The following is a 72089-nucleotide window of genomic DNA, read 5'->3' on the forward strand; positions in this document are numbered from 1 at the left end:
AATGAGGAGTTGCAGCAGGACGAGCTTCTATCTGTGCTGCCAGTATGTGACATCCCAGTCGACTAGTGTACTGAAAGAAAGGGACACCTGGATGATCTGCTGAGGAGAAAGGTTCCCTCCAAAACCACTCTCCAGGATCTCACTGCACTCGTGCCAGTGGACAGCTCTCCCAAGCCCATAGTCTCCAGTGGCCAGTTTCTAGAGCTGCTGGGTCGGGATCTATGACACAAGTCCTCCCATAGATGCCCACAACTCGGATCCTCTGAAAACAGTAGTCTGCCACCTGTGGGGCCTCTAGTGAAACTTGGTGTAAACGACCCTCACCCTACAGCTCGAAAAACAGGGACGGTAAAGTCTCTGAGCAAGCCCGAACTGCGATGAGAACCTCCACTCGCGTAAAGGTCCCCATCCATTTGGGCGCTGCTGAGTCGAAAGGTGCGATCCACTCCGCTGCTACTTCCTCTGAGATGTCCTGACGCATGCTCTGCACCCCTCTCATGCCCTGTAGTAGCTGGATACCTTGCAGCTCCTTTGACAAGCCTGAGAACTGTAGCCAGTCACCTAAAGTGCGTGCTGGACGCTCTACCATGGGACCCCAGGAAACATGAGGCCTACTACCAACCAAGTGGCCTCTCTGAGTGCTAACCATGGGGTTCCAAACCAGGGGCTGTCTTAGGCGATCCTCCGTGCAAGTAGGCTGTCACTGCTCCAGGCCTCTTCGAGACTCACAGCGAAGCGTTCCTCCGACTTGGGTTCGAAGCCGTGGATGCGCGAAGTTTAGGGCAATCCTTACTGTAGTGATCCTTCGTTTCAGGGCAATGACAATAGGGAGGGGACCCTTCGGGCAGTGGGCATTTGCTTTGGTAATAACCATATTCCCCGCATCTGTAGCACAAAATGGGCCGATTCAATGGGCAAGTCGAAGGGCGAGGTGGTCCTTGCTCCTGGTGGAGGTGGAGGCATAGAAGCTTTGAGTTGATGAGGGAGCATGGGTATGATAAAAGCTCTGAGACAGAAAAGTACTTTGCATACCTTGCATAGCAGGGGCTGTTAATAAAGGTGGCATGTGGTGTGGATGGCCACAGGGAGAAACCATCTTGGATGTAGGTATTGGCCCTTGTTAAAGAGTAGGACCAAGACTTTGTTGTATTTGTCGCAATCCCTTGAGGTAGTAGCAGTCCTTGTCCTCATGTCCAGACTTTTCACAGAAGTGGCAGTAACCCCGAAGGGGGCATTCACCCTGAAGAGCGGCATGAGCTACACCAAATCATAGCCTTAGTCTCCTGCTGAGACTTGAGCTCTTCTAGCTCGCGCTTGACTTGTTCCAATGCCTCGTGATGTGGAGGCTTCTCCTGTCTAAGAGAGAAGGACCTCTCCTCTTGAAGAGCTCGCTGTAACTTTAGGGCTTCCGATTCCCTGCATAAAGAAATTAAAGGATCAGAAGGACTTTCCAAAAACACTGAGGGGGTCTCTACCTAAGGAGAGTTGGTGAACAGCTCCTGGCTCCCTCTATCCTAGTAGAAGCCGTGACAAACTCCTCCAGAGTGGCGTCAGGTCGGAGACTCTCCTGAAGTTTTTGCTGGGAAGTTTTGGGAAGAGCCTTCTCCACCCACTTCTTAACCATAAATTCCCCTGGTTGATAAGGAAGCTTGGCAACCAGAGACTTGGTTTTAGTCATGAGTTCTGCAAAAGTCTCCTCTGGCTGGAGCACCATGTTGGCCAACTCATCCAAAACCTTTTTCTGGAAGTCACCTGGCTTGAATGCTGCACACCTATTGTCGTAAAGTGGCCCGAGTTGCAAAGTGGTTCTTTGCAAACTGACTGTACCACTTGTCTGCTAAGCCATCCAAGGTAGGTGGAAAGGATACCAAATAAGCATCTTCTCTATTAAGACCACGACCTCTACAGAGAGATACAAACCTCCTTGCACTGTCGTCTGCATCTTCTGAGGAGAGTCCCTTGAAAGTAGGAAACTTGATGTTTACCTTGGCCAAAACACTGGTCAACGCCTCCATGGCCTCTTGCTCAGGAGCCTGTTGCTCAATAGCTTGCAGTAACAAAATGGGGGAGAGCTTTACAGGGGGAAGGTGACCTGGAAGATATATAACCGGATGGAGGAATGGATGATGCCGTATGTGGAGGTATGGGTGATGAGGTTGGAGGACTTCTACTAGGTACCAAGGGTTGATGCCTTCTGTTGTAGTACTTCAAAGGAATCAGTAGTGCGCTTTGACGCTCTAATGACCGCCTTGTATGTGTCATGCAGTGACCATAAACCCAAACAAGGTTTGGGCAAGAAGACCTTTAACTGTCTGAACACAGGTCTAGACTCTACTAGACCAGGGTGAGTGACTAGACCACCTGGCTGGACCAGGGACGAGGAAGGACTAGACCAGGACCAGGGCGCTTGAGGACCAGACCAGCAAGGCGAGAGACTAGGTTAGCTAGACTAAGCTGTCTAGGGTGAAACTAGACCAGACCAACAGGCTGCACCATGCAAGGCGAAGTAGACGAGGCTAGGTAGAACCCAGCTAGCTCCTCGATTTGTACCTAACCAAAGAATGAGACTTCAGTTGAGGTCCCACCGGGCGTGCCAAAAATGAGAGCACCTGTAGCGCGGACAGTGTGTCGTTCTCTCTACATTGGGTGTCCTTATTGCAATCTGCATGACATCTCACTCAAAACAAAATGAAAACACATGAAACAATAGATAATCAGTAAATCAACACAGAGACACAACAGTAGACCAGCAGACCAGAAAAAATGGACTCGACTATCTCAAAGGAACCAGTACAGACTCTGGCGTGGCAGCACACTTAGCTCTAGCCCAGAACTCATAGGTACAATGGGAGTGTCGAGGCTCACATGTGCAGGGATGGTGCAGACGTGCTGTGTGTATAGACTCGCTACTCTGACGACGATGCTGGACCATATATGAAGAAGATAATGATGATGACCCAACAACTACTACTCATATGTACAACCATAAAGAGCCACCAACGGCTCATAAATGTCAGCCATCTAAGTCTATCTCCAAACCGAGTGGTGGCGGTGACCTAGCCACGATGTCCACTAGACCACCCTCCGTATCCCTACCACGTGTCATTGCCCAGCCGAGAGGTGGACCACACCAGACCAACTGTACTAACTGTGTGTCCTGTGAAAGTGACACTATAGTCTGCTCTACAGGGGAAGTGCTCTAAGATCCGCGTGTAGCTCCTCTAGCTGAAGAGGCAGCTCAAGCCTTTGGCGCATCTCCTCAGTCACAAGACAAGGCATCTGTGCCCACACCTACTCTCTGCATGCATCCTGATGCTCTGACTGAGGCTCTCTAGACAATAGATTATGGTAAAAGTCAGTAGCAACTTAACGCATGTCGTCTGGCTCTGAAGCAACTCACCCGTCGGGCATCCTCAACTGATTGACCTTGACATGCGTATGTCGGGGTCCCACTGCCTCAGAGAAAGCGCTTATCACTCTGTCTCCCACCTGGGTCCACTGAGATGCATGTCGATGGAAAGCAAACTCATGGCGCCTCTCTCCGCACTGACAAGCTCCTAGCGAGCCTGCTGCAACTGCTCCTCCAACCAAGGACTGTCTGGATGCTACTCCTGCATCCTCTGCAAGGAAGCAACACCCTGTCGAAGACGCTGCTGCTCCTCTCTCGCTGCAGCCAGGCGAGCCGAGGACTCCTAAAGAAAGAGTGGACTAAGCTGAGAAAATCCCGAGGCCACTCTGTCAGCAAGAGAATCCTGCATGTTTAATCTCTCTGTCCAAAGAGCCACAACTTGCTCTTTGAGCGCAGAGTCCAACAAAACCCTCTTAGGGATGCGAAGCATTGTGCTCGCTCCCCTCTACCTATCTGTCACTGTGAGGATCACTCGTGCATGGTCCGAAAAGGAAGTCCCAGCCAGAATGCCAATTGTCACACCCAAGTCACAGAAGTGGTCACTAGTGTAGAAGCGATCTATCCGAGATAGATTCACTCCTCCCACTCTGTGGTCCGAACGAGAGAAGGCCAGGCTGTCTGGGGGCCTCACAAAGCTAGAATGTTGCCACACATCTGAAACCCACAAATTCATACAAAGCCTCTCCCAAGTTTCCAACTCAACTCCCTACACAGTAGTATGGCTACCTCCAATCCTCTCAGACGGGTCCTCCAACATGTTGAAGTCACCCCCAATGCACCATTGCTTTACCTGCGGCAGAGACTCAACAATTTGAGACCAAACACCAAGGGGCTGATTTGCACTCTTGCTGTGAGAGGAAGGGCTGAAAACGCAGATCTTGACAATGCCGATGATGGACGGCAATGAAGCACTCAATGCCGGTGAGGGAATGGCCAAGGGGAGGCTCGATGGGCTGCCAAAGTACCCAACCACAACGGGATGATCGTGAAGCAATTTCTAAAAACTGAAATCGCTGGCTGACCTGCTGAATAATCTGGCACAAGCGGGCATCGTGGAGAAAAACGCTAGCCTCATCTGCTTCAAAACCCAAAAACAATGGGGATGATGGCAATGCTGAAAATGTTGGCTGATCAAGGAAGAATATGCCAGGCTGATCAGCTCTCTAGCGCCACCTGCAATCTGCAACAACTTGCTCGAAGTGATGATCTATTGCTCCCTTTATAGGGCTGAAATGGCCCTCATGAATTAATTTAGGCTTAGGTAGGGAAATCCATCGACCACACTCAACAAATAAATCAATAAAATGATTTATTAGTAAGTTAGGTCATGGGGTGTCAGTTTGGGTGAGACTGTCACACATTTGCCCACCTGGGAATCCGATCAATGCGGGGAATGGCTTGTTGGATTCCTCTAACCTAGAACTACATGCTCGTCATGCCAAGAAGCCCACCGTAGTGTAACAACATCTGTCAAAACGCATCTGCAACCATTTATGCAAGAGGGTTCCAAAACTGGAAAGCCTAACCTAATGGACTTGTCTGAACATGTAGGTCCTGCAAATAGGCTCACAAAATGGCCGGTACTAATCCTCTTAGGATTCTAGACACTCCTATCTAGGAAGAAGGGGAAAGATTTCTCTGGAAGTCGATGAAGTATATCCACGTGGCACACAGAACCATGTGCACATGGCATTGCGTCCAACCAGCCAAAAGATTTAAAGGATGGCGACACAACAGTAAAAATTTTCACGGTTTTTGGAATTCAATCGCGACACAACCACATGATCTAAGGACTTGGAAAGCTTTCAAGACTATTTTTGCATGAAGTTATATGACCTCCCTGCTTAAAGTCCAGATGTTGTCTGAATGGGGAAACTTGAAAATGCTTGGAAGACTACAATCAAGGGTTCCTTGACGTCTTCCTTCGGCTGACTTTCCCTTGGAGGACCAATGCTACCTTTACAAAAATATTGTCTGTCTAAACAAGTATCGAAAATGCAAGAGCTGATGGACCATGTTACAGTCAGTTGCAAGCTTATGAAAAGAAAGCTAGAGTTTACCACAAAAGAAACTCCAGCAACTAATCAAAATCTTCGACCACGACGAACAACTCCTCGAGATTCTCGTGAAAGTCAACGTCAAAGCCCTCCTTTCACGCCTCAACAACGAGACACGTTATTACAAGAAGGCAGATGTTTTGAATGTTTTCAATCAGGGCATAATTATTTTGATTGTCCCCTCCAAACTAACAACCTGCCAAGCCAACGCCTACTCCAACAACCGACTTAGCCTCGAGACAACCTCAAGCTGAGCGAGCAAGACCTACAAATGGGCTTATATCTGATATTCATCGCATAAACCTCGAAAGGTCAAATGAATTCTCTAGATTATATGGCAAAATCAACGGTTTGAAAGCCCTTACCTTCTTTGACCCGAAAGCTACCCAGAATTTCATCCATCCCGACTTTCTCAAGTAGATGTGTCACGTGCGCACTACACTTGCGCCACGTGGAAAAGTTTTTGCTGCAGTCTAGCATCAAGCCTGGCACTTTGTGAGCCTCTAGCAAGACGTGCATGCCCAGTCGTACTTGTATACCCTCTCTTGCAGAGTATAGTCATTTAAGCATTCAAGCGTTTGAACTGCCTCTTAAACCATTTATTAATAAGTGACCCTTCGGCTTCACTCTTGTCAAGGTCGTGCAGGCTGATTTATGCCTACTCAACCAACATGGGAAAGTGTCACGTGCACGTCCAACCCTATGTGCATGTGGAAAAGCTGACCTACTTCTAGGATTTAGGGAGCCTAGGAAGTGTTCTGGCACCTTTGCGAGCCTGTAAGCAGGATGTGCATGTCCAGGTACTTAGAGTAGCTGCATACCCTCTGATTACACAACCCAAGATCATTAGCATCAATACCAAGTACCCAACATGAGCATTTTCCACCATGTGAACCAAGTTTGCAACTGCATGTGAAACACATCTTTTTTTTCCGAGAAAAAGAACCTTTTATTAGTTAATGAAACTGCCCATAGGGCTACAACCACCTCTACAAAAGAGGGCTACAACAATCCTGATGGGGAGACTCTCCCAATGAAAAAAAATCATATGTACAATGAGGCTAAATCAAGAGATGGGAGGAGGGAAAAGCCACACAGGTGGATGGTAGTGCCATCTGAGCACACCCTGGACCATGGTGAAAAAATGCCCACGATGCCAGAGTCGAAGGAAAGCCTCTCTGCAGTCCCGCATGCAGTCGAAACTGCCCTGGAGTCTTTCGAACTGTCCTCTGAGAGTATGGATCAACTCTAGCCAAAGATCCCGAACAGTCTCTGTTGGAGGTACTAGGCGAGCCTCGGAGATGCGGAAGTAGCGGACCCACCAGATGAACCAGAGTGTCAAGCCATTCATGAGCTGCCAACACTCCTCTCTCTCACTGCACCACTCCTGTGGAGTAAGCTCTGTAGCAGGCTAGAGTGTAGGTCACACCCCCTTCATCTCTATCATCCTGTTGGTGGAAGATAGCTCAAACTGAAGTATTGGGCCCGTGAGAGTGGACCAAGTAGCTGCCCCCCAAGTGTACTGCCGAGCTGTGGAAAGAGCTAGCATCATTCGAAGGACACGAAACCACATCTACTGTGCCAAAGGACAATCCCAAAGACAGTGACGTTGACTCTCCACAAGATGGTCACAAGCTGCACATGCGTCCGAGAGACCACTATGTACAAGCCAGCTCCCAGCTGCTGTAGCTCTATGTGCAACGAGCCACTGGAACAAAGTGACTCGTCTCGGCTATCTTGAGTCCCACAACCTCTCCCAAAAAGCTGCCAAGAACTCAGCTGTGAGACCCTCCTCCTACCAATGAGGTGCTACAGTAGGACGAGCCTCTCTCTATGCTGCCAGTATGTGACGTCCCAGTCGAACAGTGTAATGAAAGAAGGGGACACCTGGATGGTCTACAGAGGAGGAAGGGTCCCTCCAAAGCCACTCTCCAAGATCCCATTGTACGCATGCCAGTGGATAGCTCTCCCAAGCCCACAGTCTCCAGTGGCTAGTCTCAAGAGCTGCTGGGTCGGGATCTATGACACAAGACCTCCCACAGATGCCAACTATACGGATCCTCTGAAGACAGCACTCTGCCACTTGCGGGGTCTCTACTGCAACTCGGTGTAGGCGTCCCTCGCCCTGAAGATCGAAAAACAGGGAGGGTACAGTCTCTGAGCAAGCTCGAACTGAGATGAGAACCTCCATTCGCGTGAAGGCTCCCATCCATCTGGGCGCTGCTAACTCGAGAGGTGTGAGCCACTCAGCTGATACTTCCTCTGAGATGTCCTGACACATGCTTTGCACCCCTCTCATGCCCTGTAGCTAAATGCCCTAAAGCTCCTCTGACAAGCCTAAAAACTGTAACCAGTCACCTAGAGAGTGTGCTGGACCCTCTGTCATGGAACCCCACGAAACATGAGGCCGACTACCAACAAGTGGCCTCTCTGAGTGCTAACCATGGGGTTCCAAACAAGGGTATGTCTCAGGCGCTCCTCCGTGCAAGTAGGCTGACTCTGCTCTAGGCCTTGCCGCAGTTGCTTCCAAGATCGGAGCAGACTCACAATGAAGCGGTCCTCTAGTCTCCTACTCAAGCCAACTCTGTGCATCTCTGTGAAAATCCATTGAGTCGAGGGTCGCGAGGGGCCTTCACCTTGAGGCACCTAGCACCAAGCCGCTGAAGCAAGAACTCCTTCCAGGGCTCCTCACCTGGAAGAAGTCCTGTGACAATGAACTTCCCAAGAAGGGCTCTGCTATGATGTGCGGGTCTATGATCCCCAACCCTCCCTGAGAACAAGGAAGAGTGAGGACCTGCCATGCCACTTTGGCCCGGGCTATCTGAGTGTCCCGCCCTCAACAAAGGAAGTTCCTAATCAGCCTCTCTACCTGGCCGATACAAGAACTCGAGAAGACCAACAAGAAGTGATGTACACATAGTAGCCGACAATACTTGGTTAGCCACTACAACTCTGCTTGCCAAAGAAGGTCGTGCGAAGCTCCAATGTGACAACTTCCTCCTGATAGACAGGGGGAGGGGAGCAATCTGCTGCTCGGGAGACAAGTCCAAACCAACCTAACAGCCCAAGTACCGAACTGCAGTCCCTGGGGGAATCCACCTGAAACCCTCACCTGGCATCCAATCGGGCGTAGGAGCACTACCAACCGAGATAGCCACTGTCTTTCTCCAGTCGATCAGTGCGCCAGATGCACAACAGAAAGTCTCAAGAGCCTGCTCACACCTGTGTAGGTTGGCCTCGTGGCCATCCAAGTACAAGGCTGAGTCGTTTGCAAACTCAACGTCCAATAGCTCATCTCCTCGAATAGGGAGCGCTAAGCCACGTAAGCCAACCTGCTATGAAACCAAAAACCTTCTCATCGCCTCAGCATAGAACAGAAAGAGAAAGGGTGCAAGAGGGCAGCCCTGTCTGATCGATAGTGTGAGCATGAAACGATCACCTCTACCTCCTGACAAAAGCAACTGACTATGCGCCCGTTTGTACAAAGCTGACACCCCTCTGATCCAATAATCTGAGTAGCCCATCCTCCGTAGAGTGCCCTCCAAAAAATCCCAGTCAACTTTGTCGTAGGCCTTCTCAAAATCGAGAAGAAGAATCACAAGAAGACCAGCGTTTTCAGATCAGCCCTTAGCCTTGTAAAACCGCTACTATCCAGTAGCAGAACCTCGCTGTAGACATTCTATCGCAGCAGATCAGCTAGCGCTCAGTTTCAGCCCTAAGAATAGCCTAGCGTTTTCTGTTTTCAGCCCTAAGTAGTTAGCGTTTTTGCAGTTCTCAACCCTTGCAGGCCTTGGCGGTAGCAGATCATCCTTTTCCTTGTAGCAGTAGTAGTAGATCCACAGCAATAGACCCTAGTGTTTTCAGGTTTCAGCCATTGATAGACTAGTCGTTGACATTGTTAAGTATGGAGCCTGATTTACCCCTTGTAATTTTTTGTCGTAAAAACGCACATTTGTAAGGCCCCCATTATGAGGAGAAGCCATCATGCGTGAAGGAAAATCACTCACCGGAAACCAAAATTTTCACGACCACAATTGTGTCTTGAACAGCGATAGCCAAAGCGCTATCCATCTTGCAAAGAACTCAACCTTTCATTCAAGGACAAAGCACATTGATGTAAGATATCACTTCATACGCACTCTTTTGAAAGAGGGACAGCTAAAGCTAGGAAAGGTGCATACAAGTGAAAATCCTGCAAACATGTTTACAAAGGTGGTCAACAAGGAGAAGTTGAGCTTTTCCTCATCTTCAATCGGCATTCAAGGATAAGAAGCCACGATGGAAAGCAGTCACAGGTTTGGTTTGGAGATCAGTCTCCAAGTGGGAGATTGTTAAGTATGGAGCCTGATTTACCCCTTGTAATTTTCTGTGGTAAAAACGCACATTTGTAAGGCTCCCATTATGAGGAGAAGCCATCGTGCGTGAAGGAAAATCACTCGCCGGAAATAAAAATCACTCGCCGGAAACCAAAATTTTAACGGCCAATCTCGAGCTTCGCCGAAATATTCCTTTTCGTCGGAATATGATGGCCGGACGGCGGCCGGAAAGTGGTCGGAAAATGACCGGTCGGTTGGCCGGTTGGCCGGTGGTCGGAAGTCAATGGCCGGTGCCCGGTGGCCGAATTCAATGGCCGGTGGCCGAATTCAAAAGCGGACTTGTCTTCTCAAGGGCGGCCACACATGGGCGGATTGGAGGGTCCGATTTGGACTTATCTACACAAGGGCGGCTACACATGGCTGCCTCTCATGAGAAAGGGCAACCCTTTTGGCCTATAAAAGGAAGCCATTTCTACACACATTTTATAGTGTGAAGTTGATGCAACAAGGTGGGTGTGAGGTGGTGAGAGTGAAGCAAGGAGGGTATAATCCCCTTGTAAACTACTTCTTGTTTTGAAGTACTAAAGCCATTGAGTGACTGCTTTCCCGTGGACGTAGCCCACATTGGGTGAACCACTTATATCGTGTGTACTCTCCCTCTCTCTCTACTCTATAATCTCTTGTGTGTGAAATCTATCTCTCTCCAGTAAGTAATCTACTCAAATATCTATTTAGCTACGTCATATTTCCTAACAGACATGGTTGTCGTCGTCGTCGACATAGACCTCATCAAGCATCTCGTATTTAGACCCATTGTACCGGACTTATGCAATCAAAACCAAATACGTCTCTAGCAATAGAGAAGGGGGGTCCTTGGAGGGGGGTTTGGGACCCCATCTGGTGTCGTCTATTCTCTCTCTCTCTCTCTCTCTCTCTCTCTCTCTCTCTCTTAGCACTCACCGCACTCTCACTCACAGTTTGCATTGCCTTTTTGTTTTGGTCATTGCACGATCTCTCTCATTAAGTCGAGGAAGGTTCTCCCTTTCTCTAAGTAAAAGGAACCTTGAGCACTCACTGTTCACTCATCCTGAGCTTACACCATCAATCACTTCTGCTTCACACTATAGAAAGTGATATATAAGCAGCCCATGGTCAACGCTAGGAGCTAGGGGAGGAAGAGGAAGAAGATGAAGAAGTACCCCTCAATATTTGCAGTACCCACAACACCAGCACCAGCGTTTTGACAACTTCAGAACCAGCGTTTTCCACCTTGCATCACCAGCGTTTTCAGCTCTGTCTATCTAAAGTTCTTCATCTTCAGCATCAACCCCTACCACTGCAGTAGATCGACAAGTCGACCAAAACATTCAGCATTCAGTCCTTCGCGTTTTCAACATTCAGCTCTCAGCATTTGTTTGTTTTCAGCCTATCGCTGCCACCAGCGATAGCGGATCAGCCCATAACCTCGTCACAATAGCACACTCCAAGCATCAATCTCGAGCGTTTTTACATGTTAACGCAGTACCCCAATGTCTAGCACCCTTGCGTTTTGGCTTGGCGCCTACCTAGCTCCAGGTAGGGATCATCAGTACTTCTGTATCCTCAGCACCTAAGTACCTTCAGTACCTAGCAGTACCCACAATACCAAGCACCAAGTACACGCAGTACCCAACACTTAGCCTCTCAAGTACCAAGCATCCACCACAGTACCCCTCAACATCTACCGCAGTACCCTTAAGTTTCTCAATAGTACCGTCTGCATCTAGTACTGATCAGCACCTCAACAGTACCCAGTATCAGTAGCATCAAGTACCCATTAGCATCTCAGCACTTAGCATCCTTGTATCAACATTGTGCAAGTAATAAAACAAATAGTAAAATACTTTCTCTAGCAACAGAGCAAGGGGGCCCTTGAGGGTGGTTGGTACCCGACATGCCGTTTTGTCTCTCTCTCTCTCTCTCTCTCTCTCTCTCTCTCTCTCTCTCTCCTCTTCATTGTGCTTAGTTCAATTTATCTTTTCAAGTGAAGTAACCTTGTGTTTGTGCAGAGTATTAGTTCCGAGCTAAATCCTTAAACACTTCCGTTGCACCTGACATTGGTATCAAAGCTCTGTGTGTGCTTCGCCTTCGTGAACTCAAGGAAAGAACCCCAAGTACCCAAGCAGAACCGAGAACCCAAGGAACCTCTCCCAGTGTTTTTTTTCCCTTAAAGAATCTTCATGTCCCGATTCTAGACTTATTACGCACACCCACCCTAGTCCATCGCGCATCGGGCGCGCTCCAATCTTGGGGAAAGAACCGCTAACTCTCTTTTGCTTTCGCATTTGCATGTAGCGTGCATCCACTTCCATCAACAAGCAACCCTTGGAAATACCTCCGAGCACCCCTACCTTTCATCTTCACCCGCAATGTTTCCACAACAGGACTATTCGAGTGGTAGACTTGCTCGCAACGCAAAATCAGTATCAAGGTTGGTATTTGCGACAGCAGCAGTAAGGCTACTAGTAACTCTTATGGTTGGTGGTCACATCGCAGCAGTACCTACCTCCGCAGTATCCACCAGTTTGGAGGAGTTTTCCTTGGATTATGCATCCACAAGCATCAGAAACAATCACCATCAGAAGTCAAGAAATCATCCACAAAAACAAGTTTGGCAGTTGTGCCTCACCTTTAACACGGGGATGTCACGTGCCCACTGCATTTGCGCCACATGGACAAGGTTCTGCTGCAGTCTAGAGTCAATCGTAGATTAGCATAGGACCTAGCCTCGCACTTTGTGAGCCTCTAGCAAGATGTGCATGCCCAGGCAGGTCATAGTTGCATACGCTCTCTTGAACGGTTTAGTCATTTGAGCATTCAAGTGTGTGAACTCCCTCTTAAGCCATTATCAATAAGTGACCCTTTAGCTTCACTTTTGTCAACGTCGTGGAGGCTTATTTATGCCCGCTCGACCAGCATGGGAAAGTGATATAAAAGCAGCCCATGGTCAACACTAGGAGGCAAGGGAGGCAGAAGAAGAAGATGAAGAAGTACTCCTCAGTACTTGCAGTACCCACAGCAGCAGCAACAGCAACGTTTTGAAAACTTCACAACCAGCCTTTTCCGCTTGCATCACCAAAGTTTTCAGCCCTGCCTATCCAGTGTTCTTTTTCTTCAGCATCAGTCCCTAGCACCGCAACAGATAGGCGAGTCGACCATCAGATTCAGCATTCAGTCCTTCGCGTTTTCAACATTCAGCCCTCTACGTTTGTCAATTTTCAACCTATCGCTGCCACCGGCGATAGCGGATCAGCCCATAGCCTCGTCACAATAGCAGATTCCAAGCATCAGTCCCTAACATTTTTTCATGTTAGCCTTAGCCTCGCAGTACCCCAGCATCCCCTTGCGTTTTGGCTTGGCTCCTGCCTAGCTCCGCATAGGGATCGTCAGTACCTCCGTATTCTCAATACCCAAGTACCTTCAGTACTGAGCAGTATCCACATTACCAAGCACCAAGTACCCGTAGTACCCAGCACTTAGCCTCTCAAGTACCAAGCATCCACCACACTACCCCTCAAGCATCTACCGCAATACCCTTCAATTTCTCAGCAGTACCAAGCTGCATCAAGTACCGATCAGCACCTCAACAGTACCCAGTATTAGTAGCATCAAGTACGCATTAGCATCTCAGCACTTATTATGATTGTATCAGCATTGTGCAAGTAATAAAGAAAGTACTTGCGCTGGCAACAAAGCAAGGGGGCCCTTGAGGATGGTTGGGAACCGACATGCCGTGTTGTCTCTCTTTTCTCTCTCTCCCCTTCATTGTGCTCAATTCAATTTCTCTTTTCGAGTGAAGTAACATTGTGTTTCTGCGGAGTACTAGATCCGAGCTTTGATTATGATTCCCAAGGAAGAGAAATTGAGGCCAAGTTAGCCACTGGGCAAACTTAGAAGGTGGTACTTCTCATTGGTACTCTATCGATAGCGATCCAAGGATACCATGGAAAAGTAAATTTTCATATTAGGAAGCTGGGCAATTGCCACGCTCTCTTGGGCATGCCTTGACAGAACAAGAATGATGCAACACTCCGGATACGGAACCGTATGATCACTTTGATCCAAAAGGACAAGCCAGTCATACCTAAAGTTCGAGGATCCAAACAAAACCCCAGATGAATTTTCCAATTGCTTTGTATTTAGATACTTTTTGAACTTTGTTTGAAATAGTGTTTGGAAATTGTTTAAAATGGATGTTGTCAATTTGGAACTGTCTTGGTGCCGATTAGAGGATTTCTTCTTGACGCTAGTTTTGATACTAGTTTCAATGATTTGTGATTTACTCCCGGAAGGAGTACTAAAGAGAATTGATGCTTGAGAATGTTGGCCTGTCACAAAATGGGCACCACGTGCCAATAAGAAAGAACAATCTGAATAGACTTTTAGCACTTCAATAACAACTGAACTGAGAGAGAGAGAGAGAGAGAGAGAGAGAGAGAGAGAGAGAGAGAGAGAGAGAGAGAGAGAGAGAGAGAGAGAAATGAAATGAAATGTTTTATTAACGTCTTCAGAAGGCCAAAGTGACCTATGAGACCAGGAAGTTACAATGCGGTGTATCTGATATCAAGTCAGATTAACAAAATAAATTAAACTAGACTAGGGATAACTGAAGTCGCGGAGCGGAGCGTGGGTCGACTCTCTCACACACACACACACACACACAGTGAGCTTACACAGTACAGTACGCAGAGAACTGTTAGAAGGGTTATCTCCCAATTATCTTAGTATTCACAAAGTATAAGTTAGTATATACAAAGAGTTAGAGGTAAGTGAGTTAGGCGGGCGGCCGGCCATACCCGCATAAGAGGCCACTTGGGCTTTAATCCCAAAAACCTCCCACTTAAAGTCCAATGTGGCACTTTAAGTAACTGTAAATCTATGAACATAAATGTACAAAGATTTACATGGTTGCCATCTATCCAATGCCCAATAACTCACGACAATGCACAAAGCCCTCTCATGGAAGTCCCTTTGTGAGTAGATCAGCAGGATTGTCCTTGGTGTGGATCTTCAGCAGTTGTATCTGCTTGTCTTCAAGTACTTCCCTAATGAAGTGATATTTGACATCAATATGCTTAGTCTTCGAATGGAACACTGGATTCTTTGCCAATTGTATAGCACTTTGACTATCACAATATAACTCTGGCATATCTACTTTGATTCCCAAGTCTGCAACCAATCTACCAAGCCAAATAGCTTCTTTGCATGCCTCATTTGCTGCAACATACTCAGCTTCAGTAGTAGACTGTGTAACACAATCTTGTAATCGAGATCGCCATGATATGGCACCTCCAGCCAATGTAAAGACATAGCCTGATGTAGATCTCCTCTTATCCAAGTCTCCTGCATAATTTGAGTCAGTGTATCCTCTGACACTCAAATCCTGACTACCATAGCATATGCGCATACTCTTTGTATGTTTTAAGTATCTCATGATACCTTTCACTGCCTCCCAATGTTTCTTGCCGGGATTTGACATATATCTGCTAACCACTCCCACTGCAAATGCAATATCCGGACGTGTAGCAATCATTGCATACATCAAACTACCCACTGCAGACGCATATGGAATCTTATCCATTTCAACCTTTTCTTCCTCAGACACAGGACAATCTTGTTTGCTAAGTTTCACATATGGTGGCAATGGAACACTCAATGCCTTTTCCTTCTCCATATTGAAACGTTGCAAAACCTTGTCAATATACTCTGTTTGAGATAACCAAATCAACTTCTTTGATCTGTCTCTCTCAATGCGCATACCAAGTATATGACTTGCCTCACCCATGTCTTTCATGTCAAACGATTTTTCCATCTTTGACTTCAAAGCTGAAATTTCTTCCAAGTGTTTGCCAGCAATCAACATGTCATCCACATACAAAATAAGGATCAGCCAACTGCCATCCTTAGCCTTCTTTGTATATAGACAGTGATCGAACTCACTACGTTTGTAGCCTTGAGAAAGCATAAACTGGTGGAACTTATGGTACCATGCCCTCGGTGATTGTTTTAAGCCATAAAGACTCTTTAACAACTGGCATACCAAATGTTCCATGCCTTTCTCAACAAACCCTTCTGGCTGCTGCATGTAAATTTCCACATCTAAATCACCATGCAAGAACGCTGTCTTGACATCCATTTGGTGCAACACCAAATCCAATATAGCAACCAATGCAAGAAAGCATCTCAATGTAGTCATCTTGACCACTGGAGAGAAGACTTCATCAAAGTCAATGCCTTGTTCTTGCTTAAAGCCCTTGGCAACAAGCCTTGCTTTGTACTTTGGCTGACTATCATGAGCGGTGATCTTAAACCTGTAAACCCATTTACAAGGTAGAGCCTTTTTGCCCTGTGGTAATTTAACTAACTTCCATGTCTGGTTTTTATGCAGAGCTGTCATCTCTGACTGCATGGCCAACTGCCATTTTTTCGAGTCAACCACTTGTAATGCTTCCTTGTAACAAGATGGTTCTCAGCAATCTGTGAGCATGACATAATTTAGAGATGGCACATAACGATCAGGTGGTTTGGAGACACGCTCAGAACGTCTCACCACAACTGATTCTGCCTCTCTAGCCACTATAGGCTGTTCCTGAGCCTGACCATGCTGTCTTGATGTGCTAGCACTAGGTCCATCTTCCCTGAAGACAACTCTTCTGATCTCCTCTGTCTTCTCTGGCTTAGCGTGAAACTTGGCTTCATTGAAATGCACATCATTGCTACGAATAAGCTTTCTGGACTCAGGATCCCAAAGCCGGTAACCCATCTCGCCCGATTCTCCGTAGCCAAGAAATATACACTTCTTGCTCTTTGGTTCTAACTTATTTCTGAACTCCTTAGGAATATGGCTATAAGCTTCACAACCAAAGACTCTGAGATGCTTATACGAAGGTGCCTTGCCTGTCCATAGCATCTTGGCCACTCCACTCTTATCCAGAACCCTACTAGGAGACCTGTTGATCAAATGGACTGCTGTAGCCACTGCTTCCGCCCAAAATCCTTCAGGCAACTCAGCATTTGACAACATGCTTCTGACCTTCTCTTGTATGGTCCTATTCATACGTTCTGCAACCCCATTCTGTGAAGGATTATATGGTGCAGTAAGTTCCCGCTTAATCCCTTTTGCTTCACAAAAGTCGTGAAAAGCTTTGGAAACGTACTCTCCACCATTGTCAGTTCTCAAGCACTTCAGCTTCTGACCACTCTGATTCTCCACCAGCTGCAAGAATGTCTTAAAGACCTTGAGCACCTCATCCTTGTGCTTCAAGAAGTAAACCCATACTTTGCGAGAATAGTCATCTATGAATGTACAAAAGTACGCTGCTCCCCCTAGTGACAAACTAGGCATTGGTCCGCATAGATCACTGTGTACAAGAGCTAACCGTTCGTCCCTACGATTCCTCTTTGATCTGTGCGGTTCCTGTGTTTGCTTACCATAAACACAATGCTCACAAAACTCGAAATCTTGAAATGAAAAGCCAGGCAAATAACCATAATGAGAAAGTATTTCCATTCCTCTTTTTGACATATGTCCCAACCTACGATGCCACAGTGACACACTTGGCTGCTCAATCACATTAATTACATGGTTTTTAACCTTTGAAACATGTAAAGTGTACAGAGTTCCTGACTTGTTGCCATGTGCTACAGTCATCGAACCTTTGGAGATCTTCCAAGCGCTGTTCCCAAAAACTGTCACATAACCCGCATCATCCAACTTCCCTGTACTAATCAAGCTCTTTCGGATTGCTGGAACATGTCTGACATTCTTGAGCCATAAAGAAGAGCCATTCTGAAACTTCAACTGCATATCTCCCACTCCAAGTATGTCACAAACCTGCTCATTGCCAAGTCTGACATAATCTTTAGTAGCCACATATGATGTAAACCACTCTTTGTGCGGAGAAACATGTAAAGATGCCCCTGAGTCGATAATCCAATCACTCATAGCATGTCCATCCTCTGCAGTCAAGAAAACATAATCAAGATTTCTTGTAAGGAAGATGTCACCAGCTGCTATACCAGAATCAATGTCTGAACCAGATCCTGTGACATTCACCTCTTCAATCTTCACTGAACTCTTCTTTTCATCTTGCTCAGAACTCTTTGTTTTTCCTTTTTCTTGTTTCCACTTCGTACAATCTCGCTTCATGTGACCCTTCTTGCCACAATGGTAGCATTCTATGTCATCCTTTGACTTCGAATCACGAGACTTACTTCGGTTTTGTGCCTTCTTACCCTTCTTCTCTTTAAACTGTTGTCTCCCTCGAACGACCAAAGCACTATTGCCTTTGGCTTTGTCAATGTTCTTCCTGTTCACTTCCTCTGTGAGCAAGCTGCCTTCTACATTGGCACTTGTAAGACCTTCTGGCGCGACAGAATTACTTAACGCTGTACGAAAAGTATCCCAACTGTCTGGCAAAGTGATTAAGAGAAACATAGCCTTCACTGAATCTGGAAAGACTATCTCCTGTGCTTTTAACTGGCTGAAAATTGTGTGAAATTCATTCAGATGATTTGACATGGCTGTCCCTTCCTTCATCTTCAAATCCACCAATTTCTTGAGCCAGTAAATCTGAGAAGCAGCACTTTGTTTCTCGTACATACCACATAGCTTTTGCCATACGCCATACGCTGTAGTCTCTTCTGCTACGTTGAAGTAAACATTTTCTGCCAGTGTCAGCATGATTGTGGAACAAGCTAACTCGTCAAGCTCTTCCCACTCATCTTCAGCCATACCTTCTGGTCTCTTCCCTTTGAGCTTCAGCCATACCTTCTGGTCTCTCCCCTTTGAGCTTCAGTGGCTTCACTTGTTTTTTCTGCACCAAAACCTGCCAAATCTGCTTCTTCCAGAATGGAAAGTTTGTGCCATCCAGCTTCTTTATGTTGTAAAGAGTCTCACTTTGAGAAGATGCCATATCTGCCAAACTGTTTACTCCTGAGAAAAATCTGACAGAGTTTCCCCTGTAAACTGGCCTCTGTACACAGTAAACAAGCTGTAATCAACAAGCTGAACACCTCTCCTCAGGAACTGTCAGTATTTTGAAAATTTTTGACAGAGTCTCCCCTGTAAACTGAGCTCTGGGAACCAAAAGATAGCTCAAAAACAATCATAAATAGCTGACCAGTGACAAATCCTGTAAGCATACACTGTCTCCTCTCTGGGCGATGACAGAACCTGTATCTGTCTCAAAACTGAACCCTGAACAATGCCTCAACGGCCTGACGCATAAGATGCAATCCAGTGTCTACACAAAGTCATACATCCTACGGGATAAAAGTCGCCGAAGAGGATGTGTGTAGAGGGGAACTCCAGCAACCTAATCCACCTCACACTGGGTAATCCAGCCCCCAGTGCTTGGCTTCAAAAAACCTCACACACGACCCTCTCAGATGGCTCAGCAAACTGCCCAGAACTAGCATACATCCTATAATAGACCAATCACTGTCCTATGACCGCTGCGGCGGTCTGTCTGCTAGCGTGACTCACAACTAGCAGACCCACAATCACAGTACATCAATCTGCAATACATGCCAATGGTGTCAAGCCGTCGTATGGCCACACCTCCCCTGGAACCTGGCAAGCACAAGAACGAACAATGCAGACTGCAATATATATATCTGATGATATATATGTGTACCTGGTCTATAGATGATGCTCTGAAGACTAATAAGTGATGTATGTCGATGCCGATATTGATGTCGACCACCTCCTGCTTGCCAATCTACACAAGACGGATTTCTTTGCGGCTGAAATCTATCTTCTGCTGTAGTGCTCAGAACGAAATTCTGAGAGCATAAACGGCTTCGAAAGGGGGGTAAAACCCTAGGTCGACTGGTGGAAACGCTCCCGGAACGCCGAGTGTGAATTTTCGAACTCCGGATCCAGAATCTGCCGGAAAAGTGCGTGCGCGCGCGATTGCGCAAATCCGCACTGAACCAAGGCTCTGATACCAATTGAAGTCGCGGAGCGGAGCGTGGGTCGACTCTCTCACACACACACACAGTGAGCTTACACAGTACAGTACGCAGAGAACTGTTAGAAGGGTTATCTCCCTATTATCTTAGTATTCACAAAGTATAAGTTAGTATATACAAAGAGTTAGAGGTAAGTGAGTTAGGCGGGCGGCCGGCCATATCCGCATAAGAGGCCACTTGGGCTTTAATCCCAACAATAACAAGATAGATAGATAGAGAGAGAGAGAGAGAGAGAGAGAGAGAGAGAGAGAGAGAGAGAGAGAGAGAGAGAGACGACACGCGACACGGAGTGGCGGAATTCTACCCAGAGAGTATTGGCCCCAAACCTTGGCGCCCCTTTCAGTATTTCATTATATTGCATCGACACAGCACAAGCCGGTACTCCAGACTCTGCACCCTCTCTAGGAAGCATGCCAGAGAATGAGCTCATGGCCTCATATTTAAAGACCCTAGGCCCCAAAAGCAGTTTACAGCCTTCAAACTCAAAAGCTTCTGGTCCAAAAGCAATGCCAAAAAGCTGCTAGCGTAAATCACGGAACTCCATACAACTGCCATGTCAGCAGTCAGCGCAAAACGCGGAAATCCATATAGTCTGCCACATCATCGTGTCAGCGCAATTTCTGGGGTTTTTCGTATAGTTGCCACATCATCAGCTGCTACGCAAGTCTTTCAGTGTGTGTGTGGGTCCTACTTTATTTTAATTCTTTATGTCACTTGGGCCCCATTGGACAGGGTCCCATAAGTTGGTAGGACTTCTTCTTCTGTTGCTTGTTCTTCTTAGGGTTTAGGTCCCTCGGCCGTGATTTGAAGGTTGACTTTGCTCTTCACTAACTTGACACGTCACCAGTTTGTGACATCCCCCCTTCATGAAAGAGAGTAATCCCGCGATTACAGCATATCTGCAAAACAACTCAAGTTAAATTATATATATATAAAAAATCCGAGGCTCATTCCCAGGGACGATCAGTTTGCTATTTTTTTTTTGTTAAGGAGTTGGCATCTCCTTTTGGCTCTTTTGATCAAGGAGTTGGCTTCTCCTCTCGGCTCTTTTAATCAAGGAGTTGGCTTCTTCTTTCATCCAGATCGGAACTCTTAATATGCTGGCGTAGTAAAATTAGCCATCACAATCAGACCGCACTGATCTTTCACGGGTGTCTTGATGCACTAAAATTACATACCCAAGCAATCTCATCCAGTTAGGAATATTCAGTCGTTAGCACATCACAATGCAACACAAATGCTTACATATGCATGTTACAAGACACAACAAACAGCACCGCTGAGCACTCCCCCGAAAAAAACGGTATGTGGTATGAAGCTACTCAACGACTACCTCGTCACTCCCCCCGCAAATAACCTAAAAAGGTCCAGGCCATGAGCTCAGAGGACTGTACAACCAAACGCTTCCCAGAATGCAGTCTGCGTCGCTTCTTGGAGATTCAAGCATACAACCAAACGCTCCCCAGGCATCGGCCTGCGTCTATCGGAGGTTTTCTAGTATACAACGGGAACACTACCCAGGCATCGGCCTGTGCCGTTCCGAGTTTCAAACAATACCAAAACATTATTTCTCACTTCTCCACCCAGGAGTAAAATCACCAATCATTGAAACCAGTATTCAAAACCAGAGTCAAACAATTCAAATTGCCCCCAAGACAGGTTTAAAACAGATAGCATCCATTTCAAACAAATTTCAAACAATACTTCTCTCAAAAAATGTTCAAAAATATCTAACTAGAAGAGAGGTCATTCAGGGCTTTGTTCGGACAAACGAACTTTGATGACAACTGGCTTGCCCTTCTGCATCACAGTGATGGTTCAAGCCCCCTTATCGCTACTATGCTGGCTTGAACTAAAATAAATACTATTAACTACGATGATCCCCTGGGATATTCCCACCTACTTTCCGCGTGAGAGAGAGCTCTGCACACACACCTGTTGCTTCTCTCTTTGCCCCCCCGCCTACCTCCCCCCTCCCTCTAGCCTTCGTTCAGCCCTGCTACGGCTTCTACCCCGCCACTGCCTCGACCAGTAGTAACACTTTGCGCCTTCCTTTTTGCCAACCTCGCCCCTCCCGGATCTTCTCTCTCTGCAGTGCCTACGGGAGCCCCCGCTAACTTATTTGCACACTATAAACAAGACCCAACTCTCTCCCACAATCCGTCCATAGATCCCCACGTAACCCTTTGCCTCTCCCTCTACCGCCTTCGCAACAGTGCCCTGCTTGGCAACCTCCGTCTGCACAATCCCGCCCACAACATGCACTCGTAGCCTCCGCGTCCTATACGCGTACATCAGGTATTGCCACACAACCCTGTTGGCTGAGCTGAGAGAGAGAGAGAGAGAGAGAGAGGTCACATTCTCTCTCTGCTGCAGTTCCTGCGAGGCTACGATTGCGGTTGTGCCTTCGAGTGCATTTGCGAGAGAGAGATGTGATGATGTGGGGACGAGGAGAGAGAGTCGGTGGGCGGTCTCGACAAGAAAGGGGGAAGAGAGTTCCGGATATACACTCCACGTGCCACCTGCCCCAAACCTCCCTCCCTCGTCCAACCTGTATCCTTCACTCAAAATGCATCATCTCCAGATTCCAATTTTTAACGATTTCTCTCAACCTTAGCATGGCTACCATCACTCTTGAAGACTTCTTGAATCTTCGATTTCCATCGATCACACAGTAAGCAGACTTTCCGAGTTGCATAACACATTCAACCATGGTGCTGGTGGAGAGGTTAGAGCATTGGGCCGACTTTCGGCACAATATCAACAATGTTGTTGTTGACAACGTTGCCTTGGCCTATCCTGCTCATCTTCTGACCTATCCTACTACTCCACTCTTGTCAAGTTGTGAATTTTCAACTCATTGATATTTTCATACTGTTGTAGGTCAAGGAATCCAGTTGATCTGCACTCCCTTATCACGGGTGAGAGCAGGATCTCATGGAAGAGTGATGGTGCTTGGTCACAAAGATTTGGATGGAGTGTGGATTGAATCAACTTTGGACTTAGTGATCATGCATTGTGCTGATCCAAGTCTGACAGCCATTAGAGATGTGACCATCTCTAAAGAGGCTCTTGTCTCTTTGGAGGTCAAGAAAAGTCGAAGCTTTTGTGCCACGACAGCCCAAGAAGTCATAGATGTTGTGGCCCAAGTCCGGTCCAGGAGGTTTGGCTAAGGAAAAGTGGGCAGTTTATTAGCTGTATGAGTACATGATTTCAGCGTTCACGAGATTCGGTATTATCACGACATATGTCCATTTGTTTTTTCTTTCGTGCTACGAGGTATGCATTAACAGGTCCTAGATCCCATTGATATTGAAGGGACAGCACCCACACTGCTATGGTGCTTGTTTTACATTTTGAGAGAGGCTTTGACAGATAGATTTTATCCACCCCCTTTGCATCCTCGTGTCCCTGTTCTTTCAACAACTGATCCGCGACAAAAATGTGAGTAATTGTTTTTTTTTCCTTAAAAATTTATAAAAAATTATTTTAATCTTTGGTCTCACCTCTTTTTCTCTTTTCTCAACAGTGAGAAGTTTTAGCAAACGTGGATCTCGGAGCATTGGATCTGGTGGCGTTGGACCATCGGAAGCTCGATCATCTGCAGCGTCTCAGTCATTGCAAAGTAAGCAAGTATTGGGAGGAAGTGGTAAGTATATTCTACAATCATTACTATATAAAGGAGTTTCTTTTGAATAATTTTTTTAACATTCACAAAGAAAAAATAATAATAATGTTGTTAGACTGGTATTCTCTACCGGCTATATTTTGACAGTCAAAGTCAAGCTTGCACAACTTGGTGATGTAGTAAGGAAACCATCAATGCTTGCGATGCCTGAGTTGTAGTGGCTTGGAAGGCGAAGTAGCAAGCACATGACTGAAGATAGGTCCTCAAATTCGAGGGAAGCATCTGCAGATGCTTCTCTAAGTAAAGACTAAGATTGTCATGCATCTGCATTCGCATATGAAATTTGAATGCATACATGCACGCCAGGCTAGTGTGTGAGAAAATCATGTAACTTCCCTATGTTGTCTTGTAGGTATTATGTATAGCCAATCCATAGAAGGCTAATACTCTCTTGCTAGCCTAATTACACAATAGGAAAGGGGGGTTGCTATGTTGATAGACAACCCCAACACCAAAGCAAAGGAGAGAAGAGGTGAACAACTCACTCTATTAAAGAGAGGGGAAACCTTTACATTTTGCCCCAAAATTAGGTTAGTATAGAATTTGCGCAGAAGCTACAATTGGCCACGAGCATAAAAAAAAAAGAAAGAAACTTTGCTGGCATTAAAATCAGAGTAGCCAGTCCATTATTTTTGCAAGGGAAGCCAGTTGCATTTTGGGAAGGTGTTTTGGGGAGGTTGTGCCATATACAAGAGGTACACGATGCACCACATACCCATAGAAGAGAGGCACAGAGGCACCACATATAAAAGAGAGAGAGAGAGAGAGAGAGAGAGAGAGAGAGAGAGAGAGAGAGAGAGAGAGAGCTAGCTATTTGAATACCAAACTAGAAGGAGGCTCTATTGACGGAGGATATCTCTTAGGGTCAGCCTTGCAGCCTATAAAAGAAAATGCAAGGTTCTCACTTCGTTGCCTTTAAAGTGTTTGGACAAGCAAGTCCTCTCTAGCTGGTACGCTCCTAGCCAAAGGGTGAGCACTACCGTCATGTTGGTGGAGTGGTTCTACATGGCACTCACACGGACGACGCCAGAAAGCTAAATACAAAGCAATTTAAAACTTCATTTGGGGTTTTGTTTGGATTGTCGAACTTTAGGTATGACTCGCTTGTCCTTTTGGATCAAAGTGATCATACGGCTCCGTATCTGGGGTGTTGCATCATTCTTGTTGTGTAAAGGCATGCCCAAGAGAACGTGGCAATTGCCCAACTTCATAATATGAAAATTTACTTTTCCATGGTATCCTTGGATCGCTATCGGAAGAGCACCAATGAGAAGTACCACCTTCTAAGTTTGCCTAGTGGCTAACTCGGCCTCAATTTCTCGTCCTTGGGAATCGTAATCAAATATCGGATCTAGTACTCCACAGAAACACAATGTTACTTCACTCGAAAAGAGAAATTGAATTGAGCACAATGAAGGGGAGAGAGAGACGCATCTCGAGAGAAAAGAGATACAACACGGCATGTCGGTTCCCAACCATCCTCAAGGACCCCCTTGCTTTGTTGCGAGAGCAAGTACTCTCTTTATTACTTGCACAATGCTGATACAATGAGGCTAAGTGTTGAGATGCTAATGCATACTTGATGCTACTAATACTGGGTACTGTTGAGGTGCTGATTGGTACTTGATGCAAAGGACTGAATGCTGAATCTGATGGTCGACTCGCCGATCTGACGCGGTGCTAGGGGCTGATGCTGAAGATGAAGAACGCTGGATAGGCGAGGCTGAAAACACTGGTGATGCAAGGTGGAAAAGATTGGTTCTGAAGTTTTCAAAACGCTACTGCTGTTGCTGTGGGTACTGCAAGTACTGAGGGTACTTCTTCATCTTCTTCTTCTGCCTCCCTTGCCGCCTAGGGTTGACCATGGGCTGCTTGTATATCACTTTCCCATGCTGGTCGAGTGGGCATATATAAGCCTCCAGGACGTTGACAAAAGTGAAGCTAAAGGGTCACTTATTGATAAATGGATTAAGAGACGGTTCACACGCTTGAATGCTTAAATGACTAAACTGTTCAAGAGAGGGTATGAAACTATGACCTGCTTGGGCATGCACATCTTGCTAGAGGCTCACAAAGTGCGAGGCTAGGTCCTACGCTAAGCTACAATTGACGCTAGACTGCAACAAAAGCTTGTCGTGGCGCAAGTGCAGTGCGCACGTGACATCCCCCTGTTAAAGGTGAGGCACAACTGCCAAACTTGTCCTTGTGGATGCTTTCTTGACTTCTAATGTTGATTGCTTCTGATGCTTGCGAATGCATAATCCAATGAAAACTCCTCCAAACAGGTGGATACTACAGAGGTAGGTACTGCTGCGATGTAACCACCAACCATAAGAGTTACTAGTAGCCTTACTGTTGTCGCAAATACCAACCTTAATACTAACTCTCCCATGCGAGCAAGTACTAGCACTTGAATAGTCCTGTCGTGGAAACATTGCGTGTGAAGATGAAAGGTAAGGGTGCTCGGAGGTATTTCCAAGGGTTGCTTGTTGATGGAAGTGGATGCTCGCTACACGCAAATGCGAATGCAAAAGAGGGTTAGCGATTCTTTCCCCAAGACAGGAGCGCCCCCGATGCGCGATGGACTAAGGGTGGGCGTGGCTACTAAGTCTAGGATCGGGACATGAAGATTCTTTGAGGGAAAAAAAAACTGGGAGAAGTTCCTTGGGTTCTCGGTTCTGCTTGGGTACTTGGGGTTCTTCCCTTGAGTTTGCGAAGCCGAAGCACGCACAGAGCTCTGATACTAATGTCAGGTGTAGCGGAAGTGTTTAAGGATTTAGCTCAGAACTAGTACTCCGCACAAACACAAGGTTACTTTACTTCACTTGAAAAGAGAAATTGAACTGAGCACAATGAAGAGAGAGAGAGAGAGAGAGAGAGAGAGAGAGAGAGAGAGAGAGAGAGAGAGAGAGAGAAATGAAATGAAATGTTATATTAACGTCTTCAAAAGGCCAGAATGACCTAAGCATCTTTGATCTTGGTATTGCATGATTCTATCTAGAGGTCCAAAGCCTTCTTTAAAGAGGCAGTGAAAACGTCCACGTATCTCGTAGTATACTGTGCAATGGCATATGTAGTGTAATTCTGTCTCCGGCTCCATTCCGCATAACTTGCAAATTCTGTTGTCAGGCGGGATTCCCCGAAATCTTCCAAATTCAATTTCCAACTGGTGTGAGGGTGTACGAATCTGACCAATAGCACATCTCAAACCATGAGACAGGTGGGTATCCATGTAACTCGGGTGAATCACAAATCCATCTTCAGGTAGTTGTAGGAATTTTTCTTTGTAGTCGGCCATCTTCGTGCCCAGTTCTTGTGTAGGGTCTACCCATGTCCTCTTAGTATCCAACTATATAAAATCCTGTCGGATGATTTTATTAATCTTCGTTCGTGTAATTGCCAGTGATGGAGCCTCAAGTGAGTATTGGAAGGGGGGTAATCTTTCCATACTGAACCCGTGTCTCTGAAACCACGATGACAGTTGCCCATACCAGCATGATGTATCCCCTTTCATTGCCAATTGTCGAGAGAATTCGAGGGCCAATCTAGTATATCGGCAGTTATTTGTATCCCACAAACCATGCATAAAGGACACTGATCTGGTAAGGGCTTCAATTTCTATCGGAGGGGCCGCTAGTTCCGCTCGGGTAATCGCGTGTGGTACGGAGGCCTTGGCTCTAATCAATCGGGAAATCATAGATACCAAAGGTCTCTCCATTGACTTCCAATTATCCTGATCCACAGATGTTCCCCAAATTTGGACCCCATAAAGCATAGCCGAAGCCACCATAGTATCATAGAGCCACAATTTTCTTCGTGGTTCCTGAAACTACACTTGTGAACACATCCTCTCCAACCCTCCCAAGGCCGCAAAGGCTCTAGATAATCTAGCATCTGCTGCTTTCTTAAGAGTAAACTTCGGTCCTACAAATACCACCCCAAGGTATGTGTATGCATCTGTGTACTCTACTGTATCCTGGCCATATGCAAATGTAGGTGCTGATCTCCTAACCCACTGCGGTGTGGTGTTAAACACCATAACTTTGGTTTTACCCAAGTTTACCGACAGTCCACTGTCCTCCGCGAATTTATGTAAAGCATCTAGCTGCCTCTGGATTCCATATGGTGATTCTGCTATCAATACAATATCATCTGCATACAACAGCAAAGGGATCCATGACCCTACAAGTTGAGCACCTCTGTCACCTTCTCTCTCAATGTAATCTGATACCTCATCGATCTACATACCAAATAAAGTAGGGGACAGTGGGCATCCCTGCTTTACTCCAACGGTGGAATGAACAGCGTCGGAATCCCCTTCTGGAGTACGTACATAACCAGTTACTGATCCGTATAAGGCCATGATCCCCCAAATAATCTCTTTGGGGACCCCTAACTCTTGCATCCTACGCATCAGTCTGGCCCTTGGTACTGTATCAAAAGCTTTCCGAAAATCCACAAAGCAACAATACATCCTTATCCCGTTTGCTCTTCCTTCCTCAATAATGGCTCTGAGCGTAAGAATATGATCTAAAGTGGAATAACCCCTTCTGAGTCCAGCTTGTCGTGTTCCCCTTATGCACTCATTCTTTGCCCATCTACTCAATTTTTGTTCAAGAATGGATGCGTACAGTCGGGTCAAAGTGTGACCTACCATAATGGTACGGTAGTTCCCGGGTATCATAGGATCCCCTGTCTTGAAAATAGGTACGATAGTAGATAATTTCCAAGATTCAGGGAATCCTTCACACATGACCCGATTAAACAGACGAGCAAGGAATTCTGAAAGTAGATCCCTGGCATGGATCAGATGTTCTGCTACTAAACCCTCATGATCATATGCTCTTCTTGTCTTCATCTTATCAATGGATTTTTCCACCATTTCCGTAGTAAAGAAAGTACTAGTAGCAGGGCATGGCTCTAGTGGATCTGGTAATGGAGGCTGTCCAGATACCATATATAATGATGTTAGATATTGACCCCAGATCTCAGGAGAAGTGATCGTCGGATGCGGTGAGTGCTCGCGAAATAAGCGCCAGGCCTCATGTGAGTCCTGACTCAAGAAGAGCTGATATAAATCCTTCTCCAGTTTGGCTAAAAATGCCCTTTTCTTGCGACGTACTATACGCCGAAGAGCAATCTGAGACTGCTTATATGTGATGATCCCAAGTGTAAGCTCTTTCTGGACTTGGGTTCTCATCTCTCTGCATTCCTCATCATACCAACTGTTTTGAGGCGTGTTCCCAGATCTTCTCTTCTGATCAGGTTGAGTATGTGGGTATGCCTCTTGTGCTGCTCCATGTAGTATCTCTGTTAATTGAGAAGTAATCTCCTCTACAGTATATACTGGCTCGACTGCCCACATCCTATTATAGATCTTTTCCACATAGACTGAATCAGTTTCAGGCGTGAAAGTATATCTTGTGTGTGTCTTCTTCCTTTGTACTTAAGAGGCATTGTATTGGAAGGAGATTGATAAGGTCAATAGAGCATGATCCACTGCAATCCCAACCGGCCTGGGTCCCACCATAAAGTCCTTGATACTAGAAATAAAGCTTGGTGAAGTCATGACATAATCCACTGTACTGGCCCCATGCCTGTGCGGGAAGCATGTGAATCCCCCAGATAACGGGAAATTCTCTAGACCATTAAGTATGGCCAAACCATGTATAGTTGCCATCTCCATGAGATGTCTCCCATATTCAGTGTGTTCTTTATCTTGTGAGTTTCTAGTAAGCCCTCTCTGTGATAAATCCACTTCTCTGAGCATTTCCTCAGAAGTATCATAGAATACTGCTTGAGAGTTGGCCGTTCTGGCATTAAAGTCTCCTAAGAGAATGATGTCTCCATCTCTAGAGAACTCACATATTTCATTATTCAATATGGAGAAAGGGGATTGTCCTTTAGGTGAGGAGTAGATTGAGGTACTCGAAGGGAGGTAGCATATAGCGATATATAGAAATCTACCTGTCTCGGCTCTCATTCTCACCCACATATACCTTGCTTGCTCATCTTTCCTGATAATCTGTAGTAGTGGTTTCAACTCCTCTCTAAATAAGACTGCTACTCCTCTTGAACCCCGGCTATCCTGTAGAGATCTCTTGTCTGGTCGACCAGCTGTTTCCCATAAATAACCCTTCACATGTGGCATACGCTGTCCTGGTATCTGGTGTGTCTCTGAGTAGAAAACTATGTCTCTGTCCCTAAAGTTGTCTTCAAAGGCACCTACATCAAGCCTATATGATCCATTACAATTCCATGCCGCTATCCGGAGCGTCGCCCCATACATCTCGCACCGTCATGATGAGCGCTTTTCCAGAACCACTACCTTCCCTCCTCTATAAAAGGCGATTTTCGCCTTTTCTCTTGCTGCCCTGATCTCTGGCATCAACTCTTGCATGTGTGCCACTTGTGCCAATGTAAGGTCATCTCCCAGGAAAATACCGGTTTTCTTAAGAGTTGGCCTCTTCTTTAGAAATTCTTTCCTTATTTCTATATTCGGGAAGCGGAGAATAAGTGCCCTATCCTTTACGTTTCCCTTTTCATCGGTTCCTTTCTTGCCCACTCTCCATGCACTTGTGTGAGTGGGTTCTGTGATGCCCATGCGTTGTATCAGTTCCTTCACTTCTTCATCTACATTCTCTTTGTCTTTGACTCCTGTGACCCGCACATGCAGAGCCCGAGTCTTCCTTTTCTGCTCTTCCTCAATGGTCATATTAATGATGGTGGAGGTAGGTGTGGTCTCGGGCATCTGGGCCTTCCCTTTCTTCGCATCCTCAATCCATTTCTTTGCTTCATCAACCTTTTCTTGTGTCTTAAAAAGACGTTCCACCCATGAGGATGCAGTTTTCGATTTCTGTTCATCTCCTTCCCGTAGAGCTTTCATTTGATCCTTCATGTCCTCGAGCTCCTTCAGCACTGAAGGTTGGTCGTCTCCCTTCTCCTTAGTTGTAGATTTGCAAGCCGCCAGTTCTCCTTTTAGCTCCTCGATTATTGCATCTTTTTCCCCCATTTGCTTTTCCATATTTGTTCTCCATGCTTCAAAACTTGCTGATGCCTCATCGATTTTCTTTTGCATAACGCATTCTGTTACATTTACTTCGGCCTTGATTAGGTTTCGTAATTCCGTTTTCAAGATCTGACTCTCCTCATTCTGTATCCCCCGGATCTCTCTCCTTAGTTCTCTCATCATGTCTCCATACATGGAGTTCCTGGAGCTCTCAGCGCTCGCGTGCATTTCCTTCCTGATGTCATCTCTCATGTAGTTTAGCTCTGATTTGAGCATCACCTGGACCTTCTCCATCATTAGTTCATCATGTATCTTGGACGTTTTCCCCACTCGTGATGATCCTGGTGATAGTACAGTATCTCTGTTTCTCCGCTTGAAAGTAGCCGTTGTTTTTTTTGGGGTGGTGTAGCTATCTACACCCGGTCCTTCCTCTTCGATAGGCGGATCCATCGAACTCGGGCCCCAAATGTGGGGTAAGGTACTAGGGTGGGGGACTAAGAACAGGGCCTGCTCGCTCGACGCGTAGGAGGACCAGCTCGCGTATGGGAGAGAGAGAGAGAGAGAGAGACACGTGTGAACCCACTTCCCGGGCAATGAGCCAAATTTACCTTAGGCTTAAGAGTTTCTTTAAAACTTGAGCCATTGACTTCCTACGCATAGATGAAGGGACTTGCTACGCGTAGGATGTCGGAACCTGCTACGCGTAGTACTGCCGAGCACCCTGCAGCCCTGCATGTGCTCTGCTGCCTCTGTTAATCTGCGCGCCACCTTTGGTCTACTCTACCTACTGTGCGCGATACAGCTCCAACGCCGTGTCTTGATTCCCTTGCAATCTGCACGAACTGTGTTCAGCCCCCGCTGGTCTGCCGCGCCCTACTTGCACCTATGCCCTGCATCAGAACTCCCTTGCCCCCTCTGCTGCTGGTTCCCCATCAGCGCCATCGCCGAGTCCCCTGCTGCTGCGTAGGAGATGCCCGCGTAGAGAGAGAGAGAGAGAGAGAGAGAGAGAGAGAGAGAGAGAGAGAGAGAGAGAGAGAGAGAGAGAGAGAGAGAGAGAGAGAGAGAGAGAGAGAGAGAGAGAGAGAGAGAGAGACGAAACGGCATGTCGGGTACCAACCACCCTCAAGGGGCCCCTTGCTCTGTTGCTAGAGCAAGTATTTTACTATTTTCTTTATTACTTGCACAATGTTGATACAAGGATGCTAAGTGCTGAGATGCTAAGATGCTAATGGGTACTTGATGCTACTGATACTGGGTACTGCTGAGGTGTTGATCGGTACTTGATGCAGACGGTATTGTTGAGAAACTGAAGGGTACTACGGTAGATGCTTAGGGGTACTGCAGTGGATGCTTGGTACTTGAGAGGCTAAGTGCTGGATATTGCGTGTGCTTGGTGCTTGGTATTGCTAGGTATTGAAGGTACTTGGGTGCTGAGGATACGGAGGTACTAATGATCCCTACATTGAGCTAGGCAGGAGCCAAGCCAAAATGCAAGGGGTGCTAGATGCTCGAGTACTGCGAGGCTAAGGCTAACATGTAAAAACGCTAGAGACTAATTCTTGGAGTGTGCTACTGCAACGAGGCTATGGGCTGATCCGCTATCGTCGGTGGCGGCGATAGGCTGAAAACTGACAAATGTTGAGGACTCAATGTTGAAAACGCGAAGAACTGAATGCTGAATGTTTTGGTCGACTCGTCGATCTGCTGCGGTGCTAGGGGTTGATGTTGAAGATGAAGAACTCTGGATAGGCAGGGCTGAAAACGCTGGTGATGCAAGGCAGAAAACGCTGGTTCTAAAGTTGTCAAAACGCTGGTGCTGGTGTTGTGGGTACTGGAAATACTGACGGGTACTTTATCTTCTTCCTCTGTCTCCCCTGGCTCCTAGCGTTGACCATGGGTTGCTTATATATCACTTTCTGTAGTGTGAAGCGAAAGTGATTGATGGTGTAAGCTCAGGATGAGTGAATAGTGAGTGCTCAAGGTTCCCTTTACTTAGAGAAAGGGAGAGCCTTCCTTGACTTAATGAGAGAGATCGTGCAATGACCAAGACAAAAAGGGAACGCAAACTATGAGTGAGTGCGGTGAGTGCTGAGAGAGAGAGAGAGAGAGAGAGAGAGAGAGAGAATGAGAGAGAATAGACGACACCAGATGGGGTCCCAAACCCCCCTCCAAGGAACCCGCTTCTCTATTGCTAGAGAGGTATTTGGTTTTGATTGTACAAGTCCTGTACAATGGGTCTAGATGCTGAGATGCTTGATGAGGTCTATGTCGACGACGACGACGACGACGACGATGTCAACGACTAGGCTATCAATGGCTGAAATCTGGAAACACTAGAGTCTACTGCTGTGGATCTGCTACTGCTGCAAGGAAAAGGTTGATCTGCTGCCGCCAAGGCCTGCAAGGGCTGAGAACTGCAAAAACGCTAACTGCTTAGGGCTGAAAACAGAAAACGCTAGGCTGTTCTTAGGGCTGAAACTGAGCGCTAGCAGATCTGCTCCGATAGGATGTCTACGGCGAGGTTCTGCTACCGGATAGGAGCGGTTTGACGAGGCTACGGGCTGATCTGAAAACTCTGGTCTTCTTGGCTGAAAACACTGGTTTCCTGGGTCTGCAAATGCTAGTCTTACTGGTGCAAAAACGCTAGCTTGCTGGTCTTGCTGAGGAGAAGCTGGTCTGCTGCTACTTCTGCTTCTACTGAGCGCCCCCTACCTCCCTTTATAGGTGAAAAATGCTAATGTTGGGTCGAGGTGCTAATTCAGCCCCACGATTGGTAAAATGCTAAAGTCACTTTTTAAATAAATAACTTTATAAGATGTGTTTCACATGCAGTTGCAAACTTGGTTCACATGGTGGAAAATGCTCATGCTGGGTACTTGGTACTCATGCTAAAGATCATGGGTTGTGTAATCAAAGGATATGCAGCTACTCTAAGTGCCTAGACATGCACATCCTGCTTACAGGCTTATGAAGGTGCCAGAATACTTCATAGGCTACCTAAACCCTAGAAGTAGGTCAGCTTGTCCTCATGCACATAGGGTTAGACGTGCACGTGACACTTTCCCATGCTGGTTGAGTAGGCATAAATCAGCCTCCACGACCTTGACAAAAGTGAAGCTGAAGGGTCACTTATGAATAAATGGTTTAAGAGGCAGTTCACATGCTTGAATGCTTAAATGACTGTGTTGTGCAAGAAGAGGGTATGCAACTACGACTTGCCTGGGCATGCACGTCTTGCTAGAGGCTCACAAAGTGCCAGGCTTGATGCTAGACTGCAGCAAAAGCTTTTCCACGTGGCGCAAAAGCAGTGCGCACGTGACACATCTGCTTGAGAAAGTCGGGATGGATGAAATTCTGGGTAGCTTCCAGGTCAAAGAAGGTAAGGGCTTTCAAGCCGTTGATTTTGCCATATGCTCTACACAATTCATTTGAATTTTCGAGTTTTATGTGATGAATATCACATATAAGCCCATCTGTAGGTCTTGCTCGCTTAGCTTGAGGTCGTCCCGAGGCTAAGTCGGTTGTCGGAGCACGCGTTGGCTTGGCAGGTTGTCAGTTTGGAGGGGACAATCAAAATAATTATGCCCTGATTGAAAACATTCAAAACATCTGCCTTCTTGTAATAACGTGTCTCGTTGTTGAGGCATGAAATGAGGGCTTTCACGTTGACTTTCATGATAATCACAAGTAGTTTTTCGTCGTGGTCAAAGATTCTAATTAGTTGCTGGAGTTTCTTTTGTGGTAAACTCTAGCTTTCCTTTCATAAGCTTGTAATCGACTGTAACATGGTCCATAAGCTCTTGCATTGTCGATACTTGTTTAGACAGACAATATTTTTGTAAAGATATCATTGGTCCTCCAAGGGAATCAACTTGAAGAAAGTCACCGGAAGGAAGACGTCGAGGAACCCTTCATTGTAGTCTTCCATAGGGTCAGTGGCAAGCATTTTCAAGTTTCCCCATTCAGACAAAATCTGGACTTTGAGCAGGGAGGTCATATAACTTCATGCAAAAATAGTCTTGAAAGCTTGCCAAGTCCTTGAAGCATGCGGTTGTTTCGTGATTGAATTCCAAAAAACGTGAAAAGTTTTACTGTTGTGTCGCCATCCTTGAAATCTTTTGGCTGGTTGGGCGCAATGCCATGTGCACATGGTTCTGTGTGCCACATGGATATACTTCATCGACTTCCAGAGCAAGCTTTCCCCTTCTTCCTAGATAGGAGTTTCTATAATCCTAGGAGGATTAGTACCGGCCATTTTGTGAGCCTCATTGCAGGACCTACATGTCCGGACAAGTCCATTAGATTAGGTTTTCCAGTTTTGGAACCCTCTTTCATAAATGGTTGTAGATGCGTTTTGACAGATGTTATTACACTACGGTGGGCTTCTTGGCATGATGAGCATGTAGTTCTAGGTTAGAGGAATCCAACGAGCCATTCCCCGCGTTGATCAGATTCCGCAAATGTGTGATAGTCTCACCCAAACTGACACCCCATGACCTAACTTATTAATAAATCATTTTACTGATTTATTTGTTGGTGTGGTCGATGAATTGCCCTACCTAATTTCAGCCCTATAAAGGGAGCAAGAGATCATCACATGGAGCAAGTTTTTGCAAATTGCAGGTGGCGCTAGAGAGCTGATCAGCCTGGCATTTTCTTCCTTGATCAGTCAACATTTTCAGCATCGCCATCATCCCCAGCGTTTTTGGGTTTCGCAGTAGATCAGGCTAGCGTTTGCTCCACGCTACCCGCTCGCGCTAGATTCAGCAGATCAGCCAGCGATCTCAATTTTCAGCCCGTTTTCCGCCAACGGAACGGCTAGAAATTGCTTTGCGATGTTGCGGTCAGGTACTTCGACAAACCATTGAGCCTCCCATCGGCCATTCCCTCCCCGGCATCGAGGGCTCCATTGCCGTCCATCATCGGCATCGTCGAGATCTGCGTTTTCAGCCCTTCCTTTCACATCAGGAGTGCAAATCAGCTCCTTGGTGGCATTCGCAATCCCACATCGAGAAGAATCCAAAGGTACATCAAATCAGCCCCGGAGGTGCCTCATCTTGAGGAGTTACCGAGGCGATTGTCGCCATTCGAGTCAGTAGAGTCTGCACTTGAGCCTTGAGGTATTGCATTGTATCTATATTCTAATTACGCAATCAAAAGCAAATACCACATCGGCAACGGTGTGGGGGGCCCTTGAGAGGGTTGGTTGGGACCCCATCGAGTGTCGCTCTTCTCTTCTCTCTCTTTATCTCTCCCTCTACACATCTCTATTGCATTCTCTCAAACCCTGTCTTTAGGGAAAAGTAAAAGGAACCATCATTCAAGCAAAAAGCAATCACTAACGCGAGGAAAGAAACAAAGGATTTTGTGAAAGTGTAAAACTAGATCTTCACCATTTCAATTCCGTTGCACTTGACATGCAAACCCCAGACATGGATAGCAGGGATATCCATACGGGCTCCAACCATTGTGCCAAGGTGGCGGTGGTGGTGGCAACGGCGGTGGCAGTGGATCAGGTCAGATGGCTGTACCATGTTCCTAAAAACTCCCCCCGTTGGAATAAAAGGTTGAGAGGATTGGCGGTTAGAGGCTCTGTAACAGACTTGGACACCAGTCAAGAATCAATCACGACAACACCAAATAACCACTTCAAACAATTCACAGATCACAATAGATTTGCACTGGCCCGACGGAGTTTCGTGCCTAGAGATATTGGCCCCAAAGACTGGCGCTCCTGTCGGTATTTCTTTTTGTATTAATCAATTCAAAGTACAAGAGAGTGGGTCGGGATTCACTCTCAGAATCTGCGTCCAGATGCCCTGAGAAGTGAGGCCCTCACCACTAATTTAAAGGTTACAAGGAATGCCCAAAAGCAGAGCCCCAAAAGCTTCAAATCAAAAGCAACTGCTCTCTCTCTCTTTCTCATTGCGTAGAGAAAAAGCAAGATTCGCGTCGCTCATCTTTTTTTTTTTTTTAATAGCCTCCGCGATTTTCAAAAATTAGGGTTTTTGGCAAAAATTAGGATTTGCAAGAATTTTAGGGTTTCTGACAGAAATTAGGGTTTCTGCTGTCCGCCACATCATCACTTTGTGATGTACCCCCCTCTTGAAAGCATTGTAATCGATCGTGATTACGCCTGCAAAACCGACAAAAGCCATAAACCGTCTTAGCAAACACTGACTGTTAGTACCTACGTACTAGGAACACACATCTAGCACATGTACAGAATCGACAGTCACATCACACGACATCACAGGACATCACCAGACATCACATGACATTCAACATTCATTCGGATCTTAGACCATGATTTATCGGCAATGTAGTTAGCAATCACATCTAGGTCCAATCGGGACCTCATCGATGTCCGATTGACTAACCCCTATTGCAACCATGTCTATTCGAGATCAAGTAGACCAAAATGCTGCAGTCATTTCGGCTATCAGTTCCTGCACTCACAAGAAGTCAAGAACAAATCAGTATCATAATCAGGAATTCCATTTCATAAAGTCATCCAGCAGAATACTGTCAGCTCTCAGTATCCCTAAAGCTCAAAGAAACATCAGTGACTTTAGTATCAAAATCAAGGCATCTGTTGACAAAGGAACGGAGTAACTCCCCTCTTGTGCATCCCACTGCACTAGATCTTCGACCAAGCTGAATTTCTGGGTTCCGGTTGGAGTAGACTATGCTAAACCAAAACATCGAGGTAAAGTTTCACAATCCGAGGAGTATCTGCTAGGTCCTCCTCCTCCATCCACTTCGCATCAAATGTAGGGAAGTTCTTGAACTTAACCAAGAATCGCCTTCGGACTTTACCTTTCTTCGTATCATAATGTGCCAAAATCTGTTCAGGAACAAGGATCTCCTCGTTTTCTTCCACTTCGGGTTGCTCATCAGGCTCCCCATCATCAGGCACATCACCCTTAACAGGTTTCAAGAGACTCACATGCAATGCATTGTGAATCCTCCAAGTATCTGGCAGTTTCAATCAGAAGGAGACATCATTTATCTTGTCAGTGATTTGGAAAGGTCCGTAGTATCGCATACTAAGCTTTGGAAAAAGCCTCTCCTTTCCCTTTTTCTTTTGTAGGCGTGCCTTCTCAAAACGTAAGAGCACCCAATCATCCTCCTTCAATTTCATGTCGCGACGATGGCGATCCGCTGCCTTTTCCTGTCGTTCTTGAGACTCTTGCAAAGTCTCGCGAACCTTGGCAAAAGCCGTATCCAAATCGCGCGAATATTCATCCGCTTCAAATATCTAATCTTTCGTGCTCAGGAAGGATGGAACCTTTCTCAGCACTTTCAACAATCTCACATGGCGTCTTCCCCGTCAAAGAGTGTATCGTGTTATTGTAGGCAAGTTCCACCAAAGGTAAGTTCTTTTCCCATTGAGTCTTCTGATCTGAGATACAAGACTTCAATAAATCTAAAATCACTGAATTGGCAATCTTAAATTGCCCGTCAGTCTGCAAGCGGAACGATGACGAGAACTGCAACTGTGTGCCAATGTTCTCCCAAATTGCCTTCCAAAACAAACTCCTAAATCTGGGGTCTCTGTCGGAGACAATCGTCTCAGACGTGCCATGTAATCGAAAAATCATCGTGATCATTCTGTGTTCTCGGGAGATCAAAAATGAAATCCATTTCAATACTTTTCCAAGGACGGGTGGGTATGGGTAAAGGCTTTAACAATTCCTGTGCCTTATGCCTGTCAAAATTGACCTTCTGGCATACTAAGCAACTGCGCACAAACTCTTCCACATCCTTTTTGAGTCTCGGCCCAGAGAAGTATCTCTCTACCCCCTTCATGGTGGTAGCAATGCCGCGGTGACTCGTAAAAGGTGGACAATGGCATTCAGTCATAACCTTTTCCCTCAACGGTTGTGTAACATTGTGTAGCCTTCCCGAAGGGAGTATCCATCTACTGTCTCCCCATCCCATATCCATGTGAAAATATCTGCAAAATCTGTATCTGCGGCATACTGATCGACCATATCCTCGAAGCTCCTATGATGTATCGCAGAAATAGCCAAAACCAACGGCTTCCGAGACAAAGCATCTGTCACCACATTCTTCTGTCCCTGCACATGGACAATCTGGAAGTGAAACTGTGACAAGATGTTCGCCCACCACATCTGCTTTTCCGAAAGCTGCTTCTGTGGCAAGAAGTAGCGCAAACTCTGATGGTCTGTGAAGACAGTAAAATCCGCTCAGAGTAGGTAATGCCGCCACTGAGTAAGAGCATGGATAACCACCAAAAGCTCTTTCTCATAAATCTGTGTTGTCATCTCCGGCCTAGAGAACAATCGGCTCTCGTAAGCAATGACATGGCCTTCTTGCATCAAGACCGCACCCAGACTACGACCACAAGCATCACAAAATACTTCAAATGACTTCTGCAAGTCTGGCAAAGTCAAATCTGGTCCTGTAGTCAATTTCTCTTTCAATGTCTGAAAGGCAGTCACCTCTATGGATCCCCACAAGAAAGGGACTCCTTTCTGTGTCAAGATATGCAAAGGGGAAGCAACCTCTGCAAACTTTCGTATGAACCGCCTGTAGCACGAACACAGTCCCAAGAAGCTTCCAACTTCATGGACATTCTTCAAATCGGGCCAATCATGTATAGTCTCTATCTTGGCCGAATCCACTTGCACTCTTGCTGCTGCTGAGACAAAGTATCCCAAAAAAAAGTGTATCTCTGAAGCAGATGATCTCTCTGTTCTGCCTCATTCTTGGAGAAAACAATGATATCATCAAAGAAAGTGCCAACAAATAGCTTGTACTCTCGAAAAATCTTGTCCATCATCCGGTTAAATGTCGTAGGAGCATTGGTTAAGCCAAAAGGTATCACCAAAAACTCAAATAACCCAAAAGTCGTCCGAAAGGCTGTCTTGTAGACGTCTCCCGGTGCGATTCGGATCTGATGATATCCACTCTTCAAGTCAATCTTGCTAAAGCACAAGGACCTGTGTAACCTGTCGAGTATATCGTCGATCCTAGGAATCGGAAATCTCTTCTTGATGGTGATTTTGTTGAGAGCGCTATAATCGATGCACATTCTCCAAGATCCGTCTTTCTTCAAATCCAACAACAGTGGAGAGCAATACGGTGAAGTACTATGCTGGACAAGACCCTTTTCCAAGAGGTCTTTCACTGGGTTCATAATCTTTTCATTTTGTACTCGGCTCACACGGTAAGGTTGCCGGTTCGGTGGTGTGCTTCCAGGTATCAGATCAATGGTTTGATCTTCAGGCCCTTTGAAAAGCAATCGGTATGAGTGTGGAGAAAAATCTTGGCATTCTTTTGATCAGGTCAAAACATATTCAACCTTTATTCATCGTTCAGTTCTCTCCCAAAAGAATGAGTAAGAAACTGAAGTTCATCAAGTACAATCTCTAAGCCCTTCATTTATCAAAGTCGCTTTCTCGGCCCGGTAGTCAACCACGGCGTAGTTCTTGTGGTACCAAGGGATCCTGAGTAGAACGTCACTCGCGTGCCCTGAACACCCCTGTCATTGCAAACGAAGTTTGCCAATGCTCGGTGTAATGGCAACATCCCATCCAGGTGCCAGTCGAACTACCTCCGCCTCTGGCGTCAATCTGTCGGGCGTAATTCCAAATCGAGCCGTCAATTCCAAGTGAAAAGAAGTTGGCATTGGCTCTTTCGAAAGAGCTTTCTGATCCTTCACTTTGCCCAAAAAGCGGCAAAGTTTGTACTTTCATTCATTAGATTTGGTGCAGGTCCCACGCCATGTGGTACCAGTTCTGCTTTTCTATCTGCCTTTTTTGCCACGTTCCTCAGCTGCTCTCGAACTCTCAGGCCTGTCGTCGTTCTTATCATTTTGTTCTTTCTGTGCCTTTTTAGGGCACTTCACGGAGATATGTCCATGTTCCCCGCATCCAAAGCACTTCCCCTCTCTAATGAAGCGAGCTCTCTCCTCAAGAGTAAGCTTGGGTCGTGCATCCTTTTTCTCTGGGTTGCTCTTTTTCTTTCTACTTTCATTCCCAGAAGTCTCTTCGGCTCGTTGTGTCATGGCCTCATCTGTGGGGTAGGTCAGACTGCCAGAGTGAATGGCAAAGCCCCGCTTTGCATGACTCATCAACTCCTGAGGAGAAGCTGACTTCTGTTCCAAGCAGTGATCTCAGATCTCTGTAGGTAGACCCAAGGTAAACCGCTCAATCTGTTCTCTGAACGAGATCTTCTTGAATGAAGAGGCGGGTAGAAAAGAGCTCCAAAATCTTTCACAATAAGCATTGATTGTATCTTTCTTGGTCATCCGAAGATGGTTCCAAGCAGCTCGTATATCTCGTTCATATTCTTGCGTCAACCAAGAAGAAATAAAAAGCTTTTTAAATTTCATCCATTTAACTGGCGCACTCTTGTTTAAAAGAAGCGTGGACCACCAAGTACGAGCATTCCCCTAAAGGTAAGAGGTAGCTCTCTGAATCTTGGAGTGCTCTCAATAGCCTCCTCCCGCGAAAGCAATGTCAAACTGCTGTATAAAAGACAAAGCCTTCGAAGCATCTGAGTATCCTGAAAAAGTATCAAACTTGATCGAGTGGCCACCTTCCTTAAACTCTCGGACTTTCTTGCTTTTATCTTCGAGAAATTCTTACTGGTTGGCTTTGTAAAAATTCTTCTTGTTTGCATAAAAGTTTCCATGATCAGAATCTGAGTTGTCCGTAGACGAGTCCTCAGTAGAACTGTCAGTCTCTGGGCAAGATTTAGTCTTCTTTGCCTTTTTCTTGCCATTTCTGAAGCTTTGTTTCTTGCTTCGCTTTTTACCTTTTCAATCTTCTTCGCTCGAATCCGAGGAGCTAGAAGAACTGTCAGAAGAAGAAGAAGAAGAAGAACTGGGTACTCCTTCAAATCGAACACGCTTCTTCTGTTTCTTTGCCTTGTCAAAAGTTGACTAACGACCCAAATAACCTGGAAAGTCAGTGCTTTTCTTTTGCTTTTTGCCATGCTTTTTGGCTTTCTTCTGTGCGTCAAAAAGCTGAGCAATCCATGCATCAACCACCTCTTCTAGTTCCTTCTCTGAATATCGTTTGTGAGCAGAAGGTTTCTTGAGAGTGGGTGTAGTGGTTTTCTGCCACTCTGCATGCACTTGCTGAAAAGAAGTCTCGCTCATATTTTTTCCTATTTCGGATCCTTCGCAAAACTGAGCATCATCTTTGTTGCATCGCCGATCAATTGACGATGCTTCATCTCTCTTTGCTCCGCCTGAGTAGGTCGAGGCGGGCCATACTCTCTGTCTGACTTTTCGTTGTGATCCTAGCCCGCATCTCTAGATGCAGAGGGAGTCGACTGATCCTTGCGTGAAGCCATAGGTGCCGCGGACAAAAAATTGGGGATCGGATTTCCCGTAGAAGAGAAATCGGCCATGTTCTGATACCACTATAATAGACTTGGACACTCCAAGTCAAGAATCAATCACGACAACACCAAATAACCACTTCAAACAATTCACAGATCACAATAGATTTGCACTGGCCCAGCGGAGTTCCGTGCCTAGAGATATTGGTCCCAAAGACTGGCGCCCCTTTCAGTATTTCTTTGTGTATTAATCAATTCAAAGTACAAGAGAGTGGGTCGGGATTCACTCTCAGACTCTACATCCAGATGCCCTGAGAAGTGAGGCCCTCACCACTAATTTAAAGGTTACAAGGGATGCCCAAAAGCAGAGCCCCTAAAGCTTCAAATCAAAAGCAATTGCTCTCTCTCTCTCTCACAGAGAGTTAAAACTTGAAAGCAAAAGCATTCTCTCTCTCTTTCTCATTGCGTAGAGAAAAATCAAGATTCGCGTCGCTCATCAAAATTTTTTATTTATAGCCTCCGCGATTTTTGAAAATTAGGGTTTTTGGCAAAAATTAGGGTTTCTGACAAAAATTAGGGTTTCTGACAAAAATTAGGGTTTCTGCTATCCGCCACGTCATCACTTTGTGACAGGCTCTTGCACTGTCTAGTACCGGAGGAGGGGGTACCACCTGGGGCATCAGAGGGGGCAACATGTAGTTTAGGAACTGTCAAAAACTTTGCAGCATCAGGAGATTTTGTTGCACTGCAAGTACTCTGTGGAATCCAAAAACGCCGCTGTGCTTTGTCTGTTCTTGGTAGGACTGGTATGCTTTCAAAAAAGCACACGAATGGAGCTTTGATACCACTATAAGGGAAGGGCACCACGTGCCAACAGAAAAGAAAAGACGTAACAAACTTTTTGATTCCCGAGAAAAGATCCTTCCATTAGTTAATGAACCTACCCATAGGGCTACAACAACTTCTACTAGAGAGGGCTACATAAAAAGCAAGGGGAGACTTTTCCAATGAGAAAACAAGATATGTACAATTGTGGCTAAATCACGAGATGGGAGGAGGAAAGAGCCACACAGGTGGACGGTAGTGCCATCTGGCCCTGGACCATGGTGAAGAAAGGCCTTGGGCGCTAGAGTCATAGGAAAGTCTCTCTCGCATGTGGCCGGATCTGCCCTGGAGTCTCTTGAACTGACCCCTAAGAGTGTGGATCAGCTCCAACCAAAAATCACGAATAGTCTCTGCCGGTGGGACAGTAGAGAGTTGACACACTTTTGATCCAAGCATCTAAAAAACCCATCTTGCGTAGAGTGTCCTCTAAGAAGTCCTAGTCAACTCTCTCGTAAGCCTTCTCAAAATCGAGGAGTATCACCAAATCCTCTCCTCGAAGATGCGCGAGGGCAGACGCATCCCACAAAGTGAAGATGTTGTCAAGGATATTACGCTCCTTGACAAAACCTGTCTGGGTCCCATGTATAATGCTCTCTAGTAGTGGCTGAATCCTCTAGCTCAGAGCCTTTGCTAGAATTTTGTAGGCTGAGTTCAGGATGGTGATGGGTCGCCACTGTCAAATCTCATCCAAGGAGCCTCCCTCCTTGGGAATAAGGTATATCAAGCCCTCACTCATGCTATCTCCATTGTGCAAGATGTACTGAAATGCATTACAAAGAACTGAACCAAGCAAGTCCCAGTGCTTCAAGAAGAAACAGGGAGTCAAACCATCCTCCCCTGGACCGCTAGACAGCTAACTCAAGGGAGTGCTCTGAGGGCCACATGGAGATCCTCTAGCTGGAGGGGAAGCTCTAGTCTCTGACGCATCTCCTCGGTAACAAGGCAAAGCATTTGTGCCCAAACCTGCTCTTCGTATGCATCCTGACGCTCTGACTGAGGCTCGTCGGCTAACAACAAATCTTGGTAAAAGTCAGGAGCAATTGCACGCATATCCATAGGCTCTGAAGCAACTGACCTGTTGGGTCTCCTCAACTAGCTGAGACTAGTGTGCGCATGGCGGAGACCCGTTGTCTCAAAGAGCTCCCCAGAAACTCTGTCACCCACCTGGGTCCACTCAAATGCCTATCGATGGAAGGCAAACTCATGACGCCTCTCCTCAATGCTAGCCAGCTCTTGGCGAGCCTGCTACATTTGCTCCTCCAACCAAGGACTGTTTGGGTGATGCTCCTGTATCCTCTGGAAGGAAACACCACCGCGTTGGGGACGCTTCTCCTCCCCCCTGGATGCAGTCGAGCAAGCTGCAGACTCCTGGAGGAAGAAGCGACTAAGCTCAGCAAGTCCAAAGACCACTCTACCAGTAGGGGTGTCCTGCGTGTCCAAGCTCTCTGTCCAAAGTGCCATCACTCACTCTTTAAGCTTTGGATCCAGTAAGATCCTCTCAGGGATGCAAAACATCATATTCCCCCTCCTCTGTCTGTTTGTTATAGTGAGGATCACAGGTGCATGGTCGGCAAAAGTAGTCCTTGCCAGAATGCAAACAGATCCACAGATGTCGCACATGTGGTTACTGGCATAGAAGCGATCTATCCGAGATAGATTCACTCCTCCTACTTTGTAGTCAGAGCGAGACAAGGACAAGCTATCTGTGGGCTCACAAAGCCTGAATGCTGCCAAACATCAGAAATCCTCAAAGTCATACATAGACGCTCCCAAGCTGCCAACTCAGCCCCGTGTACAGTAGCATGGCTACCTCCAATCTTGTCAGAGGGGTCCTCCAGCATGTTGAAGTCTCCCCAACACACCACTGCTCTGCATGTGGCAGAGACTCTACAATATGAGACCAAAACTCTGCTCGTGCAATTGCCACATTGGGCGCATATATGTTCAGGAATCCCATGAGGTAGCTTTGAACTTGCATAGTAATCCACTGGGCCGTGCCTGACACAATAATACCTCTGCCCACAATGACCTGCTACCATGAGTCTGCAATAGTCATACATACCCCTTCCTGGATACCACCAGGTCCAAATGTAGCTAACCAAAATGTCTCATAGCGACCACGCAAAATCTGACCACATCTTCTAATGCGACTCTCACAAAGATGATGCTCCTGAAGCAAAAGAATATCAATCTCACCACCCACAAGACATCGCTGAAGCTCCTGAAACAACCGACCCCGCTGGTGCTGAGACTGGGTTCCTTCTAATCCTTGCACATTCCATGGAACAATCCTCATGGAGTCAATGAGAGAAAACCGATGCTGCAACAACCTCGTTATCTTCGAGACCGGCTTGGATGAGGAGTAATCGGCGTCCAAGCGACGCCGAGATAGGCATGATTGTAAAAATTGTCCAATCCATGTCCAAGAAGAGTATGCCGTTCTTCGGGCTACCTCCTCTATTCAACAGTCCTCATGTATCTATACATAGCATGGTGGGTTGTGTGTGTCAGCAAAAAAGTGTACCACAATGTGTCTACATCCTGCTATTTCCGGAGGTGTCATTGAGAACTTGGCCAACGGCCACAAACTTTGTACCAAATTTTTAACCCCCAAGTCTCTCGTGTGGTGAGAGAACTCAAGAGCCTGAGCTTGAAGCTAGTCCATCACGGAGTCTTGAGTCCACTTAGACTGGTCCCTGTCACACAAAGGAAAAGAGAAACCAGCTGCTGTGTCCAGGGTCTCTATTCCTCTAGCTGCAAGAAACACTACATGAACTCTGAAGCAAGCTGCCTCAAAGTCTGGTTAAAAATCGTCGAGGAATCGTGTGAAATTGTAGGCAAAGAAGTCCCACCGGCGACGGATGTCAAAACTCGTCATCCTCGAGGGACTCTGGCAAAGGGAGATGTCTGCACCAGAAGGGGGGTCCACAAGAAAGTCTGCTCCTCTCTCACCAGGTGACTCGTGTGGCAAAAGCGCTACCTAGAGACCTCCTAGTAGATGATGGAGGTCTTGCTCTTTGAGCCGGCTTTGGGACAGGAGCAGGAGAAGATGAAGAAACAGGGGGGATAGTGGGTGGAATGGGAGGGGAGGGGGCGGTAGCGGGGGGAATGGGGGGAGGTGGAGGAGATGGAGGCGGGGCGGTTGGTGAGATAGAGGGTGGAACGTTCTGCTATAAGAGGTCAAAACGGTTCCCTGTGGGAAGTGTGAGAGTGCGTGTGTGCGAAATCATGAGAGAGGAGGAGGAAGGAAGGAGAGAGAGAGAGAGAGAGAGAGAGAGAGAGAGAGAGAGAGAGAGAGAGAGAGAGAAGACCACAAATGCAAGATATGGTGAAGAGGGGGCGATCAACCCCCCATGACTACCATGAGCAGAAGACCCAATACACAATGACCGGATGATGGAGGTCGTACCCCCCCCTTGGCTCCATATATAGGAGTGCCCAAGGTGGGCACCCAACTCAAGTGGGCGGACGGCCCCAAACTCGGTCTGCTGGACAAGGTACAACCTAGACTATGGGTGGCCAGCCCAGAGACACTAGCCGTACAAGGAAGTTCCCTAGACCTGTGTGAAGCAAGAGAGTGGTGTAAATCTAACACCCCCTCTCAACACCAGATATTGAACAAACCGTGTGAAGCCAAAGATATTAGGAAAATGATGAAGTTGTCTGTTGCCATGTCTGCAACAGTCTGGGGTGTCCCAACCTCCGAGAGATCTCCATGGTAAATTGCCGTCACGATCAGTGTAGCACAACTGTTGTACTCCGTCAATACAGGTGAAGTTACTGCATGAAGGTCCCGAACTGAGTGTGAAAACAAATCCTTGTCGTGAAAGAAGTGCCAATAGACCTACAAGTGTCTTGCCCAATAGAATTTGTGGTGTTTGCTGCATGGCAGACGCGTGCCCGTCAACAGTCTTTCATGGATAAAGGTTGTGCTTTGAAGCAATTTTTTAAAGCTTTTGCATCATACGAGGGTCTCGCAAGCAATCAAGCGTGTTATGCTTTCCCCCGGTGTTTGGACTTCTTCGAAGCAAGAACTTGCTGATGCCATGGTTTTGCATTATCGACAGGTGTTTGCTGCTCATTCTCAAGCATCCTCGGTTGTCTACCATGCACGTCAATTGATGCTTTCCTTTGTTCATCTGATCATATCCTCACAGGATGCATGTCGCCTTGAGGACCCCTTTTACTACCTCGGAATTGCATAGTGCTTTTCTTGATTTGGGCTATTGGCAGTCTTCTGGTTGGGATGGGCTTACTGTGGAATTCTTCCTCTCCTTTTGGGAAGCTCTTGAATTTCCGTTTCTTTTCATGATAAATGCAGCATGACAGAAACAGGATTTGCCATTATCTTGGAAAGAAGGTTTACTTAAATTGCTGCCTAAGCAAGCACTTTGCGAGCAATTCTCTCATTGGCATCGGATTACATTGATGCCGATGATTTACAAGATATTGGCTAAGATGCTGGTGCACCGCATTAAGGACTATCTTTTTGCAGGACTCCATCAGGCTCAATATGGTTTCATTCCGCGTCGCCAGATAATGGACAATTTGGCTAATATTATGATTGGGATGGAGTATGCTAAGTACACCCATTAGGATGTGCTGGTTATGCAAGTTGACATTGAAAAGGCCTTTGACACTGTACAATGGGATTTCATTGCTGCCACAATGATCAACCCCCCATGACTTCCATGAGCAGAAGACCCAATACACAATAACCGGATGGTAGAAGTGGTACCCTCCCTAGCTCCGTATATAGGAGTGCCCAAGGTGTGCCCAAAGTGGGCAGCCGGCCCCAATCTCGGGCGACCGAACAAGGTACAACCTAGACTATGGGTGGCCAGCCCGGAGACACTAGTCGTACAAGGAAGTTCCCTAGACCTATGTGAAGCAGCAGAGTGGTGTAAATCTAACAGGAAATCATTGTTGCTGGTATGGTGTACGACGACCACGAGGGGGGTCCAAACTAGCATGGTGGTCCTTGGTGGCGACGGCCACGGACCTGCTACCATCCCTCCTCTGCCTGGGCTCCAAGCTCGGAGGAGGAACCCGTCGAAGCTCCCTGTGTCTCTGTCTATTGTGTCTGGCCAACCCTAGGAGGCTGGGTCTGAGTCAGGGTCTATGTCGAAGGTTTGTGCCTCCTCCAAGGACAGGCCTTTGTAAGATCACCCATCTGTCGAGAAATAAATCATTGGTTCCGATGGCCCGAGCATGTAATATTCTAGTGGAGCCAACCACCTCCACCCAAGGTAGTAGAACGACGTTTAGGAGGGTGTGGGTATCACTAACCATAACACGTATTGTAGGTATGCCATCTGACTCTGCAGGTACAGAAGCTGTTGTGCGAGGTGTCTCCAAGGACAGTCCCAATCTCTGAACCAGTCCTCGAAAGGAGCGGAAGGTACTCTCTCCTCAGGCCTAGGAAGTAGATTGAGATGGGAAGGTGTGCATCCTCAACGAGAACATCAGTAGCCGGATCAAATCCATGGCGCCACTGCCAAAAGTGAGCTCTAACTACTCCGATGGCCACTAGGGTCATCGCAATGACCTAGGACACCATCTCGGAAGACTCAAACTCTATCTGAAAGTAGTCGTGCGCTCGAGAAGCTATACGTTGTCGTGTTGTGACATGTACATAGTGGGAACACATGCTACAAGAGTTATCTTGTAACTTTTTAGATACATAATTATATTTCCTATAATGTACATATGCATATGTAAGTATAAATATAAGCTTTCTATCTCATCTTATTATTTATCTCAAGGGTAATGTATTCTTACTTTACCATCAAAAAAATACTATGGGAAAAGTGTCAATAGCTCCGCCTCTTTAACTTGGGGCAAGAAAAAGCATTGATTCTTTATTTCTACTATTTCATTATCATCTCACACCCTAGCTAGATCCTATATCTAAGGTAAACTCCAATATATATATATTCTATGTATTTTTTATACTTTTCTTATATTTCTTTTTAAATAGCTACTAGGAGAGAATCAAATCCTAGTGGGACACTAGGTGGCATGATTTCAAAGATACACTTATTTTAATGCATTATTGCAAGCATGATTACAAAACTTTGTCAAGGAGCAATGTCATGATTTCATATGGCATGAGGTGTCCTTTGGAATCAAATGAAAGTCTAGGCTAAGGGGACCACATGAAGACTTTTGCTGCCAGAAATGGACCCTATTTTGATGAATTTTTTACACAAGGTTCCAATCCGAATTGGAGAATGATTTTAAAATGAAAATCGTAGCTAATGAGCTGAAGTTTCTGCCCATATTTTTACTTTTTTATTTGGAGCTACGGTTGAGGAGATATGATTAAAATACTGGATCCCAGTCTGCCCACATCATGCAGGGACAGCTCATTTCCAACTTTTCCAATTCCTGTTCACACTGGCTCCTCTCTTCTTGTGTAAACCCTTGTGGGTTCCCTTCACCTATAAAAGGGGACCTCTTCTTCCTTGGAAGGAACTCAAGCATTCAAGCCATTGATGAGAGGAATTCTTGAGGGAGTGAGTAGTAATGCCTAATTGTACTTAGCCCCATTAACATAAGCCCAAGCCTACACTTTCTCCTAGAGGAAAACTAGCCATTCTTGTACGCCATCCTTGGAGGATCAACTCTAATCAAAGAAGGTGTCGTACTTGGCGTATCAATCAACGTTGAATTCTCCCCTCTTCTTCTCTCTCCCATCAATAATGGTGCCGAAGGGTTTCAAGTAAGATGTGTTCTACATTGATGTTTTCTTGATTTCTTGTTGTTTTCATTTTCATCTCTAATCCAACATATATAAATGTATCTAATCTCATCTCCTTAACCAAACCTATCTCTCTCATTCTTAGTAATTCATCCTCTCTAGGTTCTCTTTGCTACAGGTACATCTCTCCCCGCAGTATCCTTATTGTCTACGGGCAAGAATAGGGCTTGGGAGGGAAACTTCTCATCTCTTCACTTCTCTCATATCTACATTTCTCACATACTATCCTAGATGAATAACCCACATGATGATCATTTCTATCGCTTTCACTCTGTACGATCTATTAGAATTAACGTATGGATTAGTCGTAAAATACACTTTCAACAACGTATAGTGTTTCTCTTCGGCCCTGAAAGGCTCAATGAAATACTTCTATCACCCGATCTCATCATACTACCTCTCATAGACTATAATTTTTCTTTTGATGTAAGCGTAGTTATCTTGCTATGAACCAAGAGGATTTGTACACACAATTAATCCCAATCACTAGACAAAATATATATATTATGGTAAGCACAAAACTACAATTCCAAAGAACAATTCGTAGCCTATTTGGTCAGCCAAGATTGAATGCCATTAACTCATCCATTAACCCTTTCATATTACCCATGATACGATATGACCATAGCCTTGATGTTTTCATCTTCGTATTGTTTTGACATTCTCTTTTGCGTTCTTTCTTTGTGTGTGTGAATGCAAGAGAGAAAGAGTGAGTCTTCTTTGATTGCACTTCTTTCCAAACCCTAGTCTTCATGGCATCTATGGTTTAACTCCTTCATATAATTTTTGTTGAGTTCTCTCACAAACTCTCACAACCATAAGCCCGGTGCTTTCCTGGCAAGACCGCAAATTTCTCGACATAATTTTTGGTGAACCCGACGTGAATCTGCTAGGGTGAGAGTTTGTGGGTAACCATGGGTGATCATGTTGAGCAACAGGGTATGCATTTTGACCCAGCAACAATGCAAATGTTTCAAGCATTTGCAATGTTCATGCAACAACAACATGCTACTGAAAGAAGGGAGATTTCAGCAACGAAGGCCATACAAGCGGTCGTCAACAGAATGGATCAGTTCAATGGCAAAGATGTAACCAAGTACTTACGCGAGTATGTGAAGGAGATGGAGCTGCATCGCGTGTCAGAAGGTGAGATGATTCAAAGCTTTGAGCTAGTTGTTGCTCCAGAAATTAGGGAGCATGTTAGGGCAATTAAAGATGGGCATGGGAGAAATTGGGAAGAACTCAAAGTAGCTTTAAAGGAGGAATATTTCATGGAGGACTCTGAGAGAGTGACCAAAAGGACATTCTTAGAATGGGTAGTCAAGCCAAAGCAAGGACTATCAATAACAGAGCTACTTAGGGAATTTGAGCGGCGCTATGTACAACTCACTAGGACAGAAAGGGCCACACTAGATGCAGAGAAGATAGATCTTTTCTTACAAGCTGCAGGTAAAGAGTTTCAAGAAAATTTGGAGCTTCTTCTTGAAGATAAAGATGCTGAGCAAGGACTAAAAACCGACTGGAATGAGGTTGAAGGTGCTGTCTCGCTGCTTGCCAAACGACAAAGAAGAAGGGACAAGATGGTAGTAAACACTACAAGTCCTTCCACCTCAACTTCTGACAAAATGGTAAAGCCTACTTTTATCGCTCCTAAGTTTGATGAGTCCATGCTAGATGAGCTTGTGAAGGGAATGCGTGACTTGAAGGTGAAGTTTGCAAAGCTTGAAGAAAAAGGCCAACCATCAGGGCCACTTCCTAGGCAAAGACAACAACCCAAAGAAGGGTTTGTTAATAGATGTATTTGGTGTGATAGTACAAACCATGTAAGAAGGGATTGTGATGATTTTAGTGATGCTTTGTCAAAAGATGTTGTCTTTTTTAAGGATGGTAAAATCCACTTAAGAGAGACAGGTCTACCCTTGAGAACTAACTTTGGGAAGGGGGGAATGCAAACCTTAGTTGAAGATATGGCAACCAAGCATGTCACCTCTTCAGTTGAGGCAGCTACTTATGGAGTAAAAATTGAACATTTTTGTGATGAAGAGGTGAGTGACTATCATGGTCAAATTTGGCCAAATGTCATGCAATTAGCTAAAAAGGGAAAGCTTACAAAAGAGATTCTATATGAAGCAGGTGATTGCATACGTCTAGAAACAGGATGGAATGATCTAGTGGACTCATTGTCAGTGCATGCCTACATTACAAAATGCCAACAAAATGAGGCAATTGTAGAAGAGAAGCGCAGACGTGAGAATGCTGATGAAGGACCGTCAAAAAGAGCTTCTAGAAGTGGGGGAAGAAGCGACTCAATGCCTTCTCAAACACCCTCAACACAAGGAGCATCTCCACCTGAAGTACTCATGGAGGAGTCTACAACAGGAAAGAAGAAAGAGCCAATGAAAGGTAAGACAAAAGGCCCAACTTATAAACTACAATCTGATATTGAGGTTGCTACAGATTTAAAGAAAGTCTTGGAGGAAAGGATCTTGAATAGCAAGATTGAGTTTACTCTGGGAGAAGTTCTTGGCATTGCAAAGCGTGAATTCCATGAGGAGATCATTGACATCATCAAGAGAAAGAGGCAAACCCTTGCTGAAGTTTCTCGTCCACAGGTTGAAGGGGAAACTTCAAAGACACAAGGGATGCAACTGCAAAATAAGGAGAATGATGGAGCTGTGGTAGGATGCTACCAATCTAGTGGGAGAGTGAAGCAAGTGTATTTCTCAAATGATGATGAAGAAGTTGAAGATATTCCTAGGAGTTACTATTCACGAAGTCATTGGGCAAGGGCTACTACAGAAACTTTGGTCAAGGTAGGTGATCTTGAAGAGCCATTTGTTGCCTTGATTGACCATGGTTCAGAAATAAACATAATGTCAAAGAGTCTCTACAACAAGTGCAAATGGCCGATGGACACAGATCATGGCTGGATGGTAAAAGTGGCAAACAATTCATCCGGTGAATTGTATGCAGCATGTCCAAGTGTGAAGGTAACAATAGGTGATGTAAAGATTGACCAAAACTTCTTTGTACAGGATACATCTTCATATCATCTCATCCTTGGACAGCCCTACATTGTGGGAGTTCGAATGGAAACAAAGGTAATGGACGATGGTTCAGCATATGCTAGGATACGTAGCAAAGATGGTAAACGTGCTGTCCAATTCCTCACAGTTTGTGTAAACCATGAAAGAAATCGTGACAACCTCAGAGAACATCCTCTACCAAAGGTGAGCAAAGAGTTTCATGATCATAGAGAAATGATGGGTTTTGGCCAAGTACCATTGTAAAGCGGGATTGCAGTGGTACAGAAAGAAAAAGGGTCTCGCCTGATCCAAAAATAGGTGAAGCATTTTCAACGAGCTCCTTGGTAACAAAGAATGGATCAGTATGTTTTACAAAACTTGAAGATTTGAAGAGATGCGAGAAGCAATATGTGCATAATGTACAAATAGGCATGAAAAAGAGTGGGTTGCTAGAGCCTACTGAAAATGTTTTGGGTTTGTGTGAACAAGTTTCTTTTGTAGATACTATGGGTGAGCTTGATGCTATAATGAGGTCTAGTGTGCATCTTGAAAATGAAGTTGTGGAAGTTTGCTCTATGGAAATGTATCAAGTAATAGAAGCCTTTAAAGAAAGCCAAACAGTTGGCCCAGAAGTCCATGTTGAAACTAAATACAAGAGTGTAGCAAAGAAGGTGAAACCAGTAGCTTCACCCTTACCACCCAACAACAGGGAAAAGATTGAACAGGCTTCTTTACAACCAAGTTTGCGGAATCCTAAAAAGATCGGGCATACCTTCACAAAGGAGTCTTTTCAAGAGTTGCAGATTGGTTGCAAGGAGTTTCTAACACTAGAGGAGACAAAGTGCTTCAAAGAAATGCTTTCAAAGCATGGTAAGGCTTTTGCATTTGAGCCACATGAGATAGGATGTGTTGATCCTTATATTGTAGCTCCTATGGTAATTTTCACAATACCTCATGTGCCTTGGAATCTGCGGCCTATTCCGGTTCCAAAGGCTCATTTGCCAAAGTTGGTAGAGCTACTGAATGAGAAAATCAAAATGGGAATCTTGGAGCCTTCTTGTGCTCCATACTCAAACAGGTGGTTCACAGTTCCAAAGAAGAATGGTTCTCTACGCTTCATCCAAGATATGCAACCAGTGAACAAGGTTACAATTAGAAATGTAGGAACAGGTCCAATTGTGGATGAATTTGCAGAGGCGTTTGCAGGGAGGGCAATCTACTCAATGGGGGATCTCTACTCAGGGTATGATCAATTTCAGCTTGCAATCGAAAGCAGAGACTTGACAACCATGAGGACACCTTTGGGTTTGGTAAGGATGTGTACCTTGCCACAGGGAGCAACCAACTCGGTTGCACATATGATGAATGGGATGAATAAGGTCTTACGTGACTTTATTCCTCAAATCACAATGCCTTTCATTGATGATTTGCCTATCAAAGGATGTGAAGAAAATGACAAAGATGAAGCTTTGGATCTCAAGGGATGTCGCAGGTTTGTGGTAAATCACATAAATGATTGTGATAAAATTTTGTCTAGGTTGGAAGAAGTGAATCTTACATTGTCGGGGAAAAAGTCTATGTTTGGTGTCAATGAAGTGCTCATTGTGGGGCACATGTGCGGGCCATATGGTAGGAAACCTTGTCCATCAAAGGTAGATGCCATCCAAAGAATGAAAGAAACATGTACTAGCATCACTGAGGTTAGAAGATTTCTAGGAGCATGTGTCTTCTATGTTATTTGGATTCCACATTATGCACATGTAGCTGATCCTCTTTATCAGCTGCTTAGAAAGAATCAAAAGTTTAAATGGACAGAAGCACATGTAAAATCCATGAAAAAGCTAAAGGAGTTACTCCAGTCAGCAACGACTCTGAGAAAGGTAGACTATGAGTGTCAAAGGCCAGTGATTGTGACAGTAGATACCAGTCCTACAGGGATTGGATGGGCAATAGGGCAAGATGACAAAGAAGGACACAGGTATGTGGTAAGATTTGGAGCAAAGGTACTAAGTGCTCGCCAAAGAAACTATCCACAGATAAAGAGAGAGTTATGGGGTATGGTTACAGCCTTGAAAAGTGGAAAAGAGTACCTAATTGGTGCATGTGTGGTTGTAGAAACAGATTGTCTACCACTTCTTGGGATGATTACAAGCTGCTCAACACCAGACATTGCTATGTTGCGGTGGATTGCCTACATTAAGTCCTTAAATCCCGAGTTTAAGCACATTGAAGGTAAAGACAATACAGTGGCAGATATGCTATCAAGGGCAAGGTATGAAGATGAGTCAGAAATGATTGATGAGGGAGATGATGTAGGCACAAAATTCTATTCTATCTCTCATGTCAAAGGTAACAATGTCTGCATGACTAATTCACTTGAATTGTTCTTGAAAGATCTTTATGAAGGTGATTGGCTTTCTATTGGAAGGTACTTGAGTACTCTAACAAAACAGGATGATTGGTCTGAACAAGAATTCAAGAGAATACGCAGGAAAGCATATGGGTACTTTTTAAGGGATGGTTACTTGTGGAAGCATCCTAAACAAAAGGGTGCTACACCACAACGGGTTATATGTAAAAAAGAGACTCAAGTAAAGCTCATGCAAGAGTTTCATGAGAGTCTATGGGCTGGACACAGGGGTGTGTGGGCAACCTTCTCCAAGTTGAAAGAAAAATACTGGTGGAAGGGTATGTATAAAGATGTATCTCAGTTTGTAGAGTCATGTGTAACTTGTCAAATGTATTCAAATGTTCGACATCGTGATGGATTGCACCCTACATATCCACTAGCCATGCACTATAAATGGGTTGTGGATCTAGTCACGATGCCTTTAGGACTCTGGCAGATGAGATACTTGGTTCTTGCACGAGAGGACCTCACTAACCAGGTTGAAGGAAGAGCATTAAGAGCTAAGACCACAGAAGCTGTGTGCAAATTCCTTCTTGATGAGGTGATTTGCCGTTATGGTTGTGTGGGAAAAATCACTGCAGATCGAGGTGAACTGGATGCCGAAGAAGCAAGGGAGTTCTTTTCTAGATTAGGGATCAAGCTTTCTCTTACTACAGCTTACAACCCTGAAGGCAATGGAAAGAGTGAAAGAGGGCATCCTCCTATCATCAAAGCTTTGGCCAAGGCTTGCGAAGGAAGAATTGGTGAGTGGCCAAAACTGTTACCATATGCTTTATGGGCTGATCGTACAACACATAGCTCAGTAACTGGCTACATGCCTGCGGAGCTAATGTATGGTCAAAAGCCAGTGATGCCGATTGAAGATACAATTCCTACATGGAATGTACTACCTTGGCAAGAGGGGCTTAGTAGGGAAGATCTCCTTGCACTGCGTATAAGGCAGCTAGAGAGAAGACCTGGAGACATTGAGGCTGCAAAAGAACGACTCAAAAATGCAAGATTGAAAAACAAGGACTACTTTGATAAGCGACATCGGCTCAGGAGCAAAGCAATTGACAAAGGTGACTGGGTTTTAGTGTATGATAGTAGCCTTGATAACCAACACACAGTCATGCGTAAGTTTTCAAAAAGATGGTTTGGACCATATGTTGTAAAACATGTGCATGAAAATGCTACTTACAGCTTGTCTGAACTAGATGGCACAGAAGTAAAGATTCCCATTGTAGGAAAAAGGATCAAAATGTTTAAGAGAAGAGGAGACAATGATCAAAAAAATGTTGATGAGGAAGCAGAGCAAAACACAGGTGAAGATCAAAGTGAAAATGAAGCTCTGGAATCATCCAGTGAAGATGAAAGCAAGGAAGATGTACAAGAGGGCTGATCTTACAAAAAAATAATTTGGCACATACCAGAGGATGTGCAGGTTTAGAGGGGGTGGATGTCGTGTTGTGACATGTACATAGTGGGAACACATGCTACAAGAGTTATCTTGTAACTTTTTAGATACATAATTATATTTCCTATAATGTACATATGCATATGTAAGTATAAATATAAGCTTTCTATCTCATCTTATTATTTATCTCAAGGGTAATGTATTCTTACTTTACCATCAAAAAAATACTATGGGAAAAGTGTCAATAGCTCCGCCTCTTTAACTTGGGGCAAGAAAAAGCATTGATTCTTTATTTCTACTATTTCATTATCATCTCACACCCTAGCTAGATCCTATATCTAAGGTAAACTCCAATATATATATATTCTATGTATTTTCTATACTTTTCTTATATTTCTTTTTAAATAGCTACTAGGAGAGAATCAAATCCTAGTGGGACACTAGGTGGCATGATTTCAAAGATACACTTATTTTAATGCATTATTGCAAGCATGATTACAAAACTTTGTCAAGGAGCAATGTCATGATTTCATATGGCATGAGGTGTCCTTTGGAATCAAATGAAAGTCTAGGCTAAGGGGACCACATGAAGACTTTTGCTGCCAGAAATGGACCCTATTTTGATGAATTTTTTACACAAGGTTCCAATCCGAATTGGAGAATGATTTTAAAATGAAAATCGTAGCTAATGAGCTGAAGTTTCTGCCCATATTTTTACTTTTTTATTTGGAGCTACGGTTGAGGAGATATGATCAAAATACTGGACCCCAGTCTGCCCACATCATGCAGGGACAGCTCATTTCCAACTTTTCCAATTCCTGTTCACACTGGCTTCTCTCTTCTTGTGTAAACCCTTGTGGGTTCCCTTCACCTATAAAAGGGGACCTCTTCTTCCTTGGAAGGAACTCAAGCATTCAAGCCATTGATGAGAGGAATTCTTGAGGGAGTGAGTAGTAATGCGTAATTGTACTTAGCCCCATTAACATAAGCCCAAGCCTACACTTTCTCCTAGAGGAAAACTAGCCATTCTTGTACGCCATCCTTGGAGGATCAACTCTAATCAAAGAAGGTGTCGTACTTGGCGTATCAATCAACGTTGAATTCTCCCCTCTTCTTCTCTCTCCCATCAATAATGGTGCCGAAGGGTTTCAAGTAAGATGTGTTCTACATTGATGTTTTCTTGATTTCTTGTTGTTTTCATTTTCATCTCTAATCCAACATATATAAATGTATCTAATCTCATCTCCTTAACCAAACCTATCTCTCTCATTCTTAGTAATTCATCCTCTCTAGGTTCTCTTTGCTACAGGTACATCTCTCCCCGCAGTATCCTTATTGTCTACGGGCAAGAATAGGGCTTGGGAGGGAAACTTCTCATCTCTTCACTTCTCTCATATCTACATTTCTCACATACTATCCTAGATGAATAACCCACATGATGATCATTTCTATCGCTTTCACTCTGTACGATCTATTAGAATTAACGTATGGATTAGTCGTAAAATACACTTTCAACAACGTATAGTGTTTCTCTTCGGCCCTGAAAGGCTCAATGAAATACTTCTATCACCCGATCTCATCATACTACCTCTCATAGACTATAATTTTTCTTTTGATGTAAGCGTAGTTATCTTGCTATGAACCAAGAGGATTTGTACACACAATTAATCCCAATCACTAGACAAAATATATATATTATGGTAAGCACAAAACTACAATTCCAAAGAACAATTCGTAGCCTATTTGGTCAGCCAAGATTGAATGCCATTAACTCATCCATTAACCCTTTCATATTACCCATGATACGATATGACCATAGCCTTGATGTTTTCATCTTCGTATTGTTTTGACATTCTCTTTTGCGTTCTTTCTTTGTGTGTGTGAATGCAAGAGAGAAAGAGTGAGTCTTCTTTGATTGCACTTCTTTCCAAACCCTAGTCTTCATGGCATCTATGGTTTAACTCCTTCATATAATTTTTGTTGAGTTCTCTCACAAACTCTCACAGCCATAAGCCCGGTGCTTTCCTGGCAAGACCGCAAATTTCTCGACAACGTCAATCATCTTGTCCACTTTTGCTAAAAGGAGGGCTTGGAGGAAATCTCGCACCTCCTCTCTGCTAGGTTTGGGGCCCATAATCTTGCAGATAACAGAGGTGGCCTGAAGGCGCGCAACCTCTGCCTCTTAGCTCGCTTGCTCTGTCGGCAAAAGAGCAAGTGTCAGATTGTAGGTTCCGCGGGGTCGGACGAGGGGGCTTCCGTCGAGTCGCTCTGTGGCAGAGGAGAATCCTTCATTTGTCTACTGCTACGACGGCGAGTTGGAGAAGGGGGAATGTGGGGAAGGACACCAGGGAGAGGTTGGAGGCGGAAACCGTGCCTTGGGAAAGCAAGGGGCACGTGAGGGGGGGGGGGGCAGCGATGGCGAGGAGCAAGCAGCTTCTTTCTTCGTTTGACATAACAAACTTTAAGCACTTCAAAACAACTAAATTGAAAGAGATGCACGGTACACGAGACATCGAGTGGCGGAGTTCCACCCAAAGAGAGCACTGGCCCTAAACCTTGGGAACCCTTTCGATATTTCTTTATATTGCTTCAACTTAGTACATCACTTGTGGCTCTGCTTTGCACGTACACGTGGTAGAATGCCAGAGAAAGAGCCTAGACAGAGTTTATATTTAAAGGCCTTTGCTCTCAAAAGCAGTTTACATCAAAAGCATATAGTCTAAAAGCATCTGATCTCCAAAAGCGTGCGCTCCATAGGCTGTCCATACAATGTGCCACGTCACCCAACAGTCAACGCAAAACGCGAAAGTGTCCGAACACTGCCATGTCAACATGTTAGAGCAAAATCCGGCTTCTCAATCAAATGCCATATCATCACTTGTTATGCCAAGTTCTGTGTGTGTCCATTGGATGGGGTCCCATAAGTTAGCTAGAGGTCCGGATTTTAATCCTAACCCTTTCTTTAAAAATTGAGCCACTTGGCGAGGATTTGTAAAGTCTACTTCTCTTGCTTCTACTAGGGTTCAGGCCCCTCGGCCGGGATTTGCAGGTTGGCTAGAGTTAGGCTTGGGGAGCTCTAACCTGCAGGGTCTTCAGTGGCTTGACATGTAAACAATTTGTGACAGTAGAGGCCGGTAAAGACCTAGACAATTGGCTGGCCAAGAAGACCGATGGGGGGTGGAGAAGGAAGAGGAGCAGCAGGAGGGGGAGGGGAGGGGGTAAAGGAAGAACCCGGGGAGGGGGGGCGGCGGAAGCTATAGCAAAGGGTGGAAATGCAGCAGCAAGCTCTTTCAATATGCTTCTTTTTGCTACCGACTAGATCTATGCCAGGTTGCATGCTCTGCTTCCAGCTTTGTCCAAATTACTGGGCTAACAAAGTAACAAGACCAGATAGCAAAATTTGTCAGGTGCAGCGAAAGTGTTTACGGATTTTAGCTCGGATCTAGTGCTCCACACAAATGCAATAACACTTTACTTCACTTGAAAGAACATGAACTGAACTGAAAGAAAGAGAGAGGCATGAGGTGAGCAAGAGAAGACGATACAGGGATGTCAGGTCCCAACCCTCAAGGGTCCCCTTGCTCTATTGCCAGAGCAAGTACTTTCTTTATTTTTGCACAAATGCTCATACAATGACTGGATGTTGAGATGGTGATGCTAATGGGTATTGATGTTGTGGTACTTGATGACAACAACGATGATGATGTCGATGTCGATGATGATAACGATGACGATGACAATGTCAAGGCTGAAATCTGAAATTGCTAAGATCGGATGCTAAAAAGTTGTTATTGTTGTGAGGCAAGGGCTGATCTGCTGCTGTTCGTGCCTGCAAGGGCTAAGAATGCAAAAACGCTGACTGTCTAGAGGCTAAAAACAGAAAATGCTGGCTAGTTTGTGTTGAATCTGGAAACACTGGCTGATATGGGTCGTGACGGTGAGGATCTGGAACAGATGTTGCGGGTTCTCACGAGGCTAAGGGCTGAAAACTAAAAACGCTGGTCCTCAATGCTGAGAACACTGGTCTTCTTGATGCAGAAATGCTGAGTTGATTCTGGAGAAGAACGCTAGAGAAGCCTGACGTGCTACCTGCTTGCTAGGTGCCTGACGCCTTGTGTTTGCATTCACTCATCTGCTCCCTATTGAGCACCTTGGGTTTCTTTAATAGTTCCTTTAGCCATTTGTCCTACCTACATTCCAACAAGGGTAAATGAAAATTCACTTATTAATAAATGACCTATAAGAGTTGGTTCACGGGGTAAAATGTCTACATGATGAAATGATTGTTCTTGTGCAAGAGAGGATATGCAACTATGACTGGCCTGGACATGCACATCTTGATGGAGGCTCACAAAGGTGCCAGAGTCAGTCCTAAGACTCATGCTTGTCCACGTAGTGCAAGCGAAGTGCACACGTGACAAAATCCCTAAACAAGGAGAAGAGTCAGTCTTGCATACTAGTTTGGGAGAGTGGTCAAGATGCAACATGGCTCAAGCATCTATGCGAAGATGCAGATTCATAATAATTGCCACTCAGCATATATGCATGTTACTAGTGAGTTGAGCCATGAAAAGCTACTACATGCTGATTCACGTGCACGCCGAAGGCACATGCTCACAAAAGGCTTGCGAATATTGATCAAAGCAGTTTTGTATGGCCAATCTGTGTGCTCCTCCTAGCTCCTGCTGATGGTCTCCATAGTCAGAATCCTCCATGTACTAGGAAGTCGTGTCCAGTCCCCACTCCTACCGTGCTAGATTTCTATACATGGGCACCTGGTGCAGTTTTGTACGTGTGTTGAAGTCACCTGTGAACGGTACATATCCAATGCTGCCTTTGGGTGTGAATTAGCATATGACAATATAAATGTCACAGAGCTGATTTGCGCATTGATTCACATGAAACGGGCTTCCTCATCTCTTATTACCTTATGACGTGTTGTAGCTCTCTTCTATAAGGATAGCAACACCTCCCCTCTCTCTGTGTTGCCATACATTGTATTTCAATTTTCTTCCCATTACGACATTTATGGAAAAGACTATGCTCCCAAGCAGGGGCCTTATGCAATAGTGTGGTATATATAGAGTATTAAAGAACAATAGTGTTGCCTTCAGCTCTTTGAGAATGTATCTTTGGAGCAGATGCGCTCAAGAGAGCCTCGTAATGTGTATATTTCTCTTGTCCTCATGGAGAAGACCAGCATAGTTGCCAAGGGTTTTAGACACGAGAGGTGTGAATGTATGATCGGGTTTCTTTTGGGATGTGTGCATGCGTGCATTTGAAGGTGGGGCAATATGACTAGTTTAACACGACTAAGCGAGTCTTGATTGTATACAATTTGAAATGAACATTCAACAAAACATCATGGTCCATAGTTGAAACTTTATATGCACAATGACTCATAATCCATGATAACATAAATTTAAATGAAAATAAGGATAAACATCTTTCTCTTTCCTTTAAAGGTGATTTGGGCTTATCCCGGATTCATCTGTGTGTGTATCCATTTGGTATGTTTTGCTCAAACCCTTTATATATTGTCAATTTTGAATAAAATAAGACCAAACATCTTCTATAGAAATATGCCGGCCAAAAGTGTTATATAGAACTATAGCTATTCCCGCCCCTAGAAAAGCCAGAATACTAAGCTATGATCATTAAACAAACTAATGAAAATGAAAAGTGAAAACAATCATTGTTCATTGTTTTTTTCTCTTCTTTTTTATGCGCTCTTTGAGAGAGTTTTCTTTGTTTTCTCCTTTTTTATGGAATTTCTTTTGTAAATTCCTTTGGCTTAATTGGTTTGGTTTTCAAGCCATTTTTGAATAAATGTGTGTGTTCCAATGTTTCAGAAATGCCCGAATGTTTCCTCAGTGCAGGAAATGCATTTCTTGGCTCGGAGTACACACATGGTTTAACTTCTCCACGAACTCTCCTTTGTAGATAAAGATAAACATGGGTATTGAGCTATTATAACATTGTGTGAGTTCAAGGTTCATGGTGAGCATGGTTCCTTTTGGAGTGTTGGAATAAGTTTGCATGTAAGAGACAAGTTTGCATGTAAGAGACATGCTATCTGCTAATCATGCTCCTGATTCACCTCCTGGATCAATTAAAATTCAAAATCTCATCAACAAGACCAGAGATAGTGGGTAGCCATGTTATAGTCCACTGGTGTTGTGAGTGAGACTTCAATCCTCCTCTGGTACCATTAACAACTCCTTATGATGCCAGCAAGAAATTTGCTCATACCCTGCAACATATAGTAGTATATCCTCTTTCCATGTGCCTCACGCTTCCTCAACTATCCCAGGTTGAGCATCCCCTCCCCTTCTAAAGCTCCCATGTCTGGGTCTCCTCTCTCTAAGCCCATCTACCATGCTCATATGAACTTAGCCAATGAATGGTTGGTCCATCACGATTGCGTTGTGGTTGTTGGTATGATACTAAAGCCCCTCATTGGGGCACGTGGAAGGAGCCATCCTTGTAACTTCAGAATCCTACTGTCTTACATCTTTATTTATGCATTAAGAAATTACTATCGTAAATATGCCTAGTTAGCTGTGTAGTTATGTCAATATTTGTTTGCTGACTTGCTAATATTTGGTGAATTGTTGCTTCAGATTCGAGGATCCCACCAATGATACAGATTCCTACGAGTAGTAGCATGTATGCTAAGAAGGCCACCATAAAGTTGATAAAGACGGCACAAGTGGAGTTTGACTTGCCAATGAAGTATGTACATGTTACGTGCAATGAATTTCAAGTGTTTCATCCATATTATCGTCCAAATAAAGTATCACAGTTTGGGATGGGCACAAAGATATGTATCTCAGAGAATGAGTATGGGATCTACAAGAATGAAAGAGGAGATGGGCCATCCCAAGAACATACGTAAAGGAGGTGTGCATTTATATAAGATACCAGAGTTGTAGCTTCTGTGCAAATTCTATATTGTCCTAATTTGAGATCATAGGCGCAAATTCTATATTGTCCTCATTGGAGATCATAGGGGCCTTGTGCCAATTGTAGCTTTTGCGCAAATTCTATACTGTTGTAATTTTGGGGCAAAATGTAAAGGTTTCCCCTCTCTTTAATAGACTGAGTTGTTCACCTCTTCTCTCCTTTGCTTTGGTGTTGGGGTTGTCTATCAACATAGCAACCCCCCTTTCCTCTTGTGTAATTAGGCTAGCAAGAGAGTATTAGCCTTCTAGGGATTGGCTATACATAATACCTACAAGACAACATAGGGAAGTCGCATGATTTTCTCACACACTAGCCTGGCGTGCATGTATGCATTCAAATTTCATATGCGAATGCAGATGCATGCCAATCTTAGTCTTTACTTAGAGAAGCATCTGCAGATGCTTCCCTTGAATCTAAGGACCTATCTTCAGTCATGTGCTTGCTACTTCGCCTTCCAAGGCACTACAACTCGGGCATCACAAGCATTGATGTTGTCCTTACTACATCACCAAGTTGTGCAAGCTTGACTTTGACTGTCAAAATATAGCCGGTAGAGAATCAGTCTAACAACATTATTATTTTTTTTCTTTGTGAATGTAAAAAAATTTATTCAAAAGAAACTCCTTTATAGAGTAATGACTGTAAAATATACTTATCACTTCCTCCCGATACTTGCTTACTTTGCAATGATTGAGACGCTACAAATGATCGAGCTTCCGATGGTCCAACGCCACCAGATCCACGTTTGCTATAACTTCACTGTTGAGATCAAAGATTAAAAAGATTGACGAGTTCTCTCCGTCGTTCCCAGCATGTGATGCATCAATTAGGTGGCCATGGTGATGCCTACGCGTGGCTCTTGCTCGATGGTACGCGGCCCTTGCCCGACCATGTAACATGGCTAATATTTGGAAGGGATAAACACCTCCCCTTGTGGGCCCTCTTGGTGTGTCGAAAAAAAAAATATTTTTTTTTTTGTAAATTTTTAAGAAAAAAAGAACTACTCACATTTTTGTCACGGATCAGTGCTTGAAAGAACAAGGATACGAGGAAGTAAAGGGGGTGGATAAAATCTATCTATCAAGGCCTCTCTCAAAATGTAAAACAAGCACCATAAACATCAATGGAATATGAGACCTGTAAAACCCACAAAAATGGACATATGTCATGATAATACCGAATCTCATGCACTCTGAAATCATGTACTCATGCAGCTGATAAACCGCCCACTTTTCCTTAGGCCAACCTTCTCGACCGACTTGGGTCACAACATCTATGACTTCTTGGGTTGTTGTGGCACAAAAGCTTCTACTTGTCTTGACCTCCAAAGAGACAAGAGCCTCTCTAGAGATGGTCACATCTCTAATGGCTGTCAGACTTGGATCAGCACAATGCATGATCACTAAGTCCAAAGTTGATTCAATCCACACTCCATCCAAATCTTTGTGACCAATCACCATCACTCTTCCATGAGAGCCTGCTCTCACCCGTGATAAGGGAGTGCAGATCAACTGGATTCCTTGACCTATAATAGTATGAAAATATCAATGAGTTGAAAATTCACAACCTGACAAGACTGGAGTGATAGAATAGGTCGGAAGATGAGCAGGATAGGCTAGGGCAACGTTGTCAATAACAACATTGTTGACATTGTGTTGAAAATTGGCCCAATGCTCTAACCTCTCCACCGGCACCATGGTTGAATGTGTTGTGCAACTCGAAAAGTCTGATGACTGTGTGATCGATGGGAATCAAAGATTCAAGAAGTCTTCAAGAGTGACGGTAGCCATGCTAAGGTTGAGCGAAAGTTGCGCGCACCTCGTGGCAACGATAAGGGACTTGAACTACGTACCTTGTGGGCAATGGTATATCTACTTGATTTAGAGAAATCGTTAAAATTTGGAATTTGGAGATGATGCATTTTTAATGAAGACTACAGGTTGGACGAAGGAAAGGAAGTTTTGGACAGGCGGCACGTGGAGTGTATTTCCGGAACTCTCTTCCCCCTTTCTTTTCGAAACCGCCTACTGACTCTCTCTCTTCGTCTTCGTTCCCAGATCATCACAGAAGACCCCAGATCATCACATCTGTCTCTCGCAATGTACTCGAAGGCACAGCAGCGATTGCAACCTCGCAGAAACTGTAGCAGAGAGAGAATGTGACCTCTCTCTCTCTCTCTCTCTCTCTCTCTCTCTCTCTCAGCTTGGCCAACGGGGTTGTGTGGCAATACCTGATGTACGCAGGGCATGGAGGCTACTATTGCGATTGCATGCTATAGGCGGGATTGTGCAGACGGAGGTTGCCAACACTATTGCGCAGGCGGTAGAGGCAAAGGGTTACGTGGGGATCTAGGGACGGATTGTGGGAGAGAGTTACGTGAGCAAATAAAAGAGAGGGGCTCTTGCAGGCACTACGAGGAGAGAACAGCCGGGAGGGGCGAGGTTGGCAAAAAGGAAGACACACAGTGCTGCTGTTGGTCGAGGCAGTGGCGGGATAGAAGCCGTAGCAGAGCAGAACGAAGGCTCGTGGGAGGGGATCAAAGAGAGGAGCAACAGGTGTGTGCGTAGAGCTCGCTCTCTCTCTCTCACACACACACACGTGGAAAGTAGGTAGGAATATCCCATGGGATCATCGTAGTTAGTAGTATTTTATTTAGTTCAAGCCAGTATAGTAGCGGTAAGGGGGCTTGAATTACGAAACTATTTTGCGGTGTTTTGGTCTAGTTCTATAGCTTTCTTTCTAATCATTTTGGGGGGGTGTTTGGTTAACTCGGACAGATTGGTAAATTCAGGCAGCGTCCCAAGATCAACGGTCCACGATGTCCTCCTCGAAATAAAAATAAAAATGGACCATTGATCCCCTCCTGCCTATGTCCGTGTGAGATAGTGCTAAGACAAACTTTTATTGCACAAACTCCAGAAATAACAAATTAATAGTTCCAACTTCCACTTTCATTTCCACACACTATAGAACTATACTAAGTTAACCCGAATTTGCAATGCGATGGTTTCATCATAGAAGAAACACATCTCCCAATGCTTTCAACAAGCACGCACAAGTGAGGTGGTTAAGGTAATAGGATTTTAATTTTGTTTCGTCGATGAACCTGGAGTTATGTTGGTATAGTATTTGTCTGAATTGGACAAAGATTCCACTATTAGAGAAAATAAAAAGAAATAATTTGGTGTTAGATAAGCCAACAAAAACCAAATGAGAAAATTGCTACTAGGAAGGAGGTCTTCTTATGCACTTGTCAAGCTATTTGACATCAAAGCAATGATAAGCAAGGAGAGCTCTAGTTGTGATGTCCCTTGATAGTGGAGCAAGCATTGAGCCAAGGGTACCACAAACTATTGCTATCTTTTGCAAGAGAGATGAGTCACTATCATGGCAGAAAAGATACTGAGAACAACGCTTGCACGCCAAGGGAAAAAGTATAGTATGGATACTATTGGCGAGGCTCATGAAGATCATAATATCATGCACTAGTATGCATGTATGCTAAGTGTGGTGTGATCACAATACTTACAAGAAGTGTTTGGCATGTCGAGTTCTATCTACAGGACTCATGGAAATAACATGCTAGGCAATGCATTAATCAATATCTATGCTAAAGTGTGGTATATTTCAAAATCATGACAAAAACTTGATGATCATCTTGTTTGAAAGGGAACCTCTTGGAGTGCACTAATCACAAGATGCACCCATCAAGGGCAACACAAGGAAGCCATTGGGGAATTTTTATTGAATGTAAAAAGGGAAACTCTCTCCAAGTGCTATCACATTAACTTGCATCTTAAATGTCTATGACAACATAGGAGTCGTTAGAAAGGAGGAACAAACTCATGAAAGATTGTCAAACAACAATTGTTTATGATTGGGAATGTTGTGTTACATAAGTGTTGGACATGTTTGCAAAGTGTAGTGCACTGCAACAATGAGTGTCTAATAAAGTGTGAGACCAGAGTGTTTGGAACACCTAGTCTCCACCCAGCCTTTGCCCCTTTATATAAACAAGCCCTAAGCTTGGTTCACACTAGCCCCTAGCCTCTGGGCCTTGGCCTAACATTACTCCCCCCTTGGAGAAGTGTGTTCGTCTTTGAAAACAAAAGTGTAGTGTTTTCCCAAGTGGCACCTTCTTCAGGTATGTCTTTCCACTTGACTAATGTTTGTTGACACACATGATGACGCATAAGTAGATCCTGATAGTCAAGAAAACGTTCAGAATGTGGCTAGGTTGGAGGTTCAATGAAATCAACCAAAATCTGCGGGTCATTGACATTGTCATCCTTATGCAAGTGTTTATGTAAATGACTTACATGAATACCAAATGAATGCGAGAGTGCACATGTAATGAGAATTTGTAGGCCATATCTTCAACTTGCTTGAGTTTCTTAAAAGGCCCACAATATCTCGGAGATAATTTAGGTGGTAGGACAGTCTTTAGACTTTTTGAATGCTCTAGAACACACAAAATAACCTCTTTCCTTTCTTGAAGGTAACTTGCCGATGTTTCTCATCAGCATACTTTTTATAAAGATCATGTGCTTGTCAAACATTTTGATAAGCCCATATCAACACTTCCATTGGTCTTGTAGAAAATCCTTGACTTGTTGAAGTTTCTCAATTGTCAACCCCACCGTAAATGGTGACTTAGGTTGAAAACCATACATAAGCATGAAAGGACTAAAACCAGTCATCACATGCTTGACACTATTGTACGCAAACTCGAGAATAGCCTTTCATGCTTAGGTATGGTTTTCAACCTAGGTCACCAATTACGGTGAACTGAGAAACTTTAGCACGTTACAAATTTTCTTAAAGACCACATGGAAATGCTAAGACTAACTTGTCAAAATGTTCAAAAAGCTAGTATCAACCTAGCATACTCTAGAGTGAGAAACTTTGATGGTTGTTCATCATGGGATTTATTACATGTGCAATTTGATTATACTAAAGTTTTATGACTACAACGTTTATGAGCCAGTTTTTTTTCATTCTTTTCTACACTTTTATTTTTCTCTCATATCCTCAAATAACTTTTTTTTTTCAATCTTCGTTCAAGTTTTGCTTCGCTTGAAAAATCTTGCTTGTTGGGAATGCTCGTGATGCAACTGATGTAAGCAAAATGAGATATAGAGCAAACTCATGTACTTAGCTTGTGGTACTAAATATTAGAAAATAAAAGTATTTGGATTGCCTCACAATGCTAAAAAAGTCACGCTTTTGTTCAATGAAAAAATATCCAAACATTTGAGGGTTTTAGCACATTCAAGGAAACATCATATGAGAACTAGAAAGAAAAATATTCTTTTGAGTACAATGCTTTCTATAACATATGGGTGGATGTAGCAAAGGTTAAATTGTTATGGCACAATATCATAAAAAGAATGAAATTGAGTGTGAAGGAAAACATAAATTTGTATTGAAACTTGATGACACTCAAATTCAAATGTCAAAAAATAGAAAGAGTTAGTATATTTGATTGATGAATAGAGCAATTGATGATAGTTAGGGTAAGAGGGATACCCCATCCTATAAAGTCCAATAAAAAAGATAGCCTAGATATCACTGAAAGTCATGCCACATTGAAGTGGCTTTTCTCATAAATGATATTCCTAATGTTATGAAAAGCTAGATAGCAGGTGAACTATTTCATACTGATTTGGTTGGTGACTTCCGAGTTGAATGGCACATGAGTGCTGACTTAAAAGACTTAGTGCATGTCTGGAATATGTGGAGATGCCAGTACAAAATATCATTGTCTTTACTGCATGGAAATGTTAAAGTTTAGGCATCTCAAGTGAACTACTCAATGTGATCCCATTATTTAGTTTGTCTTTTAGGTATTTATTTTTATTGGGTAGGGCAATTTACTGGAATTGCTATATAAGCAACCCCTTGCCTCCCTTGTGTACACATTCAGTTATTCATTGCCAAGGTTGATTAGTTCAAGGACTATCTCTCTCATTCTTGTTCTCTCTCTCTCTCTCTCTCTCTCTCTCTCTCTCTCTCTCTCTCTCTCTCTCTCTCTCTCTCTCTCTCTCTCTGCTTCTGCATTGTCGACTTTGACATGGTATTAGAGTTGTGTGATCCTTGAAGGACTTCGCGTCGAGGAGCAAAGAGAAGAAGAACCCTTGTTGGTATTCGGTATCACATGCAGCCCATAGCATTTTAAAACATTGGGCGTTTTACTCATGCAGCAGCGTTGAAACCCCTCTTTGCTCCTGTGTGTTTTAGAACACAGCCTTGCGATGGAGTCTCCACCCATAGATCCACAGTGTGCGTTTCAATATGCCCCCTGCGACCCTCTATCGGTTTTCCCCCCTCTGCTCCTGCGAGCATTTCAAAACGCCACTAGAAGGTGCCTTGCCATTGTGACAGCATTTTAAAAGTTGTCTCCCACTCTCCCCTTGACGTCAATAACTCACCCTCTCCTCTCCTGCGTTTTGAAATGCTGTTGGTCAGTGCCCCCTTTGGAAATGACATCCGACCCGCTTCTCTCTTGACTTTTGATATGCAGCGATAGGTAGAGTCCCCCTAGTCAGTAGCGTTTTGAAACGCATCCAACGACTCCCTCCCCCCTTGTCTTGGCAGAAGTGGTGGCCCCCCTCTACAAGTAGAAAGCCTAATGTTTTTAACACTGAAGGCTAAGTGTGCACCTTTTGGAAGTAGATTGGGAGGGTGTGGCTTTGTGCCCAATTTACGGATGTGGTGGAGCGGCATGGTAGGTGTGTACAAGGTCCCAGGAAGGGCATTGAAAGGATACATATCAACTTTTTGATGAAGCTCTCAATGCTCTCACTACCAAGCTCTGATACCACTTGTTGAGTGTGTTGAAACTTGCTGCTGTTTCATTGCCGTTTTTCGGTTTCGCGCATGCGTGCATTTCTAAAGAGCAGAAGGTTTTTCTGAGCTTGGCATTGGAAGGTTCAGCACTCCGCGAGTATTTTCATCAGACGTCCTGGGGTTTAACCCCCCTTTCGGAGCCATTCGTGCCATTAGAAATCCCATCCGAGGTACAGACTAGGAGCTGCGTTTTTCAGCTCTCTTTGGTAGTTTTCTGCTGCCAGAGCTTCCATAGCCATTACAGGTGCCATTGTTGTAGTGTCTTCCACTTACGTGAGCCCACAGCTCATTTGAGAGTGTGTAGCCTCTTCTTGGAGTGGCCTCATACACACAGATAGAGTGGGAGTTTGACGACATTGTCTTCTTCGACTACAGGTACAGGTACAGGTACGGGTACAGGTTATAGGCTACAGGGAGCTTTGGATACAGGTTTCTTCTGTGGTTACAAAACATGTATTTTGACTGTGGGATAGCCATGTATATGGTTGTGGTTTGAGTGGGAGCTTCTACTCTTCTGGGCAGTCTGTTTATGCGTGTTCTTGAGCTACAGGTTTACATCATCTATGTATGTTGATGGATGTGGATATGGCAATTTGACAGACACTCTTTATGCATGATATTGTGGAGATTTGGTTCACTTATACATAGAGCGGGTTTGCTCTTGCTTGCAGTGTTGCGGTTTGAGTACGGACAGGTACTTGGTTGACAGTAGAGATTGGACTTCGTTGAGCTTGTGCATTGGTTATATGCTCACTTGGATCCATTTATGCTCACGGATTTGTGTAAGCTTGGTCAGCTTATGTCTCTATTGTGGTTATTCAGACATGGAGTATGTTTATGCCTCTATGACAGCTCATTGTTGATGCATTTTGTGGCACGGTTTGCCTAGGCCGGTTGAGTTATAGGTGTCACGGGTTTATGCATTTGTTTGTGGATTTCTACGTACGTTTTTTGACCATATTATGGGCTGATTTATACTCTATGCGTTTGCTCTTTGATTGAGCAGCAGGTGTTGTCAGATTTGCAACACTACTTTGTTGTGGCAGTTTGTTGGTTGGTTACAGGTTTCTCATTGTTGCATTCTTGTTGTAATGGGTACTAAAGAGGACACAGTTTTCAATATTGAGAAGTTGGATGGTGCTAACTTCTCATATTGGAAAGATCAGATTTGGGATGTCTTGGTGCAGAAGAAACAGATTCGACCTCTAAAGTTGCAGGGAGTTAAGCCAGAGAACATGGAGAGGGATGATTGGGAGGAGTTGGATGAGATGTGCAGGTCTACCATTAGGCTTTCCCTTTCAAAGTCTGTTTATTACAATGTGAAAGATGCACAGGGTGGAGCTTATGAGCTATGGCAGCGGATTTGCGATATGTATGATAAGCATTCGGTTGCTTCTATGGTGTATTGGATTAAAAAGCTTATTGATTTGCGAATGGAGGAAGGTGCTTCCATGAATGCGCATTTGAATGAGTTCAATACAATTTTCAGCCAACTTGCTACGCAGAAAATTACGTTTGAGGACAATGTAAAAGCTATGTTTTTACTTGTCACGTTGCCTGAGTCATGGGACACATTTAGGACAGCCATAAGTAACTCGGTTCCTACGGATGAGTTGACAAGTACTAATGTGGAGTCTAGTCTTCTCACGGAAGAGATTAATCGAAAGAATAATGCAGGTAGTAAGTCTTCTAGTGCAATGGTTGTCAGAGGCAGGACTATGGACAAGTATAAGTCCAACAGGGGTAAATCTAGAAGCAAGTCCCATGCAGGCACAAGTAAAAAGGATGTGGAATGTTTTCATTGTGGTAGAAAAGGCCATTTCAAAAAGGATTGCTACAAGTGGAAAAGGGAAAATGGAGATGGTAAGAAGAAAGACCATGATGCTAAGGACAAGCCTAAGTCCAATGTCAAGATTGAGGAGTTAAATGCAACACAGGGAGAGTGTAGCTCTCAAGATGACCATGTATGTGCTCCGACTAGT

Source organism: Adiantum capillus-veneris, chromosome 15 (genome assembly GCF_014529385.1).
Source record: "Adiantum capillus-veneris isolate H3 chromosome 15, ASM1452938v2, whole genome shotgun sequence".
In the NCBI taxonomy this organism is placed as follows: domain Eukaryota; kingdom Viridiplantae; phylum Streptophyta; class Polypodiopsida; order Polypodiales; family Pteridaceae; genus Adiantum; species Adiantum capillus-veneris.